This window comes from Pinus tabuliformis, chromosome 2_2 (genome assembly GCF_031772625.1).
Source record: "Pinus tabuliformis cultivar Carrire ecotype Pingquan chromosome 2_2, CPIR1, whole genome shotgun sequence".
NCBI lineage: Eukaryota > Viridiplantae > Streptophyta > Pinopsida > Pinales > Pinaceae > Pinus > Pinus tabuliformis.
This window is the reverse complement of record NC_142300.1, coordinates 282,107,651-282,179,739: the sequence shown is the minus strand read 5'-3', so window position 1 is coordinate 282,179,739 and position 72,089 is coordinate 282,107,651. Positions and strand designations below refer to the sequence as shown.

The following is a 72,089-nucleotide window of genomic DNA, read 5'->3' as shown; positions in this document are numbered from 1 at the left end:
CGCTCATTCCCTTTATCAAAGCCTCCATTATCCCTGCCGAAAGGAAACAATCAAGGTTGAGACTTCTTCTCACCATGGGAACATTTGTTCACTCTGAACCAAATGGAGTAAATTTTATTCAGGCATATCCAAGTTTTTTGAAAATTTTGACGGGTATGAGGCAAAAGTTACCGAAGCCTTTTATCGAGCCTTCTGTGGAGTTGAAGTGGAGATAGGAGATATTAAGCTCATCCTCACAAAATATATTGTAGCAGAAGCAACATGACTACTTAAAAACGAGGAAAGATGGTTCAAGAATAGGAGAGTTAAAGAGAATGAGTGTGTCCATTTCCTCAGAGAAACAGGTATGGATTTATCCATCTTCAAAAATGGTATTCTAGTTACAACACTAAAGAGAAAATGGAGAAATATGTTGATTTATTCAAAAAATTGTAACTTGTGAAGGTAGATTTGGGACTATGTTTTTCTACCATGCCAGGCTCATGATGCATTTTGTTGATGGAAATGAGATTAATTTTCTTTAATTTCTGCTTCAAAGTCTTAAGAAAATGGCATTTAGCATACAAAGAGAGTCTAGGTCCATTGATAAATCTCTTTATCATCGCAGACTCATCAAAATCCTTATGGAAGCACATTTGGAAGCCAGAGGAGATAATTGGCAAGATTTCTTAGTTAGAAGCCATTTAGTAGAGGTCCAAGAGGAAGAAACAAGCGGTAAGTTTAAAAGGAGTTGACAAAAGTCAAACCCTAAACCTGAAAAAGGGAAATCTGAAGAAGAAATTCAATAAAAAAAATGTGATTGAAACACCAGAGGACCCATTTGAAGATGATACTCCACTGTCCCATTACTTTGAGAAGTGTAAATAGAAAAATGACAAACAGGGCCTTAGAAAAAAGAAATCCAGCTCAAGCCCGAAATTATCTGAAGAAAATAAAGAAAAAGGTTAGTAAAACAAAAAGACAAGACACTGGAAGCTTAGAAGTGAAATTGAGGAGAAGGAAAATAATTTCAAAACTTTCAAGTAGAAAGTCACCAAAAATGGTTGATCTCGAAGAAGAAAAGTATAAAACACCACCTCACACAATCAATACAAAACGACAAACTCTAGAAATTGACCCAATCCAACAAGATATTTATGATTATGTAGAATCCCTAGAACAAAGGGAACAACAGAAGGAAATTTTTTCTCAATATGAAATGTGTTAAATTTCAGCAACAAAAAATCTAGAGCAGGAACAAAAAATCAAAGAAAGTCTAAAACAAGACATATATGAGTTGGAGGTTCTTAACAAACACTTAATATAGGAAAGGGACGAATCAAAAGTTCAGAATAAGATTCTTAGAACCCGAAATGATAATATACGTCTACAGCTCTGTCATTGCTATAAGAAGAATAAGAAACTTAAGCTTCAAAACAAGTTTCTTAAAAACAAAATCAGAGGATTACAAAGCATAATTATGATGAAGAAACCAAGGACCACTTTCAGCAGTAAGAACAAGAAGGAAAACACTAGTCTAGATGTGCTTGCACAAGCTTTAGAAATCATACACTAAAGGAGAAAAGAAGAACCAGTTTTGAATTTTTAGTGCATGAGGACATGCAAAACCTTTGGTGTGGGGGAATGTTGAAGTCTGGAATTATTTCTTTTCGCCTATCCCTTTACCACCTCATTTCACCTTTTTGTCACCATTTATAGAAATCTCAGCATGCTCATGGTCAGGTTCAAATCTTAAAAAAGGTAATTATCATCCATAATTATATTTTATGTTTCCTAGTGAATTGTAACAAAAACATTCTTATAGTAACAAAATCATAAACATTCTGCAGCTAATGTTGGTTTCCGCAACAATATTCATGATTAGACAGGTTGCAACATTTCAATAAGAGGATGAAGACTACTTGGAGATGACAAATGTCCACCATATGGATAACCGCCTATCATCATGACTAGGAAAGGTATGATGATTGAGAAATATAAAACTCCAATTCAGAGTCAAACTTTGAGAATAACGTGTAGAGGTCAAGTAAAGGTAGCAAAGGAATATGACGACATCAAGCGAGTGTGTCGAAGATTTGTTCAACTGTTATGATATGGATCAAGATGAATCTCCTATGAATTTATCTTTCAGTAGAAAGTCATAAAGAGCTTGGGTTTCAAAGTGAATATATCTCGTAGATTTCAAATTATCTCATTTCGTGTCGGCTTAAAACTCTTAAAAATAATGTTATGAAGTTTGTATAAAGGTTGTAGGCTGGGACTTGAAAAGTAAATTCAGATATTAAGTTTATAATTATTTTGTTGTGAAGACCGGTGATACTTTGTTCTAGCTTAATATAATTACTCTGTTCTTAATGCATGCGTGAGAGATCGTGTGATTAATAGATGAGTTTCACTCATGGTAGGGCCCCTTGTCGAGCTGTGAGGTTTTGTTTATAGTTTTGTTTTGGATTTCTGACTTATTCATAGCACTGTAGTTTCTTTTAAGAATTTGTTTTCATCATAGTTACATTTTTTGATAATTTTCATTTTGATTGCAAAGTACTCATAAATAGGAAAACACTAAAAATAGTTTTGATCCTTGAATGCATCTTCTTTCCAACACTTAAATGTTTCATAGCTTAATTTGATTTCTTAAATGATAATTGATACTCTTTAGGGGTTAAATGTGCACACGAGTAATCATTCTAAAGTTATAAGTTTTCCATTTCCGCAAGTTGGAATTATATCGTTTTTATTATCATTTCTCTTTCATGCAATTAGCATAAAATTTCCTTACTACAATTAAGTGTAGAATTTTTTGTTGGCATTATGATACAGGTGTTGTCCTTGATGGTAACTCACATAGATGATAGTTCATACTACATCAGGTTAACAACAAAGGATTACAGATCAGACTCTAAAGATTGAAGAAAGAGAGGTATACGCTGGTTCATTTTGTCCAAGTAGCGTATACATGCGGGTTAACAGAACAAAAGGAGCGTATACGTATGCACGCACTTTCACAAAAGGAAAAGTGTGTGTGGGATGGAAAATCAAGGTTTTGGTTCGAGGTATTTGGTTTGAGGTATTGGTCCGAGGTATTTGGTCCAAGGTATTAGTCCTAAGTGGTTTTGGTTCGAGGTATTGAGAAAGGCCTAAAACTATATAAGGAGGAGAAGATCAAAGGGATAGAACTGCAAGCAATGAATATATTACAAAGAGTGATATCAAAAGCAAATATGCATGTTATGGGTTTTTGGTGCTTTGCTTGATATGAACTAAGGATGAACCTTAATGGTTGATGAGGGATCAGATCTAATGATGGATCAAGATCATAAGACCTAAAATGAGTTATCATTATGTGGTATGATCATGGATAGTCTAGATTTGAATGCTAATGCATGATTTACACTATAAATGTTCTGATCTGGGTATGGCTGAAGTCTAGAATAGTTGTGATGTTTTAAGTTAGTATTTGCATATCTATAACGCTGGTTCGCTTTGGTAAAAGTGCGTATACACACTGGTTCGGCACATCGAAGTAGCGTATACATTATGAAATATGATGTTTGAAGTTACATTTGGTTCTGGTTGTTGATGCAGTGTTCTGGGTTCTGCTTTGTGTTATGGTGACTGTGTTCTTAATTTTCAGATTGATTGATTGTGATTGGCTTCAGCGATGATGGGTTTTTAGTGATTGATTGATTCAGTTATGGTTGATTTAGAGATTGATGATTGAGTTTCAGTGATTGGTCGATGCAGATGTATTTGATGGTTGTATTGCAGTGGTGATTGGTTTTGATCTTCAATGTTACTGATGGGTTCAGTATGAAATTTTGATGAAACGTGGCCTTCAAATTGTAGTGTTGTGTTCCAAGAGTATCTAGTCTGAAAATTTATGAAACGTGGTCCTTGGAGGAAGAGAGAAGGTCGTAGCCTTATCTAGGTCAGTGCCTACGTGCTGGTAAACATATTAGCCAATACAAGAGCCAAGGGGTTGGATCTCCCTTCCAGTAGCAGTTGGAAAACAAGTGAAGGCTGGAGCATTCTGTAGGTCGGCGCCTACGTGCTACTAAACGGATCTTCTAGTAGAAAAGATAGGGGGTTGTATCTCCCTTCCAGTAGAAGCTGGAGAACAAGAGAAGGTTGTAGCCTTCTACAGGTGGGTGCCTACGTACTGGTATGAGTCTACACCAGTACAAGATTGTAAACAGTTTTTTATTATATTAAAAAAAGACAACAACAGGTGGTTTTTGTCCCGCATTGGGTTTCCACCTTAAATCTTGGTGTTCATGTGTGTTGCTTATGTGTGATGGTTTATTCTGTTATTACTGCACCTTGTTACGGTTTATATGGTTAATGAAGTTCTGATGCACTGATTAAAGATCAACATATGATGAATTAACTGAATCATAAGTTTGTTGGATATACGTTGGTTGCTTTAAAGACAGTTGCTTGTACAAGCAAGTTACCTTCAATGGAGTAACGTATATAAATTTGAGTATGAAAAGAAAAGTTTATTGAATTGATAAATATTGATTCACCCCCCGCCCCTCTTAGTATTATTTCCAACAATTGGTATTAGAGTAGGTCCTTTCGCAGAAGCTTGATCGCTTGAAGGAGATCCGTAGAAACAATGGGAAAGAAGTTAAAGAAGAAAGCACCTCAGAAGAAGAAGACAGCTTAAAGGAACAATGACAGTAGGAGAGACAACTGGCTATTAGGTGGAAGCAAGTATTTAGATTCAGAATCACCTCATATTGAAGATAAACAAGCAAAAGAAGTATCAATTACAAATTTTTGGTCTTCTGGTGATACTTTTCTCTGTTCATGCAATGTTGAAGATATTGAAAGCAACAGTGAAAGAAATATAGAGATAGAAGTTAAAAGAATCATAGATAAAATTAGAGATCAACAAGATCTATTTAACAAAAGGGAGTGCACCGTCAAAGAAGAAGCTACCAGGTTAAAAGCTTAGCTGGAGGAAGGTAACAAAATAAGGAAGCAGTACAAGGAAAGGAAGATCAATGTCAAAAGCTGCAGGATGAAGTAACATCATTAAGAAATGCAGTAAATGAAAAGAGTACAACAATCAAGAGACTTAAAGATAGATCCAGTTACTATGAAAGTCTTGAGGCTAAGACCCTCTTTCTAAAAGAAGATCTTGAAAACTGAAATAAGAAAAATAAAGAACTACCTCAAGCAGATAAAGAACAAGAAAATGAGATTCTCAAATTAAGGCAACAAGTGGAAGAAGGAAGAAAGGCTGAATAAATCATGAAGAAGCAATATCTGGAAAAGGAAGAGCAATATCAGGTTGAGGTAAATATCTTAAAATGTAAATTATAAGAAAAGGATAAACTGTTACGATTTCAAGACAGTACTAAGATTTTGGATAATATTCTTAGTAGTCAAAGGTCTCCTACCATCAAAATTGGTCTTGGTTTTCATGAAATTGTTGAAGGTGAATCTAGCTCACAAGATGAGGCAAGGAACTCTAATGCAAATTATGAAATGATTAACAAGGAGATAAGAGGTCAACCCCATCAACAACCAAGGAAAGAAAGTCTTCAAATAAAAACATTTACTCCTAACTATGCAAGTGATAGTCGGTTATTTCCTCTGATGAATAATGTTGAATGTTTTGCATGTCATAATTTTGGACATGTTGCAGCCAAATGCAGAAGTAGAATGGTTCAAGCTAATAATCGTCACATAGAAAGATCATTAGCTTCCAAGTACTTTAAGGGATATTATTTTTCTTGCAATATGTTTGGTCATAAAGCCATTGACTGCTATAGAGGGAATATGAAACATATAAGATGTTATGCTTGTAACAAGTTTGGGCACATAGGAAAAGAATGCAGGAGCAAATATTGGCCAACATACCAAAAGGAGAAAACATCATCACACTCCAAGGTATGGAAGAAGAAGGAAGTACAGCCAAAAAGATGTGGCATAGCACAGTATATAGATATAACAGACTCAGGGGGAGCTGAAAGTGTAAAATTTCGGTGTTCTAAATCTCATACGTAGTTATCATGAAGACAAGTCACGTATATACATGAGTTCGAAGCTGCATAGTCGCGTATATGTTGGTTGGAGGAAAAAGCATTGGGACAAACTCAGGAAAAGGGGTATAATATGGTTCAGTCAATTATCTGCTCTGTTTGATGACAATTACAATCTGTTGATGATATGTGGAAGTGTGTTGGTCCTCATAAGCTTTTAAAAAGTTGATGTATATAAGATCGATGATGATTCCTTGATGATTCTTACTGATATTTGCAATGATCAGATCTGATAGTGAACAACTGGCACAAGTTCAAGGGGATCATATGTTTCTAATAATGCATTGTTGGAATTATATTAGAAGAGCTTTGTACATGACGATAATTATATTGCTTGATCCACATAGTTTTTTGATTCAGGTGACTCTTTGATGATGGACATATACAGGTTGTTGATCTTGATGCTGCTGACATATGATGATGGTGCAGATCATCTATGGTGTATGATAGTTGTTGATGACTATCATGGTCTTGTTTATATTGTTGGTCCTTGTTATAAATGTCATGTATATCATTTAATGTAAAAGTCATGTAAGGACCTAATTTGTAACCCCACTATGCATGGGAAGGATGATATAATAATTGATATTTTAGTCATGTATAAACATTTGGTATATCCCCACTTGGTTGGGTGGATGAGTCAAATTTGGTGTATACCCACTTGGTTGGGAGATTGATGTATGTATGAGTCATTGGTGATAAGAAGGTCATACTCACATAGTTGAGTTATAGAGTCATGTTATTCTTTTGGAAAATATTTTTGTAGACTCTACATGTGCTTAGGGGGAGCATGGATGGTTTAGTGCATCCCAGCATGTACAAAGGGGGAGCTTAATCAGAGAATTTAGCATGTACTCAGGGGGAGTATGGACAACATAATGTATATCAAAACGGGATAATATCTTGGTCCGCCCTTTGCCCTTGATGTCAAAGGGGGAGAGTGTCTTGGTGTTGTGGTTGCCATCAAGTACAAAGGGGGAGATTGTTGGCATTATGACACAGGTGTTGTCCTTGATGGAAACTCACATAGATGAAAGTTCACAGTGCAACAGGATAACAGGAAAGGATTATAGATCAAACTATAGAGATTGAAGAAAGAGAGGTATATGCTGGTTCATTTTTTCCAAGTAGTGTATACACGTGGGTTAACAGAAAAAAAGGAGCGTATACGTATGCACGCACTTTCATAGAAGGAAAAGCACCTTAGGGATGGAAAATCAAGGTTTTGGTCCACGGTATTGGTCCGAGGTATTGCTCCTAAATGGTTTTGGTTCGAGGTATTGAGAAAGGCCTAAAACTATATAAGGAGGAGAAGATCAAAGGGATATAAGTGCAAGCAATGAATATCTTATGAAGAGTGAGATCAAAAGAAAATATGCATGTTATGGGTTTCTGGTGCTTTGCTTGATATGAACTAAGGATGAACCTTAGTGGTTGATGAGGGATGAGATCTAATGATGGATTAGGATCATAAGACCTGAAATGAATTATCATTATGTGGTCTGATCATGGATAGTCTAGATTTGAATGCTAATGCATGATTTACACTGTAAATGTTCTGATCTGGGTATGACTGAAGTCTGGAATAGTTGTGATGTTTTAAGTTAGTATTTGCAGATCTGTACGCTGGTTTGCTTTGGTAAAAGCGCGTATACATGTTGGTTCAGCACATCGAAGTAGCGTATACATTATGAAATATGATTTTTGAAGTTGCAGTTGGTTCTAGTTGTTGATACAGAGTTCTGGGTTCTGCTTTGTGTTCTGGTGATAGTGTTCTGAATATTCAAATTGATTGATTGTGATTTGCTTCAGTGATGATGGGTTTTTAGTGATTGATTAATTCAGTTGTGGTTGATTCAGAGATTGATGATTGAGTTTCAGTGATTGGTTGATACATATGTATTTGATGGTTATATTTCAGTGGTGATTGATTTTGAGCTTCAATGGTACTGATGGGTCCAGTATGAAAATTTGATGAAATGTGGCCTTCAGATTGTAGTGTTGTGTTCCAGGAGTATCCAGTCTGAAAATTTATGAAACGTAGTCCCTGAAGGAAGAGAGAAGGTTGTAGCCTTCTGTAGGTCAACGCCTACGTACTAGTAAACATATTGGCCAGTACAGAGCCAGGCGGTTGGAGCTCCCTTCCAGTAGCAACTGGAAAACAAGTGAAGGTTGGAGCCTTCTATAGGCGGTGCCTACGTGCTAGTACAAGAGCTAGGGGGTTGTAGCTCCCTTCCAGTAGAAGCTGGAGAATGAGACAAGGTTGTAGCCTTCTACAGGTGGGTGCCTACATACTGGTATGAGTCTGCACTAGTACAAGATTTTAAACAGGTTTTTCTTATATTAAAAGAAGACAACATCAAGTGGTTTTTGTCCCGCATTGGGTTTCCACCTTAAATATTGGTGTTCATGTGTGTTTCTTATGTGTGATGGTTTATTCTATTATTACTGCATATGGTTACTATTTATATGGTTAATGAAGTACTGATGCACTGATTAAAGATCAATTTATGATGAATTAACTGAATCATAATTTTGTTGGATATATGTTGGTTGCTTTAAAGCTAGTTGCATGTACATGCAAGTTATCTTCAATGAGGTAGCGTATATAAATTTGAGTATGAAAAGAAAAACTTATTGAATTGATAAATACTGATTCACCCCCCCCCCCCCCCCCCCCCCCCCCCCCGCCCCCCCCAACAAGTATTATTTCCAACGTTTTCTTTCTGCAAGATAGTGTAGAATGTTTTCAATTCTACAAAATAGAACTAGATTGTTTTTCTTGAAATTGGGTTTCTAGCATTACCTTTCATGCCATTAGAAGTAAGTTTGAATTCTGCAATTTAGATAGATTTTAAATTTCTGCAAAATAGTGAATTTCAATTTGCTTGATTAGGATTTGATATAACTTTAAATTGAAAGAACATGTGCGTAATTATTCTCTAAATTGCATAAAAAAAATTGTCTTTTCTTAGGTTAATTTCATCCTTAGAAATAATCAATTCATAGAAAGAATCCTAACATATATAGTGCACATTCATCTCACAAGTACACAAACCTTGGTTGACAATTAATGAAGTAATTTAAGAACAATTAAATTACCCAACAGTGATGTCATCACAGTTCGCCTGTGTTAATGTTTCATCGATTTTCTTACAGAGGTTAAAAATAAAAAGTAAAAGAAACTTCTTATTCTAGAAGCCTCGATATTGGTATCAATTATGAAGCGGTGGAGATTGGGCTTGAGCTCCTTCTATCCTAGACCTCCTTCCTACCATAGTGGATCTCCCTCCTCCCTTCATGTATCTCTCAACTTACACTCTTTTCCTATGAGTACAATGCACTCAAAGATAACTGGGTTGCCATTTTAGACTTTTGAACTATACTTGTTGTCCAAGTATACATTGGGGACCTTTTAATTGCAAGGGTTTGGATTGATGATCATTGGGAGGCTTTCAACATCAGGTTCTAGTTGTACTTGTCTTTTTCTTCATTATTAATACAAATATATGTTTCTTTCCCATAAATTTGTCATGATTTTTATTGTAAGATTCCTTGATCACTTACATAGTCTATGATTATATCATTGGTGTATTATATGCTTTGATGTTTTTTTTTTTTGTCTCTACGGGTCTCTTCTTAGAGAATTACGGATGAGACTAAAGCTATGAAGGACAATAACACAAATCATTATCAAGAATTTCGAAAGATGTATGAGCTATGTATCCCATTTACATCTATGATTTAATGATAAATTATGGAATGTTTTCTTATGTTTGTTTGTTTGTTTCTATACTTGGTTTCCAAGTCTAGGGAGATTTGTCCTGTCAGTAGGATAAGTTTTTGCTACCAAACAAATTGGTGACTCCACTAGCGAGTGAGATGCTCTTCAGTTTCCCTTGTTTTTTTTGAAAATTTTAATTGTATTATGAGTCTTTGGTCAAACTTTATTGATTCTGAAAACCCATATCTGTGATATCTTTTGAAATAATTTTTTTGTTTTCTGAGTTTTTTCACACATTGTTCCCTGCTATGGAATATAATGCATTGACATCGCGTTTTTCTTCTTAACAACTGCAACTATTACACCAGTGTATATTGTAGACATGCGACGATTAATGAAAAATTGAAATTCCTCTATGTCTTTCTTTGTTTGATCTTCATTATTTGGATTAGCTTGGATTTTGGGTTAATTTTCGTCTTCTATAAGTGAAATTTTTTGGTTGGTTTCATCTAACTACCTCATTGTGGAAATTTCCATTTTTACATTGTTTTCATTTAATTGCTTCGTTGACATATTGAAGGAAAGAGCTACTATTGTAGATGATTAGGTTTATTGGATCTTTCTTTATTTGTTTACAGTAATCATTCTCAAAAAAATTTTGTTCATATTTTGGAAAAGAGTTTGATTACACTATATAAAATATTGTTTTTTCACAGAACGAAAAAAATTATGCTTGAATGCTTGAATTATTTTTCTTATTAGAGTGAATGTGTTCCATTTATTGCTTCATTATGATAAATTTGTTCATTATATTAATTGAATGCAAACTTTGTCCCTTCTTTAGGTAGAAGTTTATTGAATTGAAAACATTACATTATCATTTTCGATTGCATTCAATTTTTTAGTCAGGTCATAACACCATCGATTTCGTGTTCACCAACCTATTAAGTAACTATAGACTTAAAAGCAACTCTAATAAGATCAAATAGAATTTTTTATTTTTCTATGGTAGTCACACCTACATTAGATCAGTGTAGGGATTTTGAATAAGAGTGAAAGTTAACTTTCTATTGTGGCCACCAACAACCCCCCTTCTTATTTAGTATTAGCAATAACACTAGGTAAGTGGGGACCCTTAGTAAAAAATTCAAAAAATTCAATTAAAACTCATGTATTTTACTCCTTAAGAAAACATCGCATTGCGTGAAGAATGATAGGACATTTCCTTATGAGTAAAAATCATAAACTGCGAAAGTGCCATCGCATCGCATACATTAAGAAATGCTCACATTGGAAAACCTTAAAAAATCGCCGATATCCGATATGCGATATCGCATATCGCAATATCGCATGAAAAACACATAACCATTTAACGATTATAGCAATCTGCGATCTTGTGATAGCGCGATACTGCGATCTGCGATCTTGCGATAGCGCGATACTGCGATCTGCGATTCTGCGATAAGCGCGATCGAGCAACCCTGCGATAACACATCTTAATGAAAAATGCGATAATGCGACACTGCGATGTTGCGATGCGAATCGCAGAAACTTTCCATCGCAGATTTTCCCCGGCTCAACATTCAAGAAAAGCTGTCCATAAACCAAAAATTGAATACGCGCTTTAATGATAATTAATGAATGATACACCAAGTGTTGATGAAAGACAGTTTTATGTTTTTCAAAGAGTCAGTTCACGTCAGGTGGCATGTTTTTGTACATCCGTAGAGCTTAGAGCTTTCTTGTCAATTTTTATTATCATTACTCTCTCCTCATGTGTGAACTGCAGGAACGAAAAAACAGAAACAACACAAAGCAATGTGCAGGAGGCCATGAAGGAAAAGGGTAAAATTCCAATGCTCAGAGACAGAGAAGAAATGCCCTCATAAACGGATACCGCATGCAACTGAGCCACAGATTCGCAGAACGATGCTGAGCTATCCATTACAGATCTTTCAGTCACAGCCATGGTTGAATGAGTAGTTGAACAATGTTGATATCAACAGGCGGTTTAACGCTCAAAGTCAGAAGCTCACGAAAGCAGTATGTTTACAAAATTTTGAAGCTTATACCCGGTGAAGGAAAAGGCACTAAAGGTGAAAAACGCATCAGAAAGGCCCGGATCAAAGAACGGAGGCAGTTTCTGATGTGCGATTAGCGCCCAATCACGCATCACTGAGAAAATTGCTCAAAAAGCAAAGCCTCTCATTACTTAGTCACTCGTAAGCCCGGAAAACGCAAGAAAGCAAAGGCAGAAGCAATTCGAGGATTAACTAAGTGGAACTTGGATTATTACCGGGCATACACAGTAAATCCACATAGCCAGAGGATGACTCTCGAGTATATCATATATTTTGCTGAAAAGATGGTGCCAGCTCTTACCATTTCTGTTTGCTTAGCTCAACCAAAAGCGGAAGATTGTCAGCCGACTCTACCCAGGCAAATATTGAATGCTCGCAACATTAAGGAACAAATGCAGAAATAGTTAGAGATTAGATTTAATTTTTAGAAATAGTTTTTCTTAGAAAAAGGGCGGTCATTTAAACCGTATCTTGAATTTGTGTAATTAAGTTATTTAGTTAGTAGTATTTAAACCCTTCTCATGCATTTAGAGAAGCGTCCAGAAATTTATCGAAAACTTGTCCTCAGAACATGCACTTTTGCACCCTCAGAGGAGGTTTTGGTGAATGAATGGATCAAGATTTGTTGATGTTTGCATTTGATATCTGCTACTGATGTTGCACTTCTGTACTCTTAGTGGATGTTAGAGCAAGGAGAGATAAATCATTGTTGCTTGAAACTTATGAGTAGGACTAGTCATAAATGGTACTTTTATCTCTTGACCATTTCTGCTTATATGTTAAAGTGATATACAGTTTTTAGTTGTTTATGTATTATTGCATGAATGCTTGAGTTATCATTTGGCACTTTTGTACAGTGATAACTATTTATTTATGTTTAATGTATGAATAGCTCATTATGCGATATGCTGTTCACAACTGTTTCGTCTAACTTTCTATGTGAAGTAGTTCATCTTAATTGATTTCCTTTCTTATAATCACTGAATGATATTTATTACCAGTTGTTATTTGAAATCTCTTTAGATCGCATAATAGAAGAATTACATCCCCGGTTAGTATAGATTTAGATGTGCTGTTTATTAGATTACAATAGCATTGAATTAGATTAAAAGTTTGAATTAGAATAGCTTAGATAGGAACTGTTAGATCAACAACATCAAATTCTACACACACACATAGATTGGGAAACTGGTCCCATTATCCCCAGTCGGACCCGCTATACCAAACAGATAAGGAGCTACCAACCAAGGTCCGGACCGGGCGGGTATCCCCCTTGTTGTCGACCCAATTTTCGGGGCCTCAACATATTTGGCGCTAGAAGGAGGGCCTGAACTATGAATGGCAAGTAAATCCAAATCTGAATACCATTCTGAGAGTAAATTGCCCTCATCATCTCCCCCGACTTCTCCATTACATTTAAATCCAGAGTCAGAAGTCGCTCGAGTATCAACCGTTGCTACGCACCCTGATATTTCAGAAAAATCTACCGTTGAACTTCCTGAAGTTGAATCCTTGATTCACAAACTTCAGCGATTTTCCATTTCTCCTCAGAGGTTTGATAAATCTCAAGGCAGCGTGACTTCGCAGTACAACCCTGCTCATCCCCTGACCAGGCTAAAGAGTGAAAAGTTTGGTGTCCAGCCAACCGAATTACCTCTTCCCACCAGGAAAAGAGCGAGGAAATCACCGCAAGAGTCTTACAGTGAGACTCTTTCGTCAGCATCGTCCATCTCAACTACTTCACCGCGAAGTAAACCATCCACACCTCCACTCCAGATCATCGTTCATCCGTCCACTGGAACCCCCACAACCCGTCTTCAATCATCTACAATCGTAGTATCCTCATCCTCCCAGCTGCAGGGATCATCTTCTGCACTTTCCTCTGTTAGCAGTTCAACAATGGCCCAGTCTCCATGGAATAACCCTGGGGCAGTCTTAATGCCTGCACCCTTGAGTCAAATACCAGCCCATCCTGAGAAATGGCTGCCTAAATTCAATCCCAAGGCAGGCATGCTAGCAGAAGAGCACATAAACAACTTCATGCTTTCCATTAATCTCAATGGAGTTACTAATGAAGATGCTGTTGTTCGGCTTTTTCCCTATACACTGCAAGGAACAGCCGAGTCATGGTACTTTTCATTACCCTCCGGATCCATCACAAGTTGGGACATCTTCCAGGACCAATTCCTAACCAAGTTTGGTGATGACAGGTCTACGGCAACGTTAATCAATGACCTATCCAATCTTAAAGCCGAAGCTAGAGAGCCTATCAAGGATTTCAATTTACGGTTCAACAAAATTTTCAACAAAATTCCTACTGCTTCCCAGCCCAGCGAAGAAGTACGATGTGAATGGTATATCACTGCTCTACCATCGAACATAGCAATCTTCGTGGACAGGGCAAATAAAATAACCTTAGCTGATAACATGAAAGAGGCGATAGCAGTAGAGAAACGAATAATAGCCCTGGAAAAGAGATCCGTGATAGAGGAACGTAAATCCAAAAAAGTCACCTTCAAGGAAGACTCCAAGAAGAAACAAGCAAAAGATCCATTTGATTTGGAAGGATTGCAGAAAGTTTTAAAGACCATGTCCAATGAAATGGTCGCCATAAAAAAGCAAGTAGCAGAAGCTTCTTCGAAAAAGCCCTACAGAGCTTTTAAAATAGGTCCTTCAACTGATGCAAAGCCACCCAATGCCATTTCAAATGCTGAATCCGAGGAAGAGGAAGAGGAAATTGCCACTGAAGGGCAGACTGATGACGAAGAAGTTGTGGAATTACAAGGAATGTGGGATTTCATCCTCCCACAAGAAGAAGATCAAGAAGTATTTCGAGTTAGCACACGAAGCAAAAATCAGCTTGATCCTCCCCAAACTACCCCTAAGCCGAAGAACACAAGCTCTGCAACAAAGGATAAAGTCACAACAAAGAAAACTACACCTAAAGCGACTCAAACTAGCCCAGTCCAAGCAGATGAAACGACTCCATCTAAAACACTAATAGTGTCGGATGAAATGGAGTACAATATTATTGATGACATGAAGAAGACTAGGGCTAATATCACCCTTTACGACTTGAGCAAGTTGAAACATCAACAAAAGATAATGATGAAAGAATTACATGTCGTGCCAGTTGCACCTTTGCCTGCTGCTGTACTTTATCAAGCTTCCCATAACATGGGAAGACCTCCAACTAACGCGATCAATAAGGTTGATCCAAATGACATCGCCCTAATTGGAGGAAGATCAAGATCTCACACTCCCCCGTTTCTCCTTACTTATGAAATCTTCAATAAAAATGTGCACAATTGTTTGGTAGATTCCGGTGCTTCATCGAATATTTTACCCAAATCTATATGTGCCAAGTTAAATGTTCAACCACAAAAATCCGCAGTACGCATAGTTCAGCTAGATCGATCTCAAGTCGAAGTGATTGGCGAACTAAATCAAGTAACCATAAGATTGTCATCCAACCCGAAGGTATGCCATGTTATTGACATTCTAGTTGCTGATATCCCAGAATTCTATGGCTTAATTCTTAGCAGGGATTGGTCAGAAAAACTCCATGGATACTTTGCAACTGACTGGTCGCACATGTGGCTGCCCTACAATGGTAAACCAAATCAAATAAAAGTTGAACGAGAGCTACACCAGAAGTACATAGTAACGTAGTTAGAGGGAGAAAATGAACCAGTAGCGTATAACAACAACATTATTGGCAATTACTCGGTAGATTCTTTCCTCGGCAATTTCAATGCTCATGCGTCACCCTATTTAGAACACTCTGTTTTGTCCCAAGTCAAAAATTTTTCTCGAACTGATAGTTCGAAATGTATCAATTTTTTAGATAAACCTGTAAATAAATAATTTTTTTGGAAATTATTTTTTGATGGTTCTAGATCTAACGAAGGAGCAGGAGCTGGATGCGTTTTGATTAGTCCAGAAGGAGATAAGATCATGCTTACATGCAGACTCGAATTCGATTGCACAAACAATAAAGCAGAATACGAGGCTTTGGTTCAAGGCCTGTACAAAGCAATCGGGTTAGACGTCAAGCATCTTCAAGTTTTTGGAGACTCTGAGATTGTGGTTAAACAGGTACGTAACACTATACATTGCTTATCAGGTCATTTAAAACACTGTCAATCTTTAGTACAAGATCTGACTAAGCATTTCATAGCGTTTAATATTTCTTCAATCCCCAGGCTCCAAAATGAAAGTGCAGACCTTTTGGCTAACGTAGCTTCTAAGCTTATTCCATCCGAAGATTTTAGTCCAGATAGATTCTCAATAGAATTAATCTTTAGACCGTCCATTCCTGACAACATCACAAATTGGAGAGTATTCAATGACGATCCTGATATCGTAAATTTCCTCACGTCTGAAGGATCCTACTCCAATCAAATAATTGACGAAGACTAGCACGATCGACAATTGCAACAAAATAGCACTAATAATGCTATACCTAGGTCAGTGGTCCAGTTAGAAGGCTTGTACGATTTGAAAGATCGGTTTAAGAGGTCTACCAATTCAAAACTTCAAAGTTCAACCTTGAACTACGAATTAGTAAACCTAGGGACCGATGCTAAACCATAAAACATTAATCTAGGCCTCGGCCTAGCCCCTGAAGAGAAACTAGCATATATTCGTCTTTTGAGACAATATAAAAATGTTTTTGCCTGGAATTATGATGAGCTGAAAACATATGACACTTCCATCATCCAACATACTATTCCCATGATCAATAATGAAAAACCTGTCCAACAAAAGCTGAGAAAGATCCACCCCAATTTAGAAAATCAGATAAAAACTGAGCTCAATAAGTTATTGAAAGCCAGGATAATCTTTCCCGTCAGACATTCCAAATGGGTCTCCAATATGGTACCCGTTAGAAAGAAAATTGGAGATATTACGATTTGCATTGACTTTCGGAATCTTAACAAAGCCTGTCAAAAAGATAATTTTCCTCTACCTCCTATGGAACAGATACTGCAGGTAGTAGCGGGCTCAGAATTAATGTCTTTCTTGGATGGATTTTTAGGATACAATCAAGTGTTGGTACATCCTGATGATCAGTTGAAAACCACATTCAGAACTAAATGGGGCACATACGCATATCGTAAGATGCCATTTGGTTTGATTAATGCTAGTGCCACATTTCAGAGAGCCATGGACATCGCATTCAAAGGTTTAGTCAATAAATCTATAGTAATTTATTTGGATGATATAACAGTGTACTCGAAGAAGCGAAGTGACCATCTCAAAGACCTGAAACAAATATTTCAACGGTGTTTAAGGTATGGAATTTCACTTAACCCAAAGAAATATTTTTTCGCGCTAAGTGAAGGGAAACTTCTAGGATTCATAGTGTCAAAATTCGGTATTCGCATTGATCCCGACAGAATCAAAGACATTTCTGAAATATCCCTACCTCATAACAAAAAAGCCATGCAATCTTTCCTTGGTCAGATCAATTTTGTAAAGAGATTCGTTCCAGATTTTTCACGAATCGTGTCTCCTTTGCAAACCATGATTAAAAAGAATTCAAATTTTAGATGGGGTCAAGATGAACATGAAGCATTCAACCTGATCAAACAAGCTATTATTAATGCTCCATCTTTAGCGACTCCGAATTTTTCAGAGCCTTTTATTTTATACACATTTGCCTCAGATAAGTCATATGCTATGATTCTAACTCAAGCAAATCAAGAAAAAGTGGAAGCGCCAATTGCGTTTTTTAGCTCAAATTTACAGGGTGCTGAACTAAATTATTCAGACGTGGAGAAACAAGCTTATGTTGTTTTCAAAGCGGTCAAATACTTCAGACCTTTCTTACTTAAAACCCATACTAAGATCATAGTACCGTTTCTAGCGGTAAGGAATCTTCTAGTATAGAAAGATGTGGGTTATAGAAAGATGTGGGTGAGAAAAGGGCCAATTGGGTTACTACCTTATAGGAATATGACATTGAGATCAAACCAGCAAACATTGTAAGAGGTCAAGGCTTCTGCAAAATGCTGGCTGGAGCATCGCAAATTTCTGAAATTCCATCTGAAGAGGTACAAATGTGTGAGGTAAGCCTAAACGATGCAGAATCATTATATGCTGATATCATTTATTATCTTAAGAACGGGTATGCTCCTTCACACCTTGACCATACTAAGAAAAAAGCCCTAAGGTTGAAAGCTAAGCAATATTAGCTCATAAATGATATTCTTTTTAGAAAGAATTATGATTCTGTTCTTCTTAGGTGTCTTGAGAAAGCTGAAGCTGAAAAAGTTTTGCAGGAACTCCACGATGGGCCAGCAGGCGGACACTATGCTGGAGATGCTACTGCACATAAAATCTTACGCGCAGGATATTACTGGCCCACGTTGTTTAAAGACTCGCACAGTTACGTGAGAAGATGTCAAGTCTGCCAAACTACTACTGGAAGACAAAAGAAGCCGTCCCTGCCACTACAGCCGGTAAACATCGAGCAACCTTTCAGTCAGTGGGGCTTGGACATAATAGGTGAGATCGTTCCTCACTCTTCTAAGCAACATAGATACATCCTCACAACAACAAATTATTTTACTAAATGGGTAGAAGCAGTTCCACTCAAGACGGCTAATTCTAAAAATATCATTGAGTTCATAGATCAATTTATAATTACCAGGTTTGGATTGCCATCCGCTTTAATGTTTGATAATGCATCATACTTTTCTGGAAATGCAATGACTGAATTTGCACTTAAAAGAGGATTCAAACTTAAATATTTGGCCAATTACTACCCGCAAGGTAATGGGTTAGCTGAGTCAACAAATAAAAACCTAATCAGGATTATTAAAAGAACAGTTGACCAAAATCAAAAGAATTGGCACAAGGCTTTGATATATGCTTTATGGGCAAATCGGATAACGCAAAAAGCTTCTATCGGCACTTCTCCCTTTAATTTAGTTTATGGGAAAGAAGTGGTTATTCCGACTCACTTAGCCAATCCCTCTTTGTCTTTAGTACAATACATTGATGAAGTACCATCTTCCTCCTTATAGCTAAGACAAATGGAAATAATTAAATTAGAAGAGCAATGAGAACAAGCTAAGAAAACACATGCTCATCATCAAGCACTAGTAAAATCCTCTTTTGATTCAAACATAATGACCAAAAAAGATTTTCAGATGGGAGATTTAGTTTTAAAGTGGGATAAGGCTCATGAAGAAAAGGGCAAACATACAAAATTTCAAAGGATGTGGCTTGGTCCTTTTCAGATTGTTGAAGTCGTAGGTCCATCAACGTTTGTGTTACAGGATTTAGCAGGTAAGAGGGATCCTTTGCCTGCTAATGGAAAAATTCTCAAGAAATATTTTCCATAGAAGATTATTCTTCTATTTTTGTAGAATAGTTGTTTTCCTTTTTCATAATAAAACCAGTTGTGAGTGGTTACATTAGGCATTTACGGAAAAAGACACCAATTCTCTTTCAGATTTTGAACTTTTCGCTTGTATAAATAGCAAATCTTTTGGAAAACTGATCTTTATTATTGACAGATACAGTTAAAAACTTTAGCCTAGATATGATACTAGTTTCAACTTCAAAGAATTTGATGAAAGCAACCTTTAGTGAAGAAATTGTTTTATCTCAGTACAATGAAAGGTATCAATAACAAAATAAAGATTCTCTGTAGAACAGCTGTTTCCAAAAAACTCTATTATTGTCGTCCAGAGCTATCTTAAGGAAACAATGACTTCCTCCCTGCTAAGGAAATCACAGCTTTCAGAGGAATAACCCAAGGATACACTTTATCTTGAAGAATAAGAGGTCTGATCACGAGCCGACTTATCATTATCACAGATATTATAACTTGCTGACTTTGGCAATACTGTACACCACAACAGGGCAATGACTCAAGATTGTTGCAATCAAAAGACAAGGGGTCTCATCACGAGCCAGCTTGCTCAGCAAAGTTATAAATCAAGTGAATGACTGTGTCATAATTTGGCTACCAAACCAAGACATTGTTCTTTAAGAATAAAAAAGAAAATCAAAGCAATAAGTGTTGATATGGATTTTTCTTTAAAAGTTGTAGATCACCTTAAGTAGGATACAGGATCATTGCTAGGTAACAGGTAACCCTGTCAAGGATATAAACGCCTACTGGCTAGCAGAGGCTCTACCTACGACAAATGAACATATTTAAAACTGGTCTACAGAGGAGACTTTGTTTTATCTTTACAAGACCAAGTAATGGCTGATGTAAATACAAGGACTAGCCTTAGGACGCAAACAATTAGAGTAGAAAGTGGTTGAAACAAAATATCATTGACAGTTTAGAGCATAATGTACTCTATCTTTCCATAACAAAGTTTAATTTTCTGAAAAATTTTCTGTTTTTGAAGTTTGAAAAATTCAATAGAAAAACAGAGGTAACTGGTTTTTCCGAGTGAATCGCCAATTGTTGTGGCCACCAACAACCCCCCTCCTTATTTAGTATTAGCAATAACACTAGGTAAGTGGGTACCCTTAGTAAAAAATTCAAAAAAATCAATTAAAACTCATGTATCTTACTCCTTAAGAAAACATCGCATCGAGCGAAGAATGATAGGACATTTCCTTATGAGTAAAAATGATAAACTGCGAAAGTGCGATGCAAATTCCATCGCATCGCATACATTAAGAAACGCTCACATTGGAAAACCTTAAAAAATCGCCGATATCCAATATGCGATATCGCATATCGCAATATCGCATGAAAAACACATAACCATTTAACGATTATAGCAATCCGCGATCTTGCGATAGCGCGATACTGCGATCTGCGATCTTGCGATAGTGCGATAATGCGATCTGCGATTCTGCGATAAGCGCAATTGAGCAACCCTGCGATAACACATTTTAATGAAAAATGCGATAATGCGACACTGCAATGTTGCAATGCGAATCGCAGAAACTTTCCATCGCGGATTTTCCCCGGCTCAACATTCAAGAAAAACTGTCCATAAACCAAAAATTGAATACGCGCTTTAATGATAATTAATGAATGATACGCCAAGTGTTGATGAAAGACGGTTTTGTGTTTTTCAAAGAGTCAGTTCACGTCAGGTGGCATGTTTTTGTACATCTGTAGAGCTTAGAGCTTTCTTGTCGATTTTTATTATCATTACTCTCTCCTCATGTGTGAACTGCAGGAACGAAAAAATAGAAACAACACAAAGCAATGTGTAGGAAGCCATGAAGGAAAAGGGTAAAACTTCAATGCTCAGAGACAGAGAAGAAATGTCCTCATAAACGGATACCACATGCAACAGAGCCACAGATTCGCAGAACGATGCTGAGCTATCCATTACAGATCTTTCAGTCACAGCCATGGTTGAATGAGTAGTTGAACAATGTTGATATCAACAGGCGGTTTAACGCTCAAGGTCAGAAGCTCACGAAAGCAGTATGTTTACAAAATTTTGAAGCTTATACCCGGTGAAGGAAAAGGCACTAAAGGCAAAAAATGCATCAGAAAGGCCCGGATCAAAGAACGGAGGCAGTTTCCGATGCACGATTAGCGCCTAATCACGCATCGCTGAGAAAATTGCTCAAAAAGCAAAGCCTCTAACTGCTCAGTCACTCGTAAGCCCGGAAAATGCAAGAAAGCAAAGGCAGAAGCAATTTGAGGATTAACCAAGTGGAACTTGGATTATTACTGGGCATACACAGTAAATCCACATAGCCAGAGGATGACTCTCGAGTATATCATCTATTTTGCTGAAAAGATGGTGCCAACTCTTACCATTTCTGTTTTCTTAGCTCAACCAAAAGCGGAAGACAGTCAGCCAACTCTACCCAGGCAAATATTGAATGCTCACAACATTAAGGAACAAATGCAGAAATAGTTAGATATTAGATTTAATTTTTAGAAATAGTTTTGCTTAGAAAAAGGGCGGTCATTTAAACCGTATCCTGAATCTGTGTAATTAAGTTATTTAGTTAGTAGTATTTAAACCCTTCTCATGCATTTAGAGAAGGGTCCAGAAATTTATCAAAAACTTGTCCTCAGAACATGCAATTTTGCACCCTCAGAGGAGGTTTTGGTGAATGAACGGATCAAGATTTGTTGATGTTTGCATTTGATATCTGCTACTGATGTTGCACTTCTGTACCCTTAGTGGATGTTAGAGCAAGGAGAGATAAATCATTGTTGCTTGAAACTTATGAGTAGGACTAGTCATAAATGGTACTTTTATCTCTTGACCATTTTTGCTTATATGTTAAAGTGATATACAATTTTTAGTTGTTTATGTATTATTGCATGAATGCTTGAGTTATCATTTAGCACTTTTGTACGGTGATAACTATTTATTTATGTTTAATGTATGAATAGCTCATTATGCGATATGTTGTTCACAACTGTTTTGTCTAACTTTTTATGCGAAGTAGTTCATCTTAATTGATTTCCTTTCTTATAATCGCTGAATGATCTTTATTACCAGTTGTTATTTGAAATCTCTTTAGATCGCATAATAGAAGAATTACATCCCGGGTTAGTATAGATTTAGATGTGTTGTTTATTAGATTACAATAGCATAGAATTAGATTAAAAGTTTGAATTAGAATAGCTTAGATAGGAACTGTTAGATCAGCAACATCAAATTCTACACAGACACACATAGATTGGGAAACTGGTCCCATTATCCCCAGTCGGACCCGCTATACCAAATGGATAAGGAGCTGCCAACCAAGGTCCGGACCGGGCGGGTATCCCCCTTGTTGTTGACCCGATTTTCGGGGCCTCAACACTTTCCAAAGCTACAAACAAACATAGAAGCTTATGGCAGGGAGTAAATCCACTTGCTACAACTTGACTCTAGGAATATCCTCTAAAAAGGGAGTCAAGCATGATATAATATTGGACCCACTGGAGTAATTTACATTGCTTCATTGGTTACGGTAGCACGATCTGAATACATTACAAACGATATTCAAATGTACCTGGAAATCACTTGAAAGGATTAACATGATTTAAGGAATCTTTCAAGGGGGTTGAGCATTGTTACTCTTCCAATGCATATATATCTGATCTATGGCTATCCCCCTATGCCAATTTGTTGTACATGGTAACCTTAGTGACCATAATCTTAGGGCTTGTACCCATGGTGATGGTGGGGGGGAAGTTCTTGTTGTACCTGGAACAAACATTGACTAGACTCACTTGGGCCTTCTTTGAGGGTACTTCACACGAGATGGTATATGTGAAGTTACTTGCACTAGGTCGTGACCATTAAGTAGGTTGTCAACGTAACTGGTTCTAGCTGCACTATCTCTAGCCACTTTTCACATTGATTCCCGTGACGTTGGGTTTTATCACCAACTAGTGATTTCGCTACAAAAATGTTGCTTGCATGGTTTGACACCTTATATTTGTTAGCGTGCGTTATATTGATTGTTTCTACATTTTAGTGAGACCTTAGGTGTGAATTGTGAATTTGAATTGTTAAATATTATTAAAATTCTTAATTAAATCCATAGTGGCACATTTACCTTGATGTTCTCGTAGAATGCAGGGTTTACCCCCTAAATCTACACCTACTAAATTGGAAAATAGAAAACCAGAAAAATATAAAACTATAGAACATGGAACATCAAAACAAACCTGAAACATTTTCGCCTATTTTTACAGAACCTGAGATTACAAAATCTAAAACGTTACATACTCACATGGGGGCTTCACTAAAAAAACAATACCTTACCATGTTCATTCATATTGGGACATTAAAAATGAGAAAAACACAAATAATATATTAAGCATACAATAGGGGACAAAATAATTTTGATGTGTTGTATAAAAATATATGCATTATAAGATATTGTTTATATGGCACATTCTCTATGCATTCACAAAAAAATAGGCAGGATCGAGAGTGAGAGGGAGAGAAAATGCGTAGGTTTCGCCCTGGAAGTAATTTTGACCGATCTTGAGGGAGGCAAGAAACTTGGAGCCTTGGTGGTTTAGTTTGAGTTTCTCTTCATCCAAGTGGTTCAATATGAGGTCCATTTTGATGAAATTGCAATTGTTTAGGTTGTCTCTACTATGGTTTCTTATGTAGGATGTGACTTTTTATTTTGGGTTTGGGATTGATTTTCTTGTTGAACAAGTGTCCTATAGCAAATCATTGACCTTGGCTTATGAAAGATTCAAAACGGAGTATTGAGATTTTAGCACATCACCTATCTATGTATACAAGAGCATGTTTTCTAGGAAGCTGAGGCTCCATGAGCACGACGATGAGATTATGGGAGTTCTCTCATTTATCTTTTGGACATTCATGCTTGTTCCTCTTTGCAAATATATCTTTTTCGTATCGACTGCAGATGACAATGGTGAAGGTATGGTTTGTGCCTGTCTATGCCCTTAGTTAATGGTTCAAATCTCGTAGTGCTATGACTATTGTTTCTCTTTATCCTTGCAATGGGAGGTGGGACATTTTCTCTCTATTCATTGCTATGTAGAAATGTAAACTTGAGCCTTTTGCCCAACCAACAACCTTTCAATACATAATTTTCCACATATAAGGTTACCAAACCTTGCGAAACTGACCTAAGTTGTGCAATATAGTCATTCTTTGAAAATCATAAGAGGTGACGCATTTGGCCTCTACTAGTTGTGTTGCTAGGAACCTCCATGGTGATTGGGGATAGAGTGATTACTCCAACAATATCTGGTTGGAATTCTATTTTCCAAGATTGAACTGCACTTTTGAAAATAAATGGTTTGCAAATAGTAATTTAAGTATATAAAAATGAAAAAAATAATGCATTTTATATGAAAATTGGGAGCTACAGTGGTAATTTGTGTATGAAATTGCTTTAATTCTATGTGGAAAATTTCGGGCTAGGTTCATATCATGACTATAGGGTTTTTTATCTTCTTATTTTTTTGGCAGTTATGTTAGCAGTTAAAGGCATAAAAGTTAAGGTTGCTCATCTCGATGATAGTGAGAACAATTCCACCCTAAAAACCCTATCAATATTCAATTGTTTGTTATTGAATTTGAGGATGATGTTTATTGACGTGATATTTGGCAGGGTACATTGTACTCATTGCATGTGTCATCCTAGTGGGACTCTTTGCACTTCACCACTTAGGCACTCAGAATGTTGGTTTTATATTTGCACCCATCATCACAACTTGGCTTCTTTGCATCAATAGCATTGATATTTACAACATAATTTCGTGGAACCCCAAGGTTTTTAGAGCCATCTCACCTTAATACTTGTTTAATTTCCTTTAGAAGACCAAAGTAGATGGTTGGGAGTCTCTCAGAGGCATAGTCCTTTGTGTTACAGGTTTACCTCTTTTTTAACATCTTTATGGAAATCCCTTATGAGAAAAGGATCCAAGCAAGCTCAACTTATTAGTATGTCTTAGAAAATATTTAAAAAGTTAAAAGAATATTTTTAGCAAATGGTTTTCAAGGTTTACAAAGTTTTCTTTTGTAAAACCCATGATTTTTTTCCAATGGATATGATTATTTCTGTAAAATCTTCAGTACTTTGCAAATATTTCTTTTTTCAGGGAATGAATGCTAAAATAACTGAATTGATATGATGATATGCTCTAATAAAAAGGAACCTTAACAAATGGATGGCACTGCAGTTGAAGCCAAAAAGTCTTTAGCTGTTAATTACATAAGAAACTTTATTTCTTGTGATCATATTGAAGAATATCAATCATGATTGATAGGTGTTGAGGCTATGTTTGTTGATTTGGGACACTCTCACAGTTGTCAATCAAGGTGAGAAAATCTCTTTGGTTTCATGACTGAAACACACTTAAAATCCACTAAGAAATAATCAATTTAAACTTGGGTATGTAATGGAAGATAATTTTCACAAGAGTTGTTTATCCCTACTTGATTCTCACCTACATGGGAGAGGCTGCATTTATTTCCCAACACAAAGAGGACATACATAGAAACTTCTATATGTTGATACCAGGTGAGTTTTGTCAAGATAAAATATAGTTCCATTATGCCTTGAAGATATAGGAAGTTGTATTTTATATAACAAAGAGAACATAATATTGTTTTTGTTAAACTGGAGAGACTTAAAATTTTCTAAAAAGCAATTTGGTCATAGTGGGGTCCTAAACACTTCCAAATCTTCTTTTCCAAAAAAAAATTTGAAACCTTTGGAACTAGGACACTTATATGAGAGTTAATCTGAGGATGAATTTAATGCAGAAGTTGTATTCTAGCTAGTCTTCATAGTGGCTACCTTAGCAACAATAGTGAGATTCAGCCAGTAATCTCAGCTACCTTTTCAATAATCAATCAATGCTCAACTTTGAGTTGTTTTCCATGGGTGAAAGTTGTGCACACCTCAAAGCAGATATATGGCCAAATATACATTCGAGAAATAAAATGGATTCTCATGTGCCTCTGCTTGGCACTCACCATCACTTTAGAGATACAAATATTATTGGTCATGCCTATGGTATTTCCCCCGATCCTCTTTGCCTTTCATTATTGTTATGGAGATGTGTTGTGATCAAACTAATTATTTTTCTTGATTTACAAGTCTTGTTGTGACAACGATCATGTTTGTAACAACCTGCTTAATGGTTTTAGTGATAATCATTGTATGGGAGAAGAGTATTTATGCAGCCGGAAGCATTGTATTCATTTTTGGGTCTATTGAATTTCTCTACATATATGTATGCATAATAAAAGTTCTAGAAGGGGGTTGTGTCCCTTTGGTATTGTCCTTCATATTAATGGCTATTATATGTGTTTGACATTATGGAACTTCAAAGAAGTATGAATTTAACCTACAAAACAAGGTTTCAATGGAAATAATTCTTAGTCTAAGGTTGGGTTTAGGCATAGTGCGGGTTTCTGGAATTGGGTTTATTTATACAAAACTAGTAACAGGAGTTATTTCCATCTTTAGCCATTTTCTGACAAATCTTCCAGCCTTCCACCAAGTTTTTGTCTTTGTTTGCATCAAGTTTTTTCAGGTTCCACATGTTCCATTGGATGAACGCTTGCTAATAGGGAGAGTAGCTTCAAAACAATGCAAGATGTTCAAGTGCATAGTGAGGTATGGTTACAAGGATATCCATCAAGAAAACTATGTATGTTAAGTTTTTAGTTTCTTGATGTTTGAAATGGAATCCATTGGCATGGTGGTTGAAAAAATGTTTTCTAGTTGTGTATATGAATTTGGATTTTCTTCATAATTTGTAGAAGAGCATTTGAATTAGAAATTCTCTAGTACTTAAACAACACTTCTAAATCCAACACTTTTTTGGGCATATAGAAATGTAGTTAAAGCTCATGTCCAAGGTTACTAGGGTTTTTGAAAGTATTGATTTTGGAGTTTTTCAAACACATTATAGATCTATTCATGGTGGAACTATCTGTTTGAATTCAGAATCTCATCATCTAATTCACAACCGATGGAGGAAAATATATTCCCTGCTTGGTCTGAAATTGTTGAACAATTCTTATAAGAATATGATGTGAGGTTAGAGAAAGGTTTAAATTCTCATGAAGTGGAGAAACAACGTTAAATAGATGGATGGAATGAAATCTAGAAGAAAAATGGTACAACTTTGTGGAAGTTGGTAGTGGAGAAATTTGATGACACAATTGTTAAAATACTTCTAGTGGTAGTTGGAATTTCATTTATCCTTTCCTACATGCATGATAATGTGTCTTATGAGGAGAGTATAATATCCTATGTAGAACCCCTGGTCATTCTCTTTATTCTAATCCTTAATTCCATTATTGGAGTATGGTAGGAGAATAATTATGAGAAGGATTTGGAAGCTCTTAAAGAAATGTAATCTGATCATGCAAAGGTCTTGACAAATGGAAATTATGTTCCAAATCTTCCCTCCAAAGAACTTGTTCTAGGAGATATAGTGGAACTGAAGGTGGGAGGCAAGGTTCTTGCAGACATGAGAATTGTGTCCCTCAATACATCCACTTTTAGGACGGAACAAAGCTCCCTGATAGGTGAGAGTGTGTCTATGGTCAAAAGAACATATCCAATCACTATTTATGACTGTGAGTTGCAGTAAAAAAAGTGTATGGTGTTTGCAGGAACTACAATTACCAAGGGTTGTTGCACTTGCATTATTGTGAGCACTGACATATCTATGGAAATAGGTAAAATTTAGGCACAAATTTAGGAGGCTTAAATGGAAGCTCGTGATACTTGTTTAAAAAGAAAATTAGATGAATTTGGTGAAATATTGGGAGCAATGATTGGTGTTGTTTGTATTATTTTATAGATCATGAACTACTAATATTTTCTCTCATGGGACATCATAGATAGGTGACCAAAAAATATCAGTTTCTCATTTGAGAAGTGTACGTACTACTTTAAGGTTGTTGTTGCTCCTTGACAAGAGAGAGTGTGTCTGTGGTCAAAAGAACATATCTAATCACTATTCGTGACTGTGATTTGCAGTCAAAAGAATGCATGGTGTTTGCAGGAACTACAATTACCAATGGTTTTTGCACTTGCATTATTGTGAGCATTGACATGTCTACAGAAATAGGCAAAATTTAGGCACAAATTCAGGAGCCTTCAATGGAAGCTCATGATACCTGTTTGAAAAGAAAATTAGATGAATTTGGTGAAATATTGAGAGAAATTATTGGTGTTGTTTGTATTCTTTTCTAGATCATGAACTACTAATATTTTCTCTCATGGGACGTCATAGATAGGTAGCAAAAAGGTATTAGATTGTCATTTTTATGAAGTGTACGTAATACTTTAAGATTGTTGTTGCTCTAGAAATTGTTGCTATACCATAGGGATTACCTATTATTATTACTATATGTTTAACTCTTGTAACTTGTAAGATAGCACAAAATAAGTGGCTATTGTGCATAAGCTACGTAGCATCGAGACATAGGGTTGCACCATATTGGTTTTCTTTGATAAGAAAAACACTCTCACAACCAATCGGATGGTTTCAAATGAATTTATAGCCATAGGACATAGTGTTGGTTTGATTAGAGAGTTTAATGTTTAAGGAACGTGTTGTAGTGGCTACAACCACCCTCTAAAATTTTACCTATGCTTCATTTAGGAGCCTTCCTCCTAAACCAAAACAACTCATCTCGCATTGACCCAGGTACTTGTGCTTTGATTGAGCTTCATATTTTTTATTTTGGATTGAGTTTTCTCACTTTCTTTCTAAACCATGAGTCAATCTGTACAGATCATGAGAGGTAGCGCAGGGCATAAGAGGCAGCCTAGAGCCACTCAGCTTAGAAATTGTGTAGAAGCTTCTTGCTCAGAAGCTGCTCAGTGCTTGAGCTAGTGAGTTGCCCAGTCCTTCTCGAAACTGCAAAATCTCTTTGGGAAATGCATGGAAGCTTTTCTCGAACAAGAAAAAAAAAGAAAAAAGTGAAAAATCATCCCTAAAAAATAGGGATCTATTTTTAGCAGCCCGGAGGAGACACTCAAGTTATTTTCGAAACTGCACCAAGTGTCGCTTTTTCCTTGATTTTTGGCCTTCACATCATAAACATTAAATCGACCAAATATATTTAATAAATGTAGCCAGATCACATTTTCACATTCAATCTTGGAGCTTTGGCATTCCCGAGGAGATAAAGGAACCTCCGGTGCGATCATCGTTGCTTTTCCGATTAAGTCTTGCTTTTCTAGTCTTTTGTTGTTTTTTCCGTCACTTTTGTTTATTTAGCTTGTGAGAGTGTTGTTTCAACTTGTTTTATCTTGTAGAAGTGTTGTTTTAGGTTTTTCATTTCCTTTCCCAAGTGTTGAATGCTTTACCAAGTTTTTGCACTAAGGGTCGTCATTGTGGTGGCTCTCTCCACATGCTTCGTTTTCCTTCAGTTTGATTGATTTATGCACTCGTTTCACTCGCATTCACTATAATTCACTTAGATATGCACTCAACATCATTCAATCTTTCAGATATGTTCGATTTCTCACTTCCCTTGGGAAGATTTGGGCTTCCTTGACCCATATCTTGTCTTCCCGAGCATGCACTGCGCATTTCTGGAACTCAAGGCCTTTGCCTTGGCTTATGGAATTGCATAGAGGTTTCCTAGGTCTGTCTCCAACTATGCACTGTGCAGTTCCAGGAACCAGCCCCGAGCCTTGGCCATTGAGACTACACAATGCGTAGTCTCTCCTGGCCTGTGCCCAAACTGAACTGCGCATTACACAGTTCCAGTCAGCAAGACCTCCCCACTATCTCTTGGGACTGCACAATGTGTAGTTCTAGTTGGTATTTAGTCACCTTTGAGAGCCAAGATTGCGCAATCCTTCGCAACAATTGCCTATTTTTTTTCTTGGTATATTCTTGAAGTGCTTTTGGTTTCAAGCTAACATTTGCATGCCATGAGTGTCCTCTCTATCTCCAGGTACAACAATTGTTGAGCATCTCTCTAGCAGTTACATGTAACATGGCTTCCAAGAGAGCCGTGTCAAAGGATACTGTCGAGAGTAGCATTGGGGAAGTAGTTGAGCAGGTGTCAGTGAATTTTCCAGTTTATGCAGACACTCAGTTGTTCATTGAGAAGGGCATGAAGTTAACATGGCAGGAAATCAAGGATATCTTTGTAGGGGACTTCAAGGAATATCTAGAAGATCGACAAGTTTATATCAGTTTCCACTAGTCAGGCTTACATAAGGTTGCATGCAGGTACCCTACCTTCCCATGTGCGGACATCATCCACTGGATTATCTCACACACAGATCTAGAGACTATGAAATTGAGCAGTGCCAGTGGGATATAGATTTCCAACTTTAGGGCGGAGAACTATCAACAGATGTATCATTTACCTCATACTATGAACCACATGGATTCACTTTTCTATGCCACCGACAAATTTGTGAACACCAGAGATATTGTAAAGCACTGGGTGAAAGAGTCGTCGAAGTTCAGAGAGACACCCACTCATGTTTACAAGACAAAGTCACTCAGGAAGGCCTACCAGTTCTTGATCATCTTTGCATGCCGATTATATGGTCAAGAGAGCATGGAGACATTTCTAGAAAATTGGGTGGTTGTGTTGGACCAGTTGGTGAATGATGGAAGGCCATTCAACTAGTCAAATCTATTGGCTCTTCAGTTAAAAATCCATGTGACTAACACCCAAAATCTTCCCAAGGATGAGCAAGAAAGATTCTAAATATATGTGTATCTACTTGATGCAATTTGTGCCCAACATCAGTTTCCTAGCATGGGTTGGACATGGACACCAAAAGAGACTATCGTCAACATTTATTGCAACTTTCTTTTGGAATGCAGTTATCGAGGAGTTATGGGGAGGCTATCTTACCATTTTATCATCTCGTTGTACAAGTTTATCTTTGAGTAGGATGCACCTTGCATGTCCCAAGAAGGGATGGAGGTGATACTTAACATTGCAGATTGGTATGCCTCAACCGGTGGCACCTTCATCAAGATTTTTGGCAGAGAAAATCCTTTGCATGTTCTACCAAGGTATGCCATGAACAAGTTGGTAATGAAAGAGGTCACATATCACCTCTCCACAGGGTTATCATCATGACTACAAAGGAAGAAGAAAGCACTATGGCCCGCCCTTCCTTTGTGAAGTGGATTGTACGAGATTAAGATCTTGATAGATGTGGATTCCAAAGCTAAGGAAATAGTGAAGTTTTAGTTTGGCACCAAAGACTTCAATTGGTATGATCCCCATGGTATTTGCAAGAACAAATGTACGAAGGTGTACTATCCATGGATCCACGGGACATGTCATTGGGTGGAGCAGGACCCTTGGAGGTATTGTTACAACTACTCCAAGAGAAATGAAACGATCAGTATAGCCATAACACGAAAATCTGCTCTATAGGTAGCAACACCGCAGGAAGTAACAACAACAATAGCAATAAACAATAAACTGAGGTAGAACAAGGGTAAGAGGAAGGTTGTCGAGAACCCAGAAGTGGAGAAAAGCTACAAGTTCAAAGAAGATCCTCTCATTGAGAAAGCAACTTTGGCAGCGGAGGCAAAGAGGAAACAACACATAAATAGGGCAGAGTGAAGGAAGAAAGAAAAGAAAAGGCTAGAGGAAGCAGAAAGGAAGTTGTAGGAAATTGAGAAGGAGTTGAAGGAATTACAGGAGCTAAGAAGGAGAGAGAGGGAAGAGAAGTAGAAATAGGAAGAATATGAAAGGAAAGGCACGATGATAGAGAAAATTGTGCCCATACAAGTTGAGGAGTCGAAACAACTAGTAGGTGAGGAAGAGCGTGAGCAGATGCATGATCGAGAACTTGTTAACAAATTGAGAAATTGATCTAAGTTCCAGACATGGAGTTGGAGAATGAACCACAGGATCAAGACACTGACCTCATGCCACATGCACCTGAGGTCACCCCTCAGTCTCCACCTCCTCTGGTATCAGAATGAGTCCCGAGCGAGCAAGGAGAGGATGTTCTCATTGATGATGATCTAGTGATGGACGTATACAATTTATCATTCGATGAGTTGCAGAGTAATATTATACACTCGCAGAGAAATAATTTCCCGGATGATCACGTGCCACCTGCATTCATGAAGGAAAGGGTGATATTTTCAGATGTCTAAAAGCATCTAGTTTCCATGGCCGATGCCACTTTGGCTTATGCAGGAGCCACGAGCTCAAATGTCAAGTTCCTATTGGCAGAGAATGAACAAATGGAAAAGAACTTGCAAATGGCCAGGAAGAAGGTAGAACAATTTGCAGGTTTCGTAATGGCAGAGATGATGAAAGTGGTACTTGCTAAAGTATCAACTCTTAAGGCCACCATATGGAAAGTTTGAAACGAATTTTTCACTTTGCATAAGGCGGTTGTCCATCTATATGGCTTTCAGTATTGGAGCAGGACAATTATCCAATTTATTAAAGACATACGTGCTGCTATCGCCCATGTGCAAGAATGGACAATGAGGTACAAGGGAGCCTCGCTTCACTTGCCAAAGATGATGAAGCCGCAGGTAGAGCTAGACAAAGAAAGGATCCAGATGTTGATCCAGAACTATGAGAAACTCACCCCGTTCATCACCATCATACAGGTTTCATATGCACAGTTGTATAAGAGTTTGGATGTCATGGTAAGAACACACAAGATCCTATCAATTGGTTCCCTCACTGAAGCTAAGCACAAGAACCAAGTCCAGTTAGAGATCGACAAGTACATGGAGCAGCTAAGGCAAGAGGCCACCAGCGATGACTTGGAGTTGAGCGCACAAAACATATAGAAGTACATTGGTGGTCCTGTCATGGTCAAGACCATTCTGCACATGCTTCAAGATGATTTAGACAAAGGTTCCAAGGCCATATACCCAAAATATATGGAGGCAAGATTCTGCTATCAGAAAGACACCATCAAGAAGTTTGGGGACATCATCTAATAGTACCAAGCTTGGTATCGGTATGTGACCGAGAAGAATCAAGTGGAGGTTGCTGGGTTGATCTTTCACCAAACTTCCGAGTCATAGTGTTTTGTCTTGTTAGGCTGACTCTAACCTATTTTGTCTCACATGGGTACATGTGGAAAATGTATATTATTTGTAAATATGTTGTAAGTGAAATCGCAAGTGTAATTAGTGGAATGTGATCAATCACTATGTATGTAATGAGTTATTTGTAAAGATGTTGAAGTGTCATGAGGTTAGTGAAAGAGTAAAAAAGGGGAATGTCAAGGGTCACCCCACCCTTTGTTATAAATAGAACCTCATAACTCATAGAACAGGCTTTTGGGAACCAAGCTTCTAGCTAGGCTTAGGCTTAGAGAAGGCTTGGGAGTATTATGATGAGCCTTGGCTTCTCCACAACATAGAGTGAGTATAATTCTTTGGAGGAGCAGGTGTTCTTGACTGTACTGTTCCACTATTGGGGCTATTGGTTGTCAATGGTGTATGTATGGATGGAACTTTCAGTTATAATAATAATATTTGAGCTAGCACGCTTTCATGCATATGTTGATATTGTAGTTGGACTATTATGGTTACTTTAGCAATGTATGCTTTTTAACTTACGCATTAGCTTATGAACTACTTTATATGCAATTGTATGAATCTTGTTGAATGCGTGTTGTTGGATTAACCCGTTACTTTGTTTTATGGACTATTCCACATTTCAATTTGTGATGTCATTCCGCTCGTGTGTTCCTTTCAGTTTGCATAATATTACAGGATTCTAAGGGACACACTTCATTTTCCCCTCCATGTGTTAGAAACCCCATGTATCTCACTTGACTCGCTGCAAGGTCACACACTTTCTTTCGACCAAAGTCATCATATTTATCTCTGCGTGCTAGCACGGTCAAGGCACTACATTACCACCCACTGTTGGGACTCCTACTCCAAACAGTCTGAGGTCTAGTTGGTAATTCTTACCAGGGAGATCCCCTAAATGTTGGTGGGTCCAACACTGTCAAAATTTTTGGCACTTGAATTTTGTTTTGAATTTATGCACATCATTCATGACTTATATCACAATCTCAAACCCGACATGTTTTTCTGACACTCATGATTTCGATGTACTAGTGGACGTTATAGATGGCTTGTCACAAGTCAAATTTGATGGCGAAAGCAGAGAATCCCTATTAATCCACGCAGTTTCATTTATGGGTTCTGTGACAGGGATGAAGTCCCCTTGGATGACATTGTCTGTGGGTTGTTTTCTTACACGTTTGAAGGGCATGTTAAGCAATGATGTCACACATTGCCTGCAACCTCTATACACTATTTCAACCACATGATTAGAGAATTAGGTCGTGATTTCGTATTTTATGACCATAACGCACTTAATCGAAAAATTCTTAAATTGAGAAAAGCACCTGACGAATCAATTGCGCACTTTTATGATCATTTCTATCATTACTGTTTTGAATTTTAAGAAAATGAAGTTGATTTGAAATTTCTGAATTAAAAGATTTCAGTGTCTTGTTCACATATCTAATAATCCACACGAGTTAGAATCTTTTTGAACACCTCCCAACATACCTCGTTGTTAGAGCTTCTAAATCTGAGACGGATAAGGTCACTACCCCAAGCGACCCTCCATCCCCTTCTCATCAAACAACTCTAGATTCATAGGATGAGGTGGGAGAAGTTGTGAACCTACATGTTGAACTCTCACCATCTCCTCCTTCCCCACCTTCTATAGATTTCTGCGTAGATTTGGACTACTAGCCTGATGGTTGTTACATGGTCTCATGTTCTCAACCTCCATCCACTGGTTCCTTTGATCCTCCATATCTTGCTGTGTCGTTTTCATCTCTTCCGGACTTCACATGTGATGTTCACAAGGATCAGGTTGTGGACGAAGTTGGTGTCAAACAACCAACTTGCGCTATCATTTTTTATGAGTATGTGTGGGAATCTAAATAAGAAGTTGCAGTGAAAGATGGCCTCCTTCTGTCCGCACCTCAACAACTTTATCCTGGCATCTTCTGCAATTCTGTCACTGTTTATTTCTCTTGTGAAAATTCATCTCCGAATGTTTCCACTTCCGATCATTCACAGAACACGCAGGATGTCAGTCTGTCATTTGATTGCGGAGAGGACAAATATTTCTTCCCGAATCCACTCAATCTCTCATCTTTCATTTCTGGAAATTCAGAGGGTGAAAATTTTTGTTTCTCATCAATCCCTCTCTATGATTCGTCAGATCATGAGGATGTCCATATTGAATTTTATGATCATGGCTATCGTGATCTTTTCACTCATTCATTTGATCATGATTCTGATTCACCTATTGTTGATCTTTCTAAGCCACTAGTCTTTGATGATAAGTCTTATGATGAAATGGAAACTACTCAAGTTGTTGAGGCATTTCAACCTGAGCTGATGGTTATGTTAGGTTATTGTAGCCTTCAGGTCTGTCCCACTTCTAATCAAAAATCTTTTGAATCTCCACAAGCTCCTCATTAGTCTCTTGTTCACATTGAAAATCAATTATAACTCACAATTTTCGCATCCTCCACTAGAATCACATGATCCTATCACTCATGCATTGGAGGAGTCGTACGTAGTGAGCACTGTTATGAAACGAAAATTTTATTCTTTCTTCATGTTTGCTCATTTTTCAAGTTTGAAGGAGTGTACATACTTGTCTTCCATGCACAACGTGACACAACACCATGATACGTCCGCAGAGTGCCTTTCATGTGCTTTCATTTTTTTCTTTTCTGTGGACACATTCAAACTTCAAAAATTCTAGTTTGAATTTATTTATCTTTCTTTTCTATTTGTATGCTTGAATATCTTTCTCATTAGCCATGCCATCACCTACATGGGTCAACCAATGCACCAATGGATTCATTGGAAATATCACTTCACGTGAGTTGGCCCATGCTCTGCTTAGCTTAGGAGGAGTACTGTTTTCTTTCTTGTTTTTTTTCTTGGTTTTTTTTTTGTTTTACTTCTTTCCTTTTCTTGTTTGTTGTCTTGTGGGCCCGTACGATTAGTTTATGCATGAAACCGTGTTTGGATTCTTGAGACAAGTAGGGTGAAATACACGAGGACTTGTACAACTATCAACATTTGGTTATTTGTCTATTCCCTCTCTTTATGAATATATTGCATTTCTTCCAATCAATGATACCCTGATGGAAAATACATTCCTTTCAGAGTGAGTCTTAGTGAAATCACAACGCATTCACTCTTAACTAGTATCGCCCACTCTAAGCGGCTTTCTATATTCGGTTAGCCCTTGTAGACTCAGTCAAGTAGAGTAAGGTGAGGAGGAAAACAACCTTAATAAGTATGTTATAGGTATATATAAACATCCTTCTCTGAAGGGAAAACCTCTTTTTCTCTCAATAATTTTGGATCCCTCTTTTACCTAATGAAATAAATAAGTGCATATGCAAAGTTCTTTGAAAAATAAAAAATGAAATGGAAGAAATAAAATAAAGGCGAAAGAAGAGAAAGGCTTCTTGCACAAAGAGGTGAAGCACGTAACTCCACCGGGGTACCATCCAGGCTCGCTGGCAGTGGAGCAATGCTTGTGTTCCTAAAGTGACTCCATTGGGGTACTGTCCAGGCTTTCTGGCAGCGGAGAACCACTAGAGATGAAACTAAAACTATGAAAATCTATATTAATTGTGCATCAATATACCCCTCATCCCCAATCGAAACAAATCAGTTGACTTGGCTTGGTATGTGTGCTATTGATAAAGAGAATGGTAGGGACTATATCTTTAACTCAAGATGGTGAAGAAGCTATGACAATCAAAGAATCGAAAAATACTTCCAGAAGAGTTAGACTTGTTTTACACAAGACAAGGTCCATATAGAGAGATGGAGTTCTACCAATATGTCACCAATGTTGTAGCGGCTAAAACCACCCTCCAAAATTTTGCCTATGCTTCGTTTTGGAGCCTCCCTCCTAAATCACAATAGCTCTTCTCACACTGACCCATGTACTTTTGCTTTGATTGAGCTTCATATTTTTCATTTTGTCTTGTGTTTTCTTACTTTCTTTACTTTCTAACCCACAAGCCAATCTCTTCACCTGGTTTCAACCTAGTTCTAGGCTTGCCCTAGTGAACATCACAATCCTTGAGGGCAACCAACATTTCTCTCTAGAATTGTGAAGTTTAAGCTGACAGTGAGCCTTCAACTCCAAAATTGCACAGATCCAATTGACAGCCAGCCTTCAGATGGGAAACTATGTAGAGGATGAGAGGCAACCCAGAGCCACTTAGCTAGGAAATTGCGTAGAAGCTTCTTGCTCAGAAGCTACTCAGTGCATGAGCTAGTGAGTTGCCCAGTCCTTCCTGGAACTGCACAATCTCTTTGGTCAATGCATGGCAACTTTTCCTTAAAAATAAAAAAAGAAAAAACGCAAAATGTGAAAAAGCATCCCTAAAAAATAAGGATCTATTTTTAGTAGCCCGGAGGAGACACTAGAGTTATTTTGGAAATTGCGATCAAGTGTCAGTTTTTCCTTGATTTTTGGCCTTCACGTCATAAACCCTAAATCGACCAAATATATTTAATCATCATGGCCAGAGATCATTTTCACATTCAATCTTGGAAATCTAGCATTCCTAAGGAGATCAAGGAACCTTTGGTGCGATCGTCGTTGCTTTTCCGGGTAAGTCTTGCTTTTCTAGTCTTTTGTTGCTTTTTCTATCGCTTTTGTTTGTTTAGTTTGTGACAGTGTTGTTTCACTCATTTTTTTGAATGACCACTAGCGTTTCAACTTGTTTTATCTTGTATAGGTGTTGTTTTAAGTTTTTCATTGGCTTTCCCAAGTGTTGTATGCTTTACCTAGTTTTTGCATTGTCGGACATCGTTGCGATGACTCTCTCCACATACTTCATTTTCCTTCCATTTGATTGATTCCTACACTCATTTCACTCACATGAATTATCATTCACTTAGATCTACATTCAAAATCATTCAGTCCTTCATATATGTTCGATTTCTCACTTCCCTTGGGAATATTTGGGCTTCCTTGACTCATATGTCATCCTCCCGAGCATGCACTGCACATTTCTAGAACTCAAGGCCTCGGGCCTTGGCTTCTGGAATTGATCATAGGTTTCCTAGGCCTGGCTCCAACTATACACTGTGCAGTTCCAAGATCTAGCCCCGAGCCTTAACCACTGAGACTGCTTAATTTCTCCTGGCCTGTGCCCAGATTGAGCTGCACATTGCGTAGTTCTAGTCAGAAAGACCTCCCCATTGACTCCTAGGACTACGCAATGCAATCCTTCCCAGAAGTTGCCCAGTTTGTTTCTTGGCCTATTCTTGAAGTTCTTTTTGTTTCAAGCTAACATTTGCATGCCATGAGTGTCCTCTCTGTCTCCAGGTACAACAGTTGTTTAGCATAGCTCCAGTAGTTACAAGTAACATGGCTTCCAAGGGAGCTGCGTCAAAGGATACTATCAACAGTAGCATTGGGGAAGCAGTTGAGCAGGTGTCAATGAATTTTCCAGTTTGTGCAGACATTCAGTTGTTCATTGAGAAGGGTATGAAGCTATCATGGCAGGAAATTAAATATATATTTGCAGGGGACTTCAAGGAAGATCTAGAAGATCGACAATTTTATATAAGTGTCCACTGGTCAGGATTACATAAGGTTGCATGCAGGTACCTTGCCTTCCCATGTGCAAACATCATCCACTGGATTGTCTCACACACAGATCCAAAGACCGTGACATTGAGCAGTACCAGTGGTATATAGCTTTCCAACATCAGATTGTAGAACTATCAACAGATGTATCATTTACCTCAACTAGTGAACCACATGGATTCACTTTTCTATGCCACCCACAGCTTTGTGAACGCCAGAGACATTGTAAAGCACCGGGTGAAAGATCTGTCAAAGTTTAGAGTGACACCCACTAATTTTTACAAGACAAAGTCACTTAGGGAGGCCTACCAGTTCTTGATTATCTTTGCGTGCCAATTATATGGTCAAGAGAGCATGGAGAGCTTTCAAAAAAATTGGGTGCTTGTGTTGGACCAGTTGGTGAATAATGGAAGGTTATTCAACTGGTCAGATCTATTGCCTCTTCAATTGAAAATCCATGTGACTAATGCCTGGAATCTGCCCAAGGATGAGCAGGAAATATTCTACATGTCCACATATCTACTTGATGCAATATGTTCCCAACATCAGTTTCCTAGCATGGGTTGGACATGGACACCAAAAGAGACTGTCGTCAACATTTATTGCAAGTTTCTTTCCGAAAGCAGCTATCGAGGAATTATGGTGAGGCTAGCTGACCATTTCATCATCCCATTGTACAAGTGGATCTTTGACCAGGATCCAACTGGCATGTCACAAGAAGCAATGGAGGCGATACTTAACATTGCAGATCGGTATGCCTCACCCAGTATCACCTTCATCTGGATGTTTCATGGAGAGAATCCTCCACATGTTCTACCAAGGTATGCCACGGACAAGTTGGTAATGCAAGAGGTCGCATATCACCTCTCCACAGGGTTATCATCAAGAATGGATAGGAAGAAGAAGGCACCATGGCCCTCCTTGCCTTTGCGGATTATATTGTACAAGATTAAGAGCTTGAAATATGCAGATGCCGAAGCTAAGGAAATAGTGAAGTTTCAGTTCGGCACCAAAGAATTCAATCCGTATGATCCCCATGGTATTTGCAAGAACCACCGTGAGAAGATGTACTATCCATGGATCCATGGGACATGTCATTGGGTGGAGGAGGACCCTTGGAGGTACTATTACAACTACACTAAGCTCAATGAACCAGTTAGTATAGCCACATCATGGAAAGTTGCTCTGCAGGTAGCAGCACCACGGGAAGCAACAACAACAACAATAAGCAACAAACTAGTGTAGGAGAAGGGTAAGTGGAAGGTTACCAAAAACAAAGAGGCGGAGAAAATCTACAAGTTCAAAGAAGATCCTCTCATTCAAAAAGTAGCTTTGGTAGCGGAGGAAAAGAGGCAACAACGCATAAAGAGGGCAAAGCGGAGGAAGAAAGAAAAGTAAAGGCTGGAGGAAGGAGAAAGGAAGTTACAGGAAACAGAGAAGAAGTTGAAGGAAGAGAAGGAGCTAAAAAGGAGAGAGAGGGAAGAGAAGCAGAAATAGGAAGAGTATGAAAGGCAAGGCATGATGACAGAGCAAAATACATCCATACAGGTTGAGGAGTCAGAACAAGCAACAGGTGAGGAAGAGGGTGAGAAGATGTATGATCTGGAACTTGCTCAGCAGATTGAGCAATTGTTCGAAGTGACAGACATGGAGTTGGTGAATGAACCATAGGATCAAGACACTGACCTCATGCCGCATGCACCCGAGGTCACCTGTCAGTCTCCACCACCTCCAGTATCAGAACTAGTCCCGAGCGAGCAAGGAGAGGTTGTTCTCCTTGATGATGATCTGGTGATGGATGTGTAGAATCTATAGTTTGATGAGTTGTAGAGGAAGATTGTACAGGCGTAGAGAGAAAATTTCCCAGATGATCACGCATCAGCTGCGTTCATGAAGGAAAGGGTGATAGTGTTAGATGTCAGAAAGAATCTAGTTGCGATGGCCAATGCCGCCTTGGCTTATGCAGGAGCCACGAGCTCAAATGTCAAGTTCGTGATCGAAGAGAATGAAGAAATGGAAACTAACTTGCAAGTGTTGATGCAGGAGCATCTGGCACTCTTCATTAAAGAAGGAATCCAAAGTGGAGCAAGGAGGACGTGGACCATCGGAGCAAAACAGGGGACAAATTCTGTTTAAAATAGAGCTAGTTTGATGGAAGCGATAAGTCTCTAGAAGACTTGATTAATGTAATGTAATCTGCCATATGTATATGAATAGAGAGATTTAGGGGTTGTTGAGGAAATCAAGGAGAGGATTGATCGGATCCTTTCAGTGATTCGATCCAATATTCCTGTAACGATGAACCTGTGTGTTATATATATATATCGTGAGACAGATAGGAGAGAGATGAGATAGAAAGAGAATAATAGAAATTGTGTAACAGAGATAGATACAATGTAGTCGAGAGGGAGTTTGTTATAAGGCTGAAATGCCTTAGCTTGTAATCGTCAGTATATAATAGAAAAGTGTGTGTTCAGTGTTGAAATTGTGTGCCTGTGTGTTCATAGATAATTTGAATGTGTTAGTGTTGCGGTTTTGATCGACCATCGATCACTATAAGGACCGATGGCGATCCATTGATTAACAAAATATTGTTATATATGAGTGTTCCATGTGAAGATAGAGTATGGCAGAGAAACTAGGGTTTTAGCGTAAATCCATCAATAAGCAGAAGATCAATGATGTAGGCAACAGAGAATGAGAACCATTGATCGTTTAGATCTAACGGTCATCGCATGGTGGAAGAGCGCGGAAGATAATCAGCAAGGAAAGAGGTTCCGCAACAAGAAATGGTATTTCGGGTGAGGTAAAAGTGGTAAGTGGTATTGAAGGGTGAGCACCCAATTCCACTAACTGAGCGACATGTAGCAGTGGAGGAGAGAGAGGAAACTGCTTTTTGGGTGGGTAATCCCCATGCTATTTGTCCACCCGAAATCTCAGACAGCCGTCAAATCAAGTGTGTTAGATCAATGGACAGAATCCAATCACAGATGATGATCAAAGGCCTTATATTTTTTTATGATGATTGTCTTATAATTGAAGATTTTGTTGCAGAAAATGGAACATATTTGGCATAGGTGGATATCCAAATGAAAGAAGAAGATTTCCTGCGAGAAGGAAGAAGGAATGAAAGCAGAAGGAGAAGAGGTATAGTTGTCGAGGTATGGAGAGTTTATGGTCTTACTGTCATATAGATAGCGGCAGCAAGAGGTGAGAAGACTTGCAGCAAACCTAGAGCGAGGAGTGCTCAATTGTTTCCAGAGGAGAGAACCAGGAGGATGCCAAAAGACTAAGCTCAGAGGAGAAAGCTTGGTGAGGTATCATGTAGTAGAGGAAGACTGTTACTATAGAGGTTGGTTGCAACTCACAGAAGATCATGAAGGTAGTTCCACTGAGAAGTGGGTAGAATTGCTAAGGACAAGGAGAAGCATATGACCAGGAGGTCATAAATTTTTATGCCTTGGGGGTCTGATGTAGGAGCATCCGGCACTCTTCATTAAAGAAGGAATTCAAAGCGGAGCAAGGAGGATGTGGACCATCGGAGAAAAACAGGGGATAAATTCTATTTAAAATAGAGCTAGTTTGGTGGAAGCGATAAGTCTTTAGAAGACTTGATTAATGTAATGTAATCTGCCATGTGTATATGAATAGAGAGATTTAGGGGTTGTTGAGGAACTCAAGGAGAGGATTGATCGGATCCTTTCAGTGATCCGATCCAATATTCCTATAACAATGAACCTGCGTGTTCTATATATATATCGTGAGATAGATAGGGGAGAGACGAGATAGAAAACGAATAATAGAAATTGTGTAATAGAGATAGATACAATGTAGTCGAGAGGGAGTTTGTTCTAAGGCTGAAATTCCTTAGCTTGTAATCATCAATATATAATAGAAAAGTGTGTGTTCAGTGTTGAAATTATGTGCCTATGTGTTCATAGATAATCTGAATGTGTTAGTGTTGCGGTTTTGATCGACCATCGATCACTATAAGGACCGATGGTGATCCATTGATTAACGAAATATTATTATATATGAGTGTTCCACGTGAAGAAAGAGTATGGCAGAGAAATTGGGGTTTTAGCATAAATCCATCAATAAGCAGAAGATCAACAACGTAGGCAACAAAGAACGAGAACCATTGATAATTTAGATCTAACGGTCATCTCATGGTGGAAGAGCGTGGAAGATAATCAACGAGGAAAGTGGTTCTGCAATAGGAAATGGTATTTCAGGCGAGCTAAAAGTGGTAAGTGGTATTGAAGGGTGAGCACCCGATTCCACTAACCGAGCGACACGTAGCAGCGGAGGAGAGAGAGGAAACTGCTTTTCGGGCGGGTAATCCCCATGCTATATGTCCACCCGTAATCTCAGACCATCTTCGGATCAAGTGTGTTAGATCAACGATCAAGATTTAATCGCTGATCACATTTCGGGAAGGTTAAGTGACGACGTGGTGGAGTGCCGATAGTGATGAAGAGCAATTGGAGAATCAGAGGTCAGAGAGCGCAGCGGAAGGCTTGAGGCGAGAAGGACCCGACGATTTATGAACGTGGGTTCATTATTATTTGAAGTTCGGCGTATGTGTTTCAGAGCGGGGTTTTCCCGTGTAATCCTATGTATCTCGATAGTTGAATGGTCCCGAGTTCTAAGGCAAAGAGCGATTAAACACTTCCGATAGGTTTGTGGGCCATAACCCATAGGTCTCAGGATCGAAATTTGTAAATGAAAGGGATTTTTCCTTACCCCAAAATCTCCTTTCATCAAGTGTCTACGAAGATGGAAGAAAAATCTGCAGGTTCCACAATGGAAGAGATGAGGAAATCGATACTTACTGAAGTATCAACTCTTGAGGCCACCATGCGAAACTCTATGATGGATTTTTCAACATGCATAAGTCGGTTGTCCATTTATACGGATTTCAGCAACAGAGCGAAAGGATTATCCAAACTCTCAAGGACATACATGTTGTTATCACCCATGTGAAAGAATGGAATATGAGGTACAAGGGAGCCCCGCTTCACTTACCAAAGATGATGAAGCCACAGGCAGAGCTAGACAAACAAAGGATCCAGATGTTGATCCAGAACTATGAGCAGCTCCTCCTGTTCGTCGCTAGCATATAGACTTCATATGCACAGTTGTATAAGAGTTTGAATGTCATGGTAATAACACACAGGATCCCTTCAATCGGTTCCCTCATTCAAGCTAAGCACAAGAACTAAGTCCAGCTAGAGATCGGTAGGTCCATGGAGTAGCTAAGGCGAGAGGACACCAATGATGACTTAGAGCTGAGCACACAAAACATGCAAAAGTACATTGGTGGTCCTGTCATGGTCAAGACCATGCTGCACATGCTTCAGGATGAGTTGGACAAAGGTTCCAAGACCATATACCTATAAGCTATGGAGGAAAGAGTCCGCTATTAGAAATACACGATCAAGTAGTTTGGGGACATCATATCACACTACCAAGTTTGGTATCAGTATGTGATTGAGAAGCATCACATGGAGGTTGTCAAGTTGGTATTTCCCCAAACTTTCGAGTCATAGTGTTTTTTCTTGTTAGGCTAACTCTATCCTATTTTGTCTCACATGGTTACATGTGGAAAATGTATATTATTTGTAAATATGTTGTAAGTGAAATTCTAAGTGTCATTAGTAGAATGTGAATGGTCACTATGTAATGTAATGAGTTATTTGTAAAGAAGTTGAAGTGTCACGAGGGTAGTTAAAGAGTCACAAAGGGGAATGTCAAGGGTCACCCCACCCTTTGTTATAAATATAACCTCATAACTCATAGAACGGCCTTTTGGGAGCCAAGCTTTTTTCTAGGCTTAGGCTTAGAGAAGGCTTGGGAGTATTGTGACGAGCCTTGGCTTCTCCACGACGTAAACCAAGTATACTTCTTTGGAGGAGTAGGTGTTCTTGACTGTAATGTTCCACTATTGGGGATATTGGTTGTCAATGGTGTATGTATGGATGGAACTTTTAGTTATAATAATAATAACTGAGCCATCACGCTTTCATGCATATATTGTTATTGTAGTTGGACTATTCTGGTTGCTTTAGAAATGTATGTTGTTTAACTTATGTGTTTTCTTATGAACTATTGAGTATGCAATTGTCTGAATCTTGTTGAATGCGTGTTGTTGGATTAACCTGTCACTTTGTTTAGTGGACTATTCCACATTTTAGTTTGTGATGTCATTTCGATCGTGTGTTCCTTTCACGCTGTGTACTATTACAGGCTTCTAAGGGACACACTTCATTTTCCCATGCGTGTGTTAGAACCCCCATGCATCTCACTTGACTCACTATAAGGTCACACACTTGCTTCCAAACAAAGTCATAATACTTATCTATGTGCGCTACCACGATCAAGGCACTACATTACCACCCACTGCTGGGACTCTTATTCCAAACGATCTAAGGTCTAGTTGGGACTTCTTACCGAGGATATCCCCTAAATGTTGGCGGTTCCAACACTATCAACAAAAGAACATATATTCTTGAGGATGGAAGAATATTGGATTGGTCAACACATAATGTGGAGGAAAATTTATAAACTTTAGAAAAAATTGTTGCAGTTTGCAATGGTGTAGGGATATCTTGTCAAGGTCAGTAGTTCCATGCTACTGGTATTCCTACCCGAGGTAGCCTTGAAGGTTAGTAATTTCCTATATAATTGATTTTTTATTAGTTTTCATGTTATGTTTCGCCATTTCAACAGTTAATGGAGTTTTAACTTTGGGATTCCATCATCTAGATTCTAAGGTTATTTATACGTCTCTTTTGGGCTCATGTGGTCTAGATAGGCACTATTAAAGGCCTTTGTGAACTTCTTTTTATTGCTTCTAGAGACTACAAATGCTTGTGGAGCTAAAACAAGTTTTTAAAATGGGCCTTTGGATATGGGGGACACAATTTCTTCTTATGCTTCAAGAGATAAGTGTTGAAACCATATAGAGTTGTTTGATAGTCAATCTCTAGAATGCATAACCTACTGAGAACATAAACTAGCAATGTGTGGGGAGGTCTCATTGCCCCATATATCTTTATGTAAATATACCATTCATCTATATACCAGTCTCCAATCTTTTGCAACACTTCTATATCTTCTTGAGACATTCTTGGGCATCGTTTGCAAAAGATCAGCTCATACAAAGGTGCAAAAAAGTAATCACATATATGAGCATAATTATGCATGTATTTATGCTCCCAAAGGTCCTTTCAGTGCAATGAAATGGAGGTTGGTCAGGTGTCTAGGACCAACCCATGCCTACAAATGAGTTAGAAACACACATCACATCCATTAGATAAGATGACATCAAATTTTAGAAACACACATCACATCCATTAGATAAGATGACATCGAATTTTGGAGGATTGGTGGATGCACCGGGTTTGGCCTTCCTAATAGCGTCTTACAAAGAATGGGATAGAATGGTTGCCCAGCTGAAATAAATTCCTCATTTTGTGATTTCATGGATTAATGACACCCAAGATACTTTCAAATGTGAAGGTTACTTTTCTCCATAAAATATTCTGACCAATTAAGCTGCAAACATATCAGTGCCTTTCAAATTACCGCTATTTTATATGTAATTATGTATTTCTATAATTTGTAGGATCAACTTAATTTCACAAAGAATTGACTTCATTTTACAAAGAATCGACTGCGAGTGATATATATGTAGCTGTCATTTCAGTGTATTTTGTGGATGGAGAGAAACATTCATTCTGAAGGGGAAGGGAAGTCAAAGAAAGCAAGTGGTTGTAGCTTGAAAATGTCTAGCAATTTGGAAGGACCTAGACTAATAATGAATAAAAATGCAGAGAAATGACAACAAAATGAAATCTCCACTTTGAAAAACAAACTACGCAAAGGAAACAAAAACCATACTAAGGAATATATGACATTTTTTTCCAATCAAGATAGAGAATTCTGATTTTATGATCCATTCAGGTGATTTGTTATGAAATTAAACATCTGATTTGATGTGCCATTTTTCGCTCTAATAACCTCCCGATTTTTTTCTTGCTTCTCATTTGAATATATTGGTTGAAAAGAATTCGGGAACAATTTTTGAAAAATTTAGTTTTAAATACTACAAAATTTACACAGAAGGAGAGCGAACATATGGGTGGTATTGATAGAAATGGTTTTCTTTACTTCAATGAAAGAATGTCAATAATCATCACTCCTGCAGAATCTATGATGAAGATGGTCGTTTCAGATGGCCAAGAGGAAGACTCTCCTCATTCACATTCTAGATCGCCTGTGAGGACTTTTGCCATAGACATGGGTTCAAGGAAGAGTCCTGCTATGGATGCTGTAGTGAAGAAAATGAGCTTAAGGAGCCATTTGAAGTAAAAGAGTTAGGATTTTCCTATATAATAGGCCATTCTTATGTTCAGGCTAAGGAATCATCCTTCACGCTGAAGAAGTTTTCCACAGGCATTGCATACAGTTTCTTAAGAACAAATTACAGAGATCCCAGTGCAATGCTTAGTATTCCCCACATTTTCCTAATTGAATTTAGTATGCTCTACTATGTTTGACGAGCATCCATGATTTTCAGAAATATCAAATGAAACCAATAGTCCCACATATCAGTTGGAGTGACCTGCTTTGTATATTCTAGAGATATCCAAAAGCTTGTAGAAACATTTTTCGCACATACTGACGTACAGTAGAGTGTTGGCCAACTGCACGGCCAGGATCAAAGAATATCATGTAAATTTATGCGCTTCCCAAGCTTGTTTTGAGGAGGCATGTGTATGTTTATTTGTGTTTTGTGAAGCTTTTTCTACTTTCCTTGAATAAAATTTTAGTGCCAATAATGTTGCCAAACAATGTTAGTGAGATGCAGTAATGTCTTTAATGAGAATTTAATTTAAATAATTATTATTATATTAGGTTGAATTGAATAATGAATATAAAATATGATTATTCTATTATAGTATTATATTAAATTTTATTGTGTCCAGAAGGTTTTTTAGTATGGAAAAGATGTTGTAATATCTTGTGTTCTATAAACAAAAATAATAAAGTAAATGTAAATATAAATAGTTTTAGGATTCCAAATGTTGACAATCCATGATTTTTCCCTTGGTATTCTTCTCTAATGTGGCCTATTTAAAAAGATAAAATTCCAATAAACTTTTATTTTTTCTACACAAAGAGTTTGATTGGGGTGAAATCCAAATCCAAATAAAAAAAATACCAGTGCTTGCCAAAGATACACGACCTAACTATGAAGCTGAAACAGTACAACCTCTGTGATATTAAAATTCAAGCGGTTCCAATCTAACTCAGGAGATCCCAGTGTTTCTTGCGAACCCCATCAACTTCCATGGATGATATGGAAGTTTGACTAAAATATTTAGTACTAAATCCGTGGCCTAAAGAGTGGATCAAATCTCTCACTCATCTCCAGCGTGGCCACGACCTACAAGGAATCAAAAAATTTGATTGGGACTACAGTGATACCAAATTGTCAAGTTTTGTCTATAAATATAAATTATGACATCAGTGGTTGGGATGAGTATGAGTATGCTTGGGGATTCAAAGTTGTTGATGAGACTCATGTTGTTGTTTTGTAGGAGGATTACCCTATTCCCAATTTTGGGCTGCTTAGGACTATGAGAATATTAGATATTATTTTTAGAATATATAGTTTTAAGAATTTTATAATATTCTCATTAAAAACATATGTATGCTTTAAATTATTTCTTGTATAAAAAGATGTGTATTTTTCTCAATAATTCCATACTATAGTAATAATATGTAGTTTTCCGTGTAGTCTCAGTATAACTATTATAATACAAAATTTCCAAAATTCTATAAAAGAATAGTGTGTTAAAACTTGTGCAACTACAAGGTTTAAAACACATGCGTCGTCATTGCACTGCTTTTATATTTAATCAAGGTAAAGAACTTTATGGAAACCTGTGTGACAACCTTGTTTAGAGCCTTGTGACAGTTTGAACGAGTGCCTGTAAAACATTAAGGAAATAAACTCAATACACTCAAAGGGAGGTCGTACATAGGATAGAAGCTATCGTGAGTGGTTTCTTATCGACTGGATAACAGATAAAAGGGAAAATTCACTTGGTGTGGTGGACATCATTAGCAAGGCTTATCAAGGAAAAAGGATGGGGTCATTGATACATCGATTTTCAATAAGGCATTGATTATCAAAAACATGTGTAGAGCAGTGTCGGGTAATGGTCTCTGACTACTCATCATTAAAGATAAATATATATATGGTCAAAATTTCTTCACTTGGATAAGCAACAGTGCCAGAAAAAAACATGTATATCTTATATTAGGAGAAGCATGATTAATATTTCACAATGGAGGTTGGGTTTTATTTGATGGGAGGCTGGAGATGGTCTCAAGATTAAAATTGGCTTAGATTTTATCATGGGGTTGAACGATAATCTTACATTATCTGTTCAGATCCTAAACTTCGATCACAATAAAGACATTATCCTCCTACATCGGATTTATCATTTACGCATACAAAGCATCACTCAACAACATTGGAGTAGGACTGAAGATATAGGATTACCTGAGGCATATATTTATGAATGGGAGAGATACATATAAAAACTAGAGTCAACATGAATCACTCTCTATGATAAGGAGGAACATATGATATGGGGAGGAAAATTAAAAAAGAACCATTCGATGGTCAAAGATATATATCTTAAGCTGCCAAGATATGAGAGGGTTTTTAATTGTCTCAAGCGGTTTCAGATTATATGGAAATGGAATCTACCCAAAAAAAAATGCTTTCGCTGGTTGGCAGGATATGACTATATTCTGACCTTGAACAATTTGCAAAAATGTGGCTTTAATTTCCCTAGTATATCTCCTCTATGCATGAGAGGGCCATAAGACATGGATCATTTGCTTATCAACTGCTCATATGCAAGGGTGATTTGGGATGGTGTCATGGAGGAAATGAAGCTTCTTAATGTGGAAAAATATCAATAATTTCTTTTATGTCTTCTGTCATAGTTCAAATCACACCGAAAATTCATAACTCTTCCGTTATACATCATTTGGACAATTTGGCGTAGCAAGAATGCTCAATTTTTTTAATAGAAAAAGCGATAGCAAGGGAAGACATTATAAATCTGGTAGCATATTTCAATGAGATTGGACCGATGAGAAAGATAAATAGATACAGAACATGTAAGTACATAGGCATTTGGAAAGAATTCCCGATGGATTTTTTTGATGGAGCAAGCAATAGGAGAAAATGTGAGTGTGGAGCAGTCATAGTCTTAGAGCCTGGTAATTTCTTCATTTCTGGTGGGAGGGAGGACAGGGTTCAAACAAAAAATTATAGATTATAACATTATGGGGAGTCCTTATTGCAGCAAAATGGCTTAGGCTAGATAAGATACAGGTATACAGAGATGCAAAAAGTATCACTGATTGGGCTAAGGACCATATAAATTTCAATCCTCCCATATTAGCAAACTAAATGAAGAGAATTAGAAATTTTGTAAGTACTTTCCGACACATTCAGTTCCATGATATATACAGGGAACAAAATTGGATTGCAAATCTATTATCAAAGCGTGGTATTACAAAAGAATCTGGTAAGTTTTTCTTCTCAGTTTTCAAACAGGGTGTTATTGTTAATGCTGGCAGCATTAACTATTCATAGGAGACAATTTCAGCATAGAGTAGATTATTAGTTATGTATCTTGATACAATACGTAAGGTTTTATTTCCGTAATAATGGACGTTATTGTATAAAGCGAACAATACGGTATTGAAAAGACTCAAAATGTAGATTCAAAATGTAGACAAGTTTTTGGGAACATATAAATAGGAATGGTATAGCAAGTAAGATATATATACATGAAAGACAAATGAAGAAATGTACACAGTTATATGTAGTATCTTTTTTTGCTAATATAGAGATAGCATTTTTTCTCTGAAAAAAAAACTCAAACACACTCACAAGTGTGGAATGTTATGGTAAGTAAGTATAGGTTATATGCTAATTACAATGATATTTTATGCAATATTCAATAGTATATGTAGCATAATGTTTTCATGTATTTATGTTACATATGTTTTGACACTTTTTTGTGCAATTTTTTGTTTTGCTATGTTTTGATATCGTGTTGATGTTTGGTGGCACCGTGGCCTATTGTATTGGGAGTTTTCACATTCAAATGTGTACCTTTCCTTTCCAAAAGGATAAACCTAGATTGAACTAGTCAAGATCTATCTCAAGAAAATAAAATACATTATTACCAGTGTGCTATTCATTATTCCTCTCAAGGAAACATGCAAGGACATGGCTAATTTTTAAATGATAAAACAATTTCTATGAACTATGAAAATGTTAATAGTAATTTGAGGTGGAAAATGTAAGCATGTGTAATAACACATTTGATCGTGCACAAATTTATAATTTGATTTGGACAGTGTATAGATGGAAGGATTACACAATCTATTATTTAACACGATGCTACCAGCATTCAGTAATTAGTTGATATCACTCGATTATCCCAGTGACACTTATATCAAAATTTGAAGTATAAGTATTTATGCATAAAAATGAGAGCAAAGGAATTTTTTATTTTTCTCATTTTATTTTGTTAAACATTTTGATTCAATCACTTTACATCAAAAAAAAAAAAAAAATCTCCTATAAATATGTTGACTTTATCAAATTACATAAAGATAAAATTTAAAAAATAAATTAAATTTAAAAAATAAAGAAATAAAATCAATAATCATAACTAATAATTAAAATATTGTGATTCGATCAAATTATATAAAAATAAAAATTAAATTAAAATGCCTTATAAATATGTTAATTTTGTCAAATAATATATATAAAAAAATAAAGAAACGGAATTAATAATTAAAACATTTGGACTTATCAAATTACACAAAAGTACAAATAAAATAATAAAATTAATAATTATAGTGAACAATTATACCAACCTAGATCCACCTTAACTTCAGATCTACCAAGCGCCGAGAGGGATCAGATCTCGTGAGGTGCAAATCTATTTTATATTTAAAAAAAAAAGAAGTGATCCCTCTTGACTCTTGGTAGAACTAGAGTTAAGAGGGATCTAGGCTAAATAAAAAGTATATCAACGCTTGAGTAAATCGATATGTTAAATTTCTTTACTTATTAGTTTTATTATTATTTTATAATGGAGTAATATTCATGTTACGAGTGAATCAAGAATTGGATAAATAGTATATATATTAAAAGGGGGAATTAAATTCACCAACCACTTAGATGAAACCCAATAATATATATTAAATTTATACATTTATTAATTTCATTGCAGTATTTATTAAAACACTTGTACGAAGAAAAACAAGAGCAATGACATCACCACCATGTGGCTCTTATTAATAGTAGCTCAGATTGTAATCCAATATTCAAGAATATGTAGTGTATTCTTTGTTTGTTAATCATCCTGTAATGATATTGAATTTTTTGTATGAAAAAAATACCTTGCAATTTAGTGAATGGAGTGGTCTAAATTGTTTTTAAATGAGATCTCCTTTTCTTAAGAATGCATCAATGTGATTTATTGCAGGCCACAAAGAGTATCAAGTCTTCAAACGTTGATTGATCGTTGATCTAGAGATGGGGAAATATAGTTAGAGCTTACAATTTTGAATTGCTCAAAATTAAACACCTCTTGAGATGTGAACTCAATGGCCTTCTTCTATGAAAATAGTCTCTACACGAAATTTTAGTTTAAAAAGTTCTTTAGTTAGCTAGTTGTTTAAATATTAACTAGTTGTCTTCATCATGTGTGTAGCTCAAAGGGATTAGTATTGATTTGGGATCAACAAATTCATGTGTTGTTGCCATGGAAGGAAAGGTAAATATTTTCGACATTGCTACACAAATGATTTATTTTGTACAGTGGAAGAAATATCTACATTTTGATATTTGCATTTGTATGCATAATTCGCTCTCTACTTTCATGTTTGAATGGTTGTAAAACCCCAAATTCATTTAAAATTTAGAAACTCCATCAGTTGTAGCTTTTAATCAAAAGGGAGAACTTTTAATTTGATGGCACCGACAAGTCTTGATATGGATATCAAGAAAAACATATTTAGAAAGAGAAGGCTAAAATTCTGAAATGGAAGCCTCTAAATGTGTGAATGGAATGGATTAATCCAAGTGGAATGACTCACATGTCTTGAAATTGATGACAATAAACACATTATAGGTAATAGACCCTGTTACCCCTTCGCTTGTATGAGATTTCACATATTGGAGTAGTTGTTGGATGAGCTTGCTTATTTTGATGAGAGAGATTTTTCATGTGATTTGATGCCCTTGGAAATGGTATATGGATATGCTTATGGTGATTGATTTGTTTTCCTTGGTTATCATGATGTTGGTTGGTGGGCTCCAGTATTGTAGCAATAATGCTACAACTCCTGGAGCTTCCTTCTTTAGTTTTATCAACCCAGTAGTTCGTAACAAACTTGGAAGCGACGGTGTTGTATGCACAAGTACTAGCTCTTGTCGCATCTGTCACTTGGTCAGCTGGCATAAGTCCGCTAGGGGCTCAAGCCAACTTCTATGAGCTCCTAGAAGAAGCTTTTGAACTGATGGGCGAAAGCTAATATCAAAAGAAGCTAATCTATTTGCAAAAAGGAACTGAAAGCCAACAAGAAACACAAACCCTAGCAAACCCTAATTCTACCAGCTAGTCTTACTGATGCAGAGATGGGGATGCAAACTACTGAAAGCGATGCCATTACTTCTATGAAGGTGAAATGCAGGTGTTTAGACTACCTCTATCTGAAGAAAACACTTTTTGTATTTTTGTTCCAATTATTAGAATTATCATGCATGTGCTTTTAACTAGCTTTTTACTGTGCAGAGGTGGATCAAGGAGGCGGAAGGTTTGAAAAAGGTTGGGAAAGTTCAGAGAGGGTCTAAGGGGTCCCTAACACCCTTCCAGAGAGTCTCACAAAGTTTGGCTCCCAAGAAACCGTGTTTATGAGCTTCTACAGGAAGTCTGCAGGGGTTCTACAGGATGTTTCAGAACTTCTACAGGATGTTCAGTAATTCCTACAGGATGTTCTACAATCGGATTTTTGGGTGATGGGTGAGTGGAAGAGGCTGCATGGGTGGATAGGGAGGTAGGAGAGGGGTTTGTAATGCCTTAGTGACAAAGAGATGAGATGATGAGGGGGTGTGCTAAGCTGGTTTGTCTAAAGGAGGGTAGAGGGAATGGAAGGCCGAGAAGGTGGGATAACGTGGGTGGTAGAGGAGCTGAGAGACAAGGGGTCTAATGGGAAGATGAGTAGTTGGCCTGGGCACGGCTTAGAAGGATGAGAGAGTGAGGGAGTAGCACTGCACAGTGCAAACTGAATCAAATTCTTCCACGTCCTACATATAATCAAAACATTCCTAACTGTTTATGGAACTAATAAACAACAACGTTATTCTTAAGGAAAACCATGTATAGTACTGAAGCAAGGAGATATTCCAAGAGGTCTGAACACATGGACAACTTCTACAAACAAAAATATTGCACCACAAATTGCATGTACTCGTAAACCAATGTTTTTGGTGGGTAGCACTGTCTGCAATTCCAGCCCCTAGAAAGAGGTGAAAATGAGTGTGCAAGCAACCCTTTTCTGGAAATTTTATCAACTCCAATCTCTTTAATTTATTCTAAACAGCTAAAGCAACTCTATCTTCTACCAATGACCTACTTAACCACACCAAGAAATCTAACTCAACAAACTGTGTTTCAAATGCATGTAAATAAAAACCATAATTCTGAAAGAAAGGATAACAATACAGAAGAAGGAGGCCTTAGGCTCTCAGGTTGGGCCCAACCCCGAGAGTTATGGCTCCTTTAAAAGCTCAGAACTGAGATCAAATCCGACTGCTCTCCATTAAAAAATAATAATCATAACTCAAATAGCATGCCAACAATGGCTACCAAAGATCAAAACTAAGCTAGCAGCTCATAGTGCAGGATGTGCAACAATGTTTCAAAAGTCCTTTTCGAAGGCTAAAGCCCTATCATTTATACATCTCGAGGCCCCAAGCTGGCCTCCTAAATCAGTGGGGCTTGGCTGACCAAACTAGGAGTGAACTGCTGCTTCCTCAAAATCCGTTTGGCTGTCTTTAAATCCGGTTGTGGTGGCTGCTGGAGCTCGGAGTTGGGGGTGAAGATCCAGAGGAAGGTCATTTAATGCTGTGGACAATCCTCCTACGAATCCTCAACCTCATCTTGGCTGTCTCCTGTCCTTATCTGCTCAGTTTTGTTCCAATCATGTGTCAAAAAAACCTGAAATGAACACGTGTTAGCCACCTAGGAATAGTGACTGCCCTTATTCGTACAAATGACATAAACATACTAAAAAATGATGCATAAGTTATGAAAAATGAAGGATTGAGCAAAGGTAGTTAGGCCAAATGAGCCCAAAATGTTACCAAATTTGGGGCTCATCATCATCCCCCAACTAAAATGATTGCTCATCCCTGAGCAACTAATCCAGCTCCTCGTCCTTCATTGCTTTCACCGCCACTCTCACATCCCAGGCCTCTGAAGTGGTCTCCTCCTCACTGGCATGGAACCCAGCCTTCCTTTCCACCTCTTCCCACTGCTTGTGCTCTTCTTTTTCTGTTTTGCCTTCCATCAATCCTAACAGCAGAGGTGGGCTTAGCTTGAGGCCAATCTAGTTGGCTTGGAGGTTCTATATGGCCTTCTTGTAGAGGGGCACCCGTGCTAGAGCTTCCCTCATTCGAGTTGGAGTATGATATTCTCTGATTTTAAGGCTGTGGGAAAATGTGTTTCATCGGCGGGTGCAAGCATGAACACAGTTGTCCCCTAATAGTCGCTCCATATCCTCGAAATGTGCTATGGCCTGTGCCTGTTGATCCATGTATTTCAATAAAGTTTGAGGGTTGGTGGCTAAGTGTTGGTGGGCCGATATCAACGCAGTGGGATCCCCTGGCTCTGCTCTGATCAGCAGTGGCTCATGTAATTCTCGGTCCATGACCTCCTTGACTTCTGCTACCCTCTTTTCTTCATGGTTCAACCATGAGGCAAATGCCATCAATTGCATATCCCCTACAACTGTGTTGGGATCCCATGTAGTCACGTTAGGAAGGGCCAAATTATGGAGATAGAACTCCGAGAGTTTGGCCTTATCCTCTGATGAGCTGCTATTACATAATGTTGTGAACTGCTGGGGGTCTTGGAGTTGGGAGATACCCCTCTGTGCCAATGCATTTATCTGAAATTGCAGCCACTGGTCTCGTAGGTACAGGCCATAGGATTTGGCCGGCTGTCTGCATTGGAGAGCATCCATGGCCCAACTGGCCATGCAAGCCAGTTGCGCCTCTTTTTGCTGCAACTGCTGTTTGAGAGCTTGTATCTCGATTTGTGCTTGCAGTTCCCCTTCCTGTAGATGCGAGGTTGGCTCCCCAAGACCAACTTGCAGTCCTTCTCTGCCTTGATGTTCTGCTGTAGTGTCCTCTGAGGATGTGCCCTTTTCCTTCTTCAGTTCCTGTAGTTGCAGTCTAAGTTTCTCGTTTTCTTCCTGTAGGAATACCCGCTGGCAGTTTGCCACGTGTTTAGCCATAGCTAATTCCTTTCTTGCCTCCTTGAGTTGTTCCTCCAAGGGGCCTATATCTGCCACACCTTTTGATTTAGCTATTTTCATCCACGTGTGGGTTCTCACCCTTTCTTCCTCCAACGCAAAGAAAAGTGGCACGGTGAATTTTTGTGGAATAATTTTCCCAGCCTCCAAAAAGTTATAATACGAGCTCAAGCTTGGCTGGGGACTTGGTTCTGGAATATGCTCTTTCTCTTCTTCCCTTGGTGGCTCTACTTCATCTTCCCTCGGTGGTGATGAGGGTGCCTCTCCCTCCATTCTCTCTGTCTCCTTAAGCCGGGCCAAGGTTTCCTGTAGAGCGGCCTCAGCATCCTGTAGCCGGTCTTTCGAAGCCAACCTATCCATTCTTTCCTTCCAAGTAGTTATCTTCGGGCTCCCCTGCTCATAAGTGACTGATATTTTTGAGGGGGACCTCTCCCTTGGCGAGGTAGGAGTATCTTCTATAGTAATTGGGCTGCTGGATGGAGGTTGTGGCCTGCCTGTTTTGATCCTCACACTTCTCCTGGCTTTGAAGTACAGAGGGATCTCCCTCTTTCGTTTTTCCTTCGGCTTAGGAGGTGTACTGAAGGTGGCCAGCACGTCTGCTGCCTCCCTTGCAAGAATTTCGGCTCTCTTTTCCTTTGGTTTTCCTTTCTCAGGGCTTCCTGTAGAAGGCCCTATATCAGCTGATTTCTGGCTTCCTGTAGAAGTCGTTTTTGGTTTTCCTGTAGAAACAGGTGGCACCGTTTTAGCTTGTTTGACTGCGGGTGCTTTGCCTTTTGACTTGGTTGAGGCCGCTTTCGAGGTGCCTTTACTGACGTGGACGGGTTCAGTTCTTTCCATCCTACTCTGTAGCCTTTTCTCTCTGGGTGTCAATGTGGATTCGTCATCCTCCTTTTCGGCAACGTGGGGTTTCTCTTGCCTCCCCTTTTGTTCTTTCTTCGGTGCCTTGGCCGTGGGTTCTTGGCCTTTCCCTTTCTTCTCTGTGTGTACTGGCTCCTTCTCCTTGCTGCTGGAGGTGGTGAGCTCCTCGGTCAACATCTTGATATCGCCATCCTTAGTCAGATTTCCGAAGGCTTCCCACGAGAGCGGGACTGTGTAGGTGTGGAGTGCATCCTCCACGAGGAGCTTAATGAGCCCATGGTGGGCTACCTGGTCTGGCGTGCCTTCTTTTAACTTGGTGGCACATTCAGTCATAGACTGCAGGAGAAAGTAAGGAATACTGAGCTTGTTTTCTGAGGGTAGGTCCATTTGGTGCCTCAATTCTGTGAGTAGCCGGAAATGGTACCCATATACAATGTTGAACCGTCCTTCGCATGTGATGTATTTCATAATTTGGAGGCTGACCTCACTCCAAAGTGGCTGTAAGCTAGCTCTGCGAACCCCGTTCTTATCCTCTGAGAATTGCTCCTCTGGTGGGAAGAACTCCTTTTTAGCCTTTTGGCCTAATTTCCTCTCCTCCTTGTCCCACGGTACCCCCATTGGGAGGTCAGTGACTCTGCTGATGAACTGTGGGGTGAGTCTGAGATTCAAACCCCTGAAATTAACAATGGCCAGCGTTTTTGATTTTGGTTTCAACGCTCACAGGAACTCCTCTGCCACCTCATCATCATAGCCTTGAAGTTTGTCGCAGAACAACATCCATCGCGCTCGAGTGAACAATTCTACCACCTCCGGGTTCTCCCGTAGTTTCTTTGAGTCTGTCGGTTCTTTTTTGATGAATCCACCCGGCATGGTGAAAGCCTGCTATGTTAGCCGGAGGTGGTGGGTGCGTATCAAAAGATGGTCTTTCGGATTTCTTTGGGACAGAGCGTAGAACTACGCCTCTGTCACGCACACAATTCGAATTCTGGGCTAGCTACAGATGAGCCTTGACAGGGGCTCGATTACACACCACATCCTGTAGAAAACCCCGCATATACTTCGACGACAATTTTTCATGCAAAAGGAAGACTGTAGCTTTACATTTTTGAGGACGTCGACTTCGCCACCCTTCAAACCAATTGCATGGGAGGAACAGGTTTAGGATTACCTTTTTCAATTCGCCACCTTTGACGTGAATAGACCAATTTTCTCTGTAGCGGCGAGCTTCCTGTAGAAGTCGCGCACAGGTTCCGGAGAGCACGTCAGTGGTTCTGCTCCTTCTGTGCCACCACCAGACGTCTGAACGAGCTGAGGACTTGGAGTAACGAGCTTCAGAGAAATTCGGACGCTACTCGACTGCAAAACGGCTGGTGATAAATGAGTGGAGTGACGATCTAGGCGGTGGATTTGAATCCCGGCCGAACTCGTGGCGCGGGGGTGAGCTGTCCCTGCCGGACCGTTGGACGACGTCACCTACTCATTTCACTGCAAATCTCCCTGACTGCCGCATCATTCCCCGCAGATCTGCCGCCGCCATTTCCGTTAAATCGCCGCTTCTCCCCGACTGGACGCTTCTCACGTGTCCATTACCCGTTTTGCTTGCCACGACCACCACTTTCCAAATCTGACTAGACCATCTGACTGGTCGTGGTGGCCAGTTGAATGGCTACCCGACTGCTCAACCCGTTCATTTCCACACTTGCAAACATTCTAGAGTATTATTCATGTAATTTGACGAAAGAAAGGGCGAGGCACTTACCTGTGCGGCCGCGACGTTGTTTCCAGGTTTCGGGACGAGGGTGATTGGATTTGCTTGCTGCTGCTATTTGCACAAACCCGGGGGTCCTTCCTTGTAGGCTGTCGCTGATGACGAAGCTTGTGTCTCGGCTGCGGGTGGTGCATGTGCCCGCTCTATGCGTTGCAGGCGCTTTGATGGTGTACACTCTAGCTGGATGAACTACTACGGGATTCCTGTAGGTTGTCCTGTAGCAGTTTTTCCTCCTCGGGTGCATGCTGAGACAGTGGAGACGGTGGCATCACAGTCACGATCGCAGGACCCTCGGATGGCTTTGATAAGTAGTGCATGGTGTCTCTGCAACTTTTTTTATTTATTTGAGAAGCGCTTCCTCTGATAATTCAATGTGTTGTTTTGACTATGCAGGTATTTCCATTGCATGGCAACTGGGGTGGTAGAAGGAGGTGACAGCAGTGCGTGATGGAGAAAATATTAGCTTGCATGCCTCCGTGTCGGACCTCGGGCATTAGATCTCCCCACACAATTGGTTCTGGGTCGTCCAAAACTTCTGCAGGAAGTTTCCTGTAGAAATACAGAACTTCCTGTAGAAAGTCCTGTAGCTTCCTGTAGAAGGCTAAACTGTGATCAAATCGTGCCCAGACCTTGGAGAAGATGAGTGTTTCCGGAGGGGGTGCTAGTGAGGTCAACTGGTAGCATAGTAAGGACCCTTGTATTTGAGTTGAGGGGCCTCTTTTCCTTCATAGAATACTTGCAACCTGCATGCGTTGCCACATTGTGAACTTGCTTTCCCTGTTTTTTTGTTTTTTGTTTTTTTTTTTTTTTTTGAAATACAGCAGGGGCGCCTCCATGAGGTTTTCACCCTTACCATCTGCCTTGAGCGCCTCAAAGAGGTTTTCACTCAAGGGTCTTTTTTTCAAACATTTTCAGAAAGATAGTAGGGACGCCTCAATTAGGTTTTCACCCCTACCATCTGCCTTGGGAGCCTCAGAAAGGTTTTCACCCAAGGATCTTGATTTATTTATTTATTTTTTTTATTATTATTATTATTATTATTTTTAAATCTTCAAGGTATGCCCAAAACAGAGGCAGAACCCTGATCTATGACCAGCACTGATTTTTCCACAGTTTTGATGAATTCTTGTCTTGAGAGAGGTTTCCTGTAGATCTTTAGTCGATGCCCATTGACAAGCATAGGGATGGCCTCCTCATCAATGGTCCGAATAAGAACAGATCCATTGTCATTACATTTTTCCACTGCATATGGTCCTAGCCATCTGGTTCTCAGCTTCCCCTTGAAATCTTATGCCTGGAATCATACAGCAGCACCCAATCTCCCGGCTGAAATTGCTTGTCATTGAGGTGTTGGTCATGCCACACCTTCCTCTGAATTTGAACCACTTCTGAGTGGAGAAGGGCCTACATTCGGTGCTCGTCCAATCCATTCAGCTGCAATAGCCTTTCTTGTTGGGCATGGTTGAGATCCAGGTCCAGCTGAGCTGCCATACTCAAGGTGTTGTATTCAAACTCAATTGACAGCAAAGCTTTCTTCCCATAGACCAGCTCATAAGGTGTGAAGCCGGTTGTGGTCTTCCAAGTGGTGTTGTAAGCCCATGTGGCCTCAACCAGGCGATCTGCCCAATCTTTCCTGCTGCTGCTCACCACCTTAGTCAAGATCCCTTCTAATGCTCTATTGGTGACTTCCACTTGCCCATTTGCTTGAGGATGATAGGGGGTGGAAGTCCTATGCTTGATTTTGTGATGAGCGAGTAGGTCTTCAATTAAGTTGGAGGTGAACTGGCTTCCTTGATCGGTGACTAACTCCCGCGGGTAGCCAAATTTGTAGAAGATGTTTTCTCTTAAGAACTTGGCCACCTTTTCTTCTGTTGCTGCTTTGATTGCCTTGGTTTCTGCCCACTTTGTCAAGTAGTCTGTGCACACAATGATGTAAGACCTTTGCCTCGAAGGAGGATTGATCGGACCCACAAAATCCATACCCCACTTCTCAAATGGCTCAAGAGTCACTTGAGGTTGGAGAGGCATTTCGTCCCTTGGAGTCGGTTTCCCCATCCTTTGGCATCGGTCACATTGGCTAATATACCTTCTGACATCTTGATGAAGCGTGGGCCAATAGTAGCCTGCTTGCAGAACTTTGAAGGCAGTCCTTTTGGCTGCAAAATGTCCTCCACAAGGCCCGTCATGACAGGTTAGGAGCATATCAAAGACTTCCTCCTCCCTTACACAACGCCTTAAGATCTGATAAGGGCCAAGCTTCAACAGGTTGCCCCTGATCCAAGTGAATGAGGCACTCTTCCGTATGATTTTGCTCTTCCCTCTTGAGGATAGGTGCGGAGGAAACTGTGCTGAGACAAGGTAGTTTGCTATATCAGCAAACCATGGCGAGAGTATTGAGATAGAAAAAAGATGTTCATCTGGCATCTGGTCATCCACTGTTCCATCCTCTCCTGCAGGTAAATCCAATCTAGACAAAAAGTCAGCAACAACATTTTCTCTACCTGGTTTGTCAACGATAGTCAGATCAAACTGCTGCAACAAAAGTAACCATCTAATAATACGAGCATTCACATCTGGTTTATTCATTAAATATCTAATTGCAGCATGATCAGTATGCACAAATGTTTGATATCTAGTGATATAATGTCGGAATTTGTTCAGTGCATGGACCACGGCCAAGAATTGTTTCTCAGTTACAGTGTAATTCAGTTCTGCCTTGGATAAGTTTTTGCTGACAAAGTAGATGCCATATGGAAGTTTTTTTCCAACTTGTCCTAAGGCTGCCCCTATGGCTTTGTTCGAGGCATCAGTGTGGATGTGGAAAGGTAGGGCCCAGTTTGGACCTCTCAAGATTGGGGTAGACACCAACTTGTCCTTTAATTCATTTAGAGCCTTTTGACAATCGTCAGTCCATTTAAACTCAACATCTTTTGCCAAGAGGCTAAACAATGGCGAGGCTAGCTTGCTGAAGTCTTTAATGAATCTCCTATAATATCCCGTTAATCCTAAGAAACTTCGAACATCTCTTACCTTCTGAGGAGGTGGAACCTTCTTGATGAGAGCAATTTTTTTGGGATCCACCTGTAATCCTTGGCGAGAAATGGTATGGCCTAGCACGGTCCCTTCAGTCATCAAGAATTCACACTTTTTAGGACTAAGGGACAGGTTCATCTCAATGCACTTGGTTAGGACTTTTCCCAGATTGGACAATGCTTCCTGGAAGTTGGACCCATAAGGAGTGAAGTCATCCATATAGATTTCCACCGAATCATGGACCAGCTCAGAAAAGATGCTCAAGACGGCTCTCTGGAAGGTGGCAGGAGCATTGCATAGTCCAAAGGGAAGAACTCGGTAAGCAAAGGTACCCCAAGGACAAGTGAAGGTGGTCTTATCTTGGTCTTCCGGGCTGATTTGGATCTGGTTATACCCGCTAAACCCATCCAGGAAAGAGAAAAACTTCTTTCCTGCCAGTCCATCCAACACTTGATCTATGAAAGGTAGAGGAAAATGGTCTTTCTTGGTGGCCTTGTTCAGTTCTCGGTAGTCCACACAGATTCTCCACTTTCCATTTTTCTTGGGAACCAACACCAAAGGGGACACCCATTCGCTATCCGAGATGGGGTAAATGAATCCGACATCCAACAGTTTTTGTAATTCCTCCTTGACGATGTCCTTAAGGGCTGGATTCATTCTCCTTTGGGGTTGCCTAATCGGTTTACAGTCTTCTTTGATGTAGATGTGATGGGTACAGACTGAAGGATGGACTCCTCTCATCTCCTTATAGCTCCAAGCAAAAGCATCTAGATGACTGGCCAACAGACTACACAGCTCCTTTTCCTGGGAAGGAGATAGGGAGGAGCTGATCTTTAACGTTCTCCCAGGACCGAATTCCACATTTTTGACTCTGGGAGTGATAGGGTCGGCCACACAAAGGTCCACTAAGGTGCTGGCTTGGGCATCCTCCACCAATTCCTCTAAGCACAATGCACTGGGAGGTGGAGTCTGGATCAAGGTCTCAATCAAATCCTCCTCTGTTGGGAGGCCTCCCCTAGTCGTGTCTAGGGTGCACAAAGGTGCTGCGTACACCTCATCCTCTTCTCCTTCCTCCAACCAAAGTGGTAATTCATGCTCTAATAAGGGTTGGGCAGGAGGGTACAGGACTAGCTGCTTGGACATAGGACCATTTTTGATGGTCATGTTTCTTGCACGGCAGCTTATGTAAGCATCTGCAGTGGCTAACCAAGGCCTTCCCAAAATAAGAGGGTATCCAGTAAGCTTTGCCTTTGGTTGCAGAACCAAAAAGTCTGCTGGGTACTCCCAAGAGTCGACAGAGACCAAGACATCCTCTACAATCCCTTCGGGAGTCACAGTGGAGCGATCTGCTAGTTGTAGGACTGTCGAGGTCTTTCTCAGGGAACCCTGAAGGTTGAGTTTGAGGATGGTATCCCTGGTCATCACATTAATGGCAGCCCCCAGATCAATCAATGTGTGAGGTATGATGGTGCCATTGATGTGTACATCCACTACAGGACTCCCAGGATCCAGATACTTTGGGCAGATGGCCTGCCCCAACATAAGATCAAACAGTTGTCCTATGACATTGATGGTTGAAGCATCTCTTTTTCACTTGCCTGGGTGTCTGAAACATTTTTCCTTCACCAGTTTGTTGTATATCGGTACATCTTTGATGGCTTAGAGAAGTGGTATCCTCACACACAACTGTTTGAGTTCTCCCAGAAGCTCATCCTCCTCTAGGTTGGGTTGTGTGGTGGCCGTTAGTCTCTCAGGAAAGGGTGGAATGGCCTTTGGTTCACTTTCCTGTTTATCTTCCTCGTCCTCTGGGGGAGGAGGTTGGCGATCCGGAAGAGTCTTTCCAGATCGCAGATTGATCTCCTGGATCTCCACAACATAGGTAGGGCATGATGTTTCCCCAGTATATACCTGTTGGGCCTGTCTGTTGTTGGGGTTCGGGTTCGGTTGAGCAGGCATTTGGGGTTGCCTTGGAGGAGCACGAGGTAATGGTTGTGGTTGAGCTGGTGGTGGAGGCAAAATGGCAGGAGGAGTATTGTACTGGGGCCTCCACCCCGGTTGAGGTGCATTCCACTGAGGCTGTGGCTGGGCATGTGAGTGAAACGAAGGAGTAGTGGGCTGAGTATGGTACTGAGGTGGGTAAGACCATGGAGGAGGTATAGACCAGGAAGGATGAACAGGGGGTCCCCAGGAAGGCATAGGAGCAGATTGGTTGGGGCTGTAATAGGTTTGGGGTGTCCCTTGCATCCCCTGTTGGTAAGGTCTAGGTCCATGTGGCCTTCTTTGGTTGAGGAAATAGAGAGGTTCAGTGGGCGCTTCTGTCCCTTGATACATGGCTTTAAGCCCAGGTAAAGTTGGACATTGGTTTGTGGGGTGGTCCTCCTCACAGACAAAACATACCTCAACCGAATGTAATGGGCACTCATTCTTAGGGTGTTTCCTTGTACACCTAGGGCAGAAAATAGCCAAAGCCCTCTCAGCTTCCTCTTTCTTCTGCTGGATTCGGAATGTATCAAGTTGCATGGCGATGGTCTGTCTCACCTCACTCTTGAGATCCTCTAATTGATTTGCAAACTCATGTTTGGAGAAAGGAATACCAGCTGAGAGGGGGTTTCCTCTACCTCTTTTCCGAGCTGCCCTAGAGTGGTTTCTAAACACAGTCTTTATGTCCTCATAAGGCAGTTGGTAAATATCTCCTCCAGCTAGCATGTGAAGGGTATCTAAGAGGTCTTCCGGGACTCCTCGGAGCAGGACCAACTTAAGAGATTCAGGGTCAAGTGTGCACCTCACCCGTTTATAGCTAAGTTGGAACCTTTCCTCGTAATCTTCTAAAGACTCATCATTCCCCATGGTCATCCGAAAGATTTCTCCCTTGGTTTCCTTGGACCTACAGTAGTCCCGGTATTTGGTATTGAAGGCTTGCTGCATCTGGGCCGAAGTGGTGATACTATTCCCAGGTAAGCCCATGAACCAGCGTAATGCTGCATCCTTAAGGGTAGAGGGGAAGAGTTTCAGTTTTTGCTCATATTCAGTATAGTCATAAGTTCGGCACGGGACGACAAACTCAAATAGGAAGGTATCAGGGTCTTCAGTAGTCAGTCCATGGAAGTGAGGTAAAGCGGAGGGGCTAATGTTCTTCATTTTCATGTCTCCATTGGTCTCTCGGATGGGGAAGGCACCTTCAATTTTCTCATCTTCTCCCCTATTGTCAGCCATAGCTTCAGATGGAGTGGTCTCTAACTCTTCTTCTGCTATAGGATCTTCGTATATCTCAGGAGGTTCACCTATAGGTTCTTCTGGATCACTGTCACCAAAGAAGAGAGAAGGGTGACTCAGTGATGTGGTGGGGGTGTTGGGTAAGAATTTGTCTGTTTTATTGCGGTTTCTACGAGGCATGAAATGAAAAGACTTCTGATTGCTTTTGTTTTTTCTGGTACCTGCAAAACTAAAACAGATTGAACTGCAACTAACTATCTTGCTGAAATGGAAATGCGGAATTGAAATGAAAGCATGAAAGAACTAATCTATTTTGCTCAAATGAAATTGCAGGAATGAAATGCTAAGCTATGCTTTGCAGAATTGAAATGCTAATCTACGCTTGCAGGAATGAAATTGCGGAATTGAAATGTTAATCTATGAAAGCAAGAAATGTCTATGCTACTCTTCCAGAAAGGAAATTGCAGAATGGAAATGGAATACTACTTAGCAGAAGGCGAGAGTAGGAAAGTAGAAGAAAAGCAACAATCACCAATACTCTGACGCTTCCCCGGCAACGGCGCCAAAAAGATGGTGGGCTCCAGTATTGTAGCAATAATGCTACAACTCCTGGAGCTTCCTTCTTTAGTTTTATCAACCCGGTAGTTTGTAACAAACTTGGAAGCGACGGTGCTGTATGCACAAGTACTAGCTCTTGTCGAAGTTGTCACTTGGTCAGATGGCACATGTCCGCTAGGGGCTCAAGCCAACTTCTATGAGCTCCTAGAAAAAGCTTTTGAACTGATGGGTGAAAGCTAATATCAAAATAAGCTAATCTATTTGCAAAAAAGGAACTGAAAGCCAACAAGAAACGCAAACCCTAGCAAACCCTAATTCTACCAGCTAGTCTTACTGATGCAGAGATGGGGATGCAAACTACTGAAAGTGATGCCATTACTTCTATGAAGGTGAAATGCAGGTGTTTAGACTACCTCTATCTGAACAAAACACTTTTTGTATTTTTGTTCCAATTATTAGAATTATCATGCATGTGCTTTTAACTAGCTTTTTACTGTGCAGAGGTGGATCAAGGAGGCGGAAGGTTTGAAAAAGGTTGGGAAAGTTTAGAGAGGGTCTAAGGGGTCCCTAACACCCTTCCAGAGAGTCTCACAAAGTTTGGCTCCCAAGAAACCGTGTTTATGAGCTTCTACAGGAAGTCTGCAGGGGTTCTACAGGATGTTTCAGAACTTCTACAGGATGTTCAGTAATTCCTACAGGATGTTCTACAATCAGATTTTTGGGTGATGGGTGAGTGGAAGAGGCTGCATGGGTGGATAGGGAGGTAGGAGAGGGGTTTGTAATGCCTTAGTGACAGAGAGATGAGATGATGAGGGGGTGTGCTAAGCTGGTTTGTCTAAAGGAGGGTAGAGGGAATGGAAGGCCGAGAAGGTGGGATAACGTGGGTGGTAGAGGAGCTGAGAGACAAGGGGCCTAATGGGAAGATGAGTAGTTGGCCTGGGCATGGCTTAGAAGGATGAGAGAGTGAGGGAGTAGCACTGCACAGTGCAAACTGAATCAAATTCTTCCACGTCCTGCATATAATCAAAACATTCCTAACTGTTTAATGGAACCAATGAACAACAACGTTATTCTTAAGGAAAACCATGTATAGTACTGAAGCAAGGAGATATTCCAAGAGGTCTGAACGCATGGACAACTTCTACAAACAAAAATATTGCACCACAAATTGCATGTACTCGTAAACCAATGTTTTTGGTGGGTAGCACTGTCTGCAATTCCAGCCCCTAGAAAGAGGTGAAAATGAGTGTGCAAGCAACCCTTTTCTGGAACTTTTATCAACTCCAATCTCTTCAATTTATTCTAAACAGCTAAAGCAACTCTATCTTCTACCAATGACCTACTTAACCACACCAAGAAATCTAACTCAACAAACTGTGTTTCAAATGCATGTAAATAAAAACCATAATTCTGAAAGAAAGGATAACAATACAGAAGAAGGAGGCCTTAGGCTCTTAGGTTGGGCCCAACCCCGAGAGCTATGGCTCCTTTAAAAGCTAAGAACTGAGATCAAATCCGACTGCTCTCCATTAAAAAATAATAATCATAAGTCAAATAGCATGCCAACAATGGCTACCAAAGAGCAAAACTAAGCTAGCAGCTCGTAGTGCAGGATGTGCAACAATGTTTCAAAAGTCCTTTTCGAAGGCTAAAGCCCTATCATTTATACATCTCGAGGCCCCAAGTTGGCCTCCTAAATCAGTGGGGCTTGGCTGACCAAACTGGGAGTGAACTGCTGCTTCCTCAAAATCCGTTTGGCTGTCTTTAAATCCGGTTGTGGTGGCTGCTGGAGCTCGGAGTTGGGGGTGAAGATCCCGAGGAAGGTCATTTAATGCTGTGGACAATCCTCCTACGAATCCTCAACCTCATCTTGGCTGTCTCCTGTCCTTATCTGCTCAGTTTTGTTCCAATCATGTGTCAAAAAAACCGTAAATGAACACGTGTTAGCCACCTAGGAATAGTGACTGCCCTTATTCTTACAAATGACATAAACATACTAAAAAATGATGCATAAGTTATGAAAAATGAAGGATTGAGCAAAGGTAGTTAGGCCAAATGAGCCCAAAATGTTACCAAATTTGGGGCTCATCATTGGTCATGACAATGTACTTATGTATGCGATATGTAGCTACACAATTTTCCCTCAAGGCTACACATTTCCCAAATTATAATCACCCAAGTTGCCAAGTGGTCTCTTCAATTAAATCAATGTTGGTTTATTACCTAGAACATTAGATCATGAGTCTGTTGCATCATATCAAGCTACAACCACACGTTTTGGGAAAAAAAAAAATTAGTAATGCCATAAATTCAATGTCGGATAATTGTTTATCAATTAATTATATTGTGAATGAGAAGAGGAATTATGCAGTGAAGTGTTATGAACGTATATTAAAAATTAGATTTCATTTATTAACCTAACACAATAGAGTTTTTTAATTGTTAGCCATTAAATATAGTGTTCTTGCATTTCTTGAATATTCCTCAGTATTAGCAATACAAGCAGTGAACCAAGCCAACTAGTCTTAACCAAACAGAGACACTCATTCATCCTTGTCAGAAAAGAATCGTTGAACTTAACTTGACATAAAACACATTTTTTTAATTAATTCCTTGAAAGTGTCCATGTTTATGAGATGGATAAGCCATAGTCACATCATCTACAGATCAACATTAGAGAAAGCTTTCACATTGAAGAAGGAATAAACCATGCGAGAGGATTGAATAAGGGAAGGTAATAATTGAACGTTGGGTGTAATTTCTAGTAGGTCATTCTCTATGTGAATGCCATTTGTCATTAGAATTTGCTAGAGTTTTCATTTTTATATGTTGTTGGAGTGTGACTACACATTCAATATGTGCTAGAGCTTTTGCATTAGTTTATAAGTGAACTAGGAAAATCACAACATAAAATACAATACTTAATCAAGCACACATGCTTATGAATACGACACAATTATTTGACTTAGCAACTTGGACCCCATTAAAACATTTTTTTGGTAAATAAAATAAAATATTTATCTTATTGAGAATTTACAAAGGATCACATCACATCATTGTAGAGACTAGACAATATTTCATCTAGTTTAGTGTTCCTATACCATAGTCTGTATATACAACATTTTCCAAAAAAATAGCAAATTTCTCTTGTTTGTTGCTTGTAATTTGTAAATACAGTTGTAAATGCTACAAAAATAAATATTGTTACTTATAAATAAGGGTGCTTGTTCATGTCCATCATAATTCACCATGAATGCATGTGTAGAAATATTCTTAGATATGCATTGAAATAACACACAAGGAGGTTTCTTTCTTTATTCCTCTCCAAAGACCCAAATAGGTTGTAATAAGTTCCCTTGCTTGAGAGATAATGAATGAATGATTAATTGAGTTATGGGGGTATAACCCATCGTTTATATGGATTTGGGATTTGGGGCCCCAACCTTAGTTGTAGATAGTGGTCATACATCTAGAGGGTCTAGACTTGTGCTTGAACACCCTATTTGGTGCAAATATATTCATAAAGAATCATCAATTGATTTTTCATCATCATATAGATAAACTTATATTTCATTTTATATACATCCACATAATTAGTATTCCTAAAACATGGTTGATCTTTGTGTGCCTTAGACAATTAAATGCTACAAATCATAACTACATGTGCTTGAGTGTGGGATAAATAATTACGTTGTGGTAGAACTAATATGCATCTACAATGTATATCAAAAGAACAAAGGTGCGTTGAAAAATTCATGTGGCGTCATAAGAGAGGCATCATGTCACTATACTAGGGATATAAATATAAAGGGGTATAAAAACGTTAAAGAAAAAATGGATACCTATAATATCTTGTGAAAGTAGGGGTTTTTTAAGTTGGGAAGGTGTATTGGGTTCGTATTGGTAGGGGTTAAATAAAGTGATTTTTAGAGGTATTTTCCAACATGAATTGAAATTAAGGGTATTTTTTAGTATCCACAAATGCACGTGTTATGTCATAAGTTCATTTAGTGAAACCCCCATGCATATTGAAGAGGTAGAAACTAAAACAATTGAAATTCTTGAACCTGAAGTAACTGAATTTGAGATTTTACAACCTGAAGTAATTGAACCCGAAACTTCTGAACCAAAATTACGTTTGCCTAAAGAACCCAGATTTACCGATCCAAGAACTCCAATAACTTATATATCTCCTTCGTTAGGTTTATTATCTACCCATCTTATAGTTACATCTCAAGAAACTATAACTTTAAGTATCGAAGTAGAAAATCTTCCACCTGGACTATTGAGTATTGAGGATATTACTCAAGAACTTGGTCTTGTTAACACGCCCATTAGTATGGATATAGATCCTTACCTTATTATGTTAGCATCTCCTTTAGAACAAATACCTTGGTACTGAGCTTTGCTTAGCTCTCCAAGACCTACTTGGGTTACTCTAGCTAAAAGAGTACCCTTGTTACGCACTCTTTCATATTTTACATCAAGTCCAACCATGATTGAGTCTACATCAGAAAGTCAAACTTCATCTTCTCTTGTGAGTGAACCTTTTGAGTAAAGTATGAATTTTATGTTTACTAGACCTCCCAAGTCCTATCTTTATGGTGGAACTTTCTTACCTACTAGGTATTAGTCACTCAACGAGGTATTTTTAGGATCCGTCATAGGTCCTTCATTTCCCTAATTTCCCACTTGGTCTTTAGAAATTCCATCTACTTCATCTCCAACAACTATTGGTCAAACTTTCCAAAAAATAATTTCCTCTGAGACTTACGCACCCAAGGTACAACCATGAATAGATCAACAACTTAACTTATTATCTATATCTGGTGGTTTAGGATTTCCACAAAAACTCCCCACAGGATGTTATCCTAATGGGGAAAACCCTATTATGGTCCTTATCTTCCCTCACGGGGAAACCTCTTGTTGGAACATATCCTTCACCCAACAGGCAACCTCTTGTCAGATCTTACCCACCTCTTAGTCAAACAACTTAGGAACATTTTCCACAACCTACTGGAACTTATTCATTACGGGTTCCCCATTCCTTGGAATGGTTGGTACTTCTTGGAACCTTGCTTAAGGAAGTATGCCTCAGATTTCCTCTTGTCAACCTGTCAACGAAATACCTCATATTCCTTCACATAAACCCATTCAGGGTATACCATATATCCCTTATGGTCAACCCATCCAGTATATACCTCAAATTCCTTCAGGTTAACGTGTTCAGGTTGCACCCCATATTCGTATTGGTCAACCCATGCAAGCTATGCCAAAAAGACCCATTGGGAAACCTATCCTAGGTATACCCAAAATTCGATATCAAGGTGTTGTGGCCAGCAACAACCCCCCTTCTTATTTAGTATTATTCTTAATACTAAAAAAGTGGGGACCCTTCGTTAAAAATTTAAAAAACCAAAATAGTGCTTAAATTTCCTTGTCGAATAAAACTTACCATCATAAGCGTAGAAAAACCCCCTTGAAAAATCCAAAAATCTAAGTTTTATAATAAGGTAAGACACAAATCATTCCTTAGGAATATCGCATCGCAAAAATACAACGGGATACCTCCTTATGAGCTGAATTTTAAACCACGGCCATTGTAAGTTATCGATCTAAAAGAACTGTCTCTCAAAGAATCTATCCTCCTTTTTACCTGTCTGCGTATGTAATGGATGCGATATGTTACGTTTCTAAGTTTCCTGTTATGGGTTGGAAGTGGACAACTCAAGACCCCTTACCCATCCATGTCTATCATAAAGAATTGTGGGACTTTAAGTTCACTCCATACTTCTACCAGATTTGTCATGGAATTATGTTGCCCTTGTACAGAATGTTGTATGATAAAGATGCTCCGAGATGCACTCCTAAAGCAGAGGTAGACATCCTTCCTATCGCAAGATGGTTCGGGGAGGAATTGTTTACTTATGTCAGGTTATTTGGAAGTTCTACTTCCCCTCACGTCCTGCCTTTGTAAATCCCTGATAAACTCTTGGCTCGAGAGATTGCCTATCAAACCTGTGGAGAAGGCGGTCTGACTAAAGATTTGAAAGACAAAAAGAAGGCTATATGGCCACAGTTTCCTGTAGC

The 72,089-nt window shown here is 38.9% G+C and overlaps 1 pseudogene; it reads left to right on the top strand.

Annotated features, from left to right (window-relative positions):
• Nucleotides 1-23,700: 23,700 nt before the first annotated feature.
• LOC149192417 (potassium transporter 1-like) lies at nt 23,701-47,478 on the top strand (annotated as a pseudogene).
• The last annotated feature ends 24,611 nt before the right edge of the window (nt 47,479-72,089 follow it).